The sequence below is a fragment of the Trichechus manatus genome, unplaced genomic scaffold (genome assembly GCF_000243295.1).
Source record: "Trichechus manatus latirostris isolate Lorelei unplaced genomic scaffold, TriManLat1.0 scaffold00061, whole genome shotgun sequence".
NCBI classification, from domain to species: Eukaryota; Metazoa; Chordata; class Mammalia; order Sirenia; family Trichechidae; genus Trichechus; species Trichechus manatus.
In genome coordinates, this window is record NW_004443997.1 from 5,136,582 (window position 1) to 5,203,955 (window position 67,374).

A 67,374-nucleotide genomic window follows, 5' to 3' on the forward strand; every position below is an offset into this window, starting at 1 on the left:
TATTGAGCACTTGAAATGAGGCAAGTGTGACTGAGGAGCTGAATATTTTTTGTCATTTAACTTTAATAATTTAAATGGCCACATGTGGCTTTTGGCTACCATGTTGGATAAGTGTAGAACATCTGTGGAATGATGCTGGAAGCAGTTGGTAACTGTGGCTGCTTCTGGAGAAGGGGTTTAGAGCCTGGGGGTGGAATGGAGTTTTACATTTCATTTATATCCTTTGAATTGTTTAGAAAATGTTTATTTTCTCTAATCAATGAAAAGACATAGTAATACCCACAGCAAAAACCACTGTATATGATGGAAACCAAGGGCCCCTGTTGGAACCTGTGTAAACAGCCCAATTTGGATGTTTCTGACTCACCTCCAAACTCAGGCACCAGGCCTCAGTGGAGGTGAAGTTCAATATTATTGTCCCCACAGGGCGGCTCCTCAGGGAAGGGGACGACGTTGAACTACAGCTCCGATGTGGACATGGTCCTGTTCTTGAGCTGCTTCTCCAGCTTCCAAAACCAGGCCCAGCTCCGAAAAGACGTCATCACCCTCATCCAGGAGAAATTGGATCACTGTTGTAGGAGTTTGGCCTACCACATATCACTGGTCTCGCCCAGAGAGGGGGCCAGGGCCCCTCGCTCCCTGTCCTTGCAGGTCCAGTCCAAGAAGAGCAGTGAAGCCATTCGGGTGGATGTGCTCCCAGCTTTCGATGCTCTGGGTAAAGACAGAGATGGGTCGAATCCGGAGAAACCAGTCAAGGCCCCCTCACCAACCTGATCTTGGGGGAGGTTTGGCAAAGTAGAAACCAATGAGGAAAGATTGCAGTTTGTTCTTTTTGGAAAGGATAGGATTGGAGCTATACCTGAAGATTAAATCCTCCCGTAAATACATGTGTTGCCATGTCCAATTGTTTCATGGGGAAAGAGGTCTTCTCCCAAATAATGGATTCCCACTCAACCCAAGGAGAAGATTCCTGCCTGACCACATAGGAAGGAATATGGAGTCAGACAGAACTAGATTGGAATCATTTTTTAAAACAGGGCTCTTTATATTTTCAAATTTTGACTCCAAGACTTACCAGTTGTATGACTTTAGGCAAGCTATTTAACTCCTCCAAGACTCAGTTACTAACCTGTTAAATGAGATAATAATATCAAGTTGAACCCTAGCATATTTGACCATGTTGGACCTATAAAAATGCTAATTTCCTATGGTTCCACTTAATTTTACCTACTTCATGGAGCTGGTCTGAGGATTCCACGAGCTTAGCCCAGTGCCCAGCACATGTTAAGTCTGTGGTCAATGTGAGTTATTTAAAATCTATATGACTGTTGGGTATGCTGCCAAAACATCTAGGTCCCTAGGTGGTGCAAGCATTTTCACTTGACTATTAACCTAAAAGCTGGTGGTTCAAACCCACCAAGTGGCACCATGGAAGAAAGCCTAGAGTTCAGCTTCCATAGATTACAGCCAAGAAAACCCTATGGAGTAGTTCTACTCTGTTACACACGGGGTCACCATGAGTCAGAATTGACTCAATAGCAACAGATTTGGGTTTTTGTTTGTTTGTTTTTATTTACCAAACTATCTAGACCTCCACTTACGTAGTTGTAAATTAAAAAGAATAATATTGCTGTAGTGAGGATTGCAGGAGATGACTTACGCATGCTCTATGTGCAGTACTCCTTTTCCTATCTTCCTCATCTCAAAGGGTAGATTTTCCTAACTAGCTACTTTTCTTCTCCCAGGACCCTTTTGCCCAGACACTAAACCATCGCCGGAAATCTATGAAGACTTAATAACCAGTGCTGGCCAACCTGGGGAGTTTTCATCAAGCTTCACAGAGCTACAGAGGCACTTTGTGAAAAGCTGCCCTACTAAGCTGAAGAGCCTCCTGCGCCTGGTGAAGCACTGGTACCTGCAGGTGAGGGAGTGGGGCTGGGCTGGGAGGTGCACAGGCAGGGAGAGGGTGGGTGCACCACAGTATATTTTTAGGAATAAAAAAATGGAAACAACCCAACTGTCCAACCATAGGGGGTAGGTTAAATAGCGTAGAAATAGTATAATTGGGAGCTACTTATACACAGAGCACTGGGAACTGTGAGGGATAGCTATTATTTGTCTCAGTTTGCTACTGCTGCCATAATAGAAGTACCATTAGTGGTTGGCTTTAAAGACAATAAATTTATTTTCTCACAGTTCTGAAGGCTAAAAGTCCAAATCAGGGTCTTGGTCCTGTCCACTCTTCCTATTAGCCTCTTTCCTAGTGTTTGGTGACTGTCATCAATCTTTGGTGTTCCTTTGCTTGTAGACAGGTCCTCACATGACATCTGTCTTCCCCCTGTGAGTGTCTCTGTGTCTATTCTTCCTTTTTGATAGCTCAGAAGTGATTAGGTTTAGGACCCACCCTACTCTGGTATGACCTCATTAACATAACAAAATAAAATCCCTATTTACAAACCAAATCTGTTGCCATTGAGTCAATTCTGACTCATAGTGACCCTACAGGACAGAGTAGAACTGCCCCATAGGGTTTTCAAGGAGTGGCTGGTAGATTCGAACTGCCAACCTTTTGGTTAGCGGCCGGAGCTCCATTTACAAACAGGGTCATATTTAAGGGTACACGGGTTAGGCTTTTTAACACATATTTTTGGGGGATACAATTCAATCCATAATATAACTGTCATCGTTTGTTGTTATAGTCTGTTATCTTCTGAGGGGCAGGGCCCACATAAAATTTCATGAGTGTACATGATGGAAAATAAAGTTGATAAAGTATTACTGAGACCTGGAAACAGTGAACTAGAAATTCCCAGGCAGCAATTTCTCTCTCTCTCTCTCCCTCTCTCTCTGTCTCTGTCTCTCTCTCGCTCTCTTTCTTTCAACAGTTCTTAAAACCTAAATATCGAAAAGTACCATTGCCTTCAAAATATGCGCTGGAGCTACTGACCATCTACGCCTGGGAAATGGGTACAGAGAAAAGTGTGAACTTCCACATGGATGAAGGGTTTGTGGCTGTGATGAAACTCCTCAGAGATCATGAAGACATTTGTATATACTGGACCAAGTACTATGATTTCCAAAATGAGGTTGTCAGAAACTGTATCAAACAAAAGTTGAAGGAATACAGGTGAGTGTGTTAGTTGTGTTCATTTCAACTACAAGGGGCAGAAAACTCAACTCAAACAGTTCTAAAAATAAAAAGAATTTATTGGCCTTGTTACTGAAAATTCCAAAGATAACTGAAGCTTCAGATATGGTGTGATCGAGGTGGTCACTATGTCTTCAGAGTACCAAGATGGAATTGCTCAGCTCAGCCATTCCCAGGCTTTCAGCTTTGACTTCAGGCTAATTCCTTCATGGCTGTGTGAGGTCCAGGCTTTCCATCTGGATATGAACCTTCCAATATACCTTTGCCCCAGCATTACAAGCAAAAGTTCTGAGATAAGCCTTGACTGGGCCTGCTTTGGTTACATCCCTAATCTTGAACCAAGAGGTTCAGCATGCAGGGAGCTCACCCTGCACAAGGCAGGCACCCAATGCCTCTGAGGTCCAAAGGCCAGAACCATGAATGTGGCCCAGACCTGCCCCTTCTCTCTCCCAGACCTGTCATCCTGGACCCAGCTGACCCAACCAATAATCTGGGAAAGGGGAAGAGGTGGGACTTGGTGGCCAAAGAAGCTGCTTACTGCCTACGGCAGCCCTGCTGCAACACTGAAGACCCCAGCCAGGGCTGGCACATACAGGTATGACCCCACCCCAAAGTTGTGACTCAATGGTCTCTTCACTTCAGCTCCCCATGAATCTCCCAATACTCCTGCCACAGCACTCACAACTTCCCCACACAGGCAACACTTCCCCTAAAGATGTCCCAGTCAACCAGGTGTGCATTTCCTCCACTTATCCTGAAAATGCCTGGGTCTCAATTCTTTCCCCTGGAAAATGGGCAGAACAATTCTTCTGCTCAGTAGTCAATTGAGAGATGCAGCCAAATAATTTGCTCCCATACGTACATCCTGTGAGAGAATGCTTCCCCTATTATGGATTGTCAGAACCTTAACATCTTGCAATTAAAACAAGAGATTTAATAGATATATCCAAAAATGATACAGTGATAGCACAGGGTTCCCCTGTAGACAACAACCCAGCTGTGTTGCCTCCTTATGGATGGACCACAGCCATCCTAGGTCTGAATGTTACATAGGAATCTGGGTTCATAGACCAGGACTCTGCTTATGACCTCACTGAGAGACCTAATTTTCCCAACCTGCTACTCCCACAGTGAGCTTGTCACCAGGGCTTGCATTTCAGATCCTGCAGGGAAATTCTGAGCCTGGCTGCAAAGGCAACCTTGCAGCACCTGATGTACTTCTGACCAGAGCCCAAAGCAGCAGAGGGGCCCACTGCCTAGCCATGTCCCATTAGCTGTGAATGTCCAGCTGACCAAGGGGCTCTGGGCAGTAAGATTCACAGAACAGGCCAATACTTCCAACTCCTGCTGAGTCCCCTCCCCATAAGCCTTATTATTATTATTATTACAATTATTTTGCATTTTGTGGAAAGATAACACATGTTCATAGCATTAAAAAAATCAACTGCTAAAAGACACAAAATTAATGGTAACTTGTCTTTTCATCTCAACCCCCAGACTCTCAGTTCTACCACCTCTCAGACCTCCATAGATCAATTTTTTCCATCTCCTTCCATGGATACGCCATCCACATACAACCTCTTGCCCTTGTCTGTGCATCCTGTTTTTTGCACATTTTTACTTCTTTTACTTAAATCATTAAGCTATTTGGTAACTAATTTAAATTATCTTAGAGACAATTCCATATCCAGACACGTAGACCTAGCAGGTGTAACCATAAAATATAAAGTTCAAACCAGAATACTTTTGAGAGTGAAGGGGGTGATGTTAAAAGCCAGGACAATAGACATGAATCAAGACTGCCCTAAACAAATGGGAACATACAGTTATCCTCAATCTAATCAGTCTTTTTAACAGCTGTATCATTATCCACTGCATGAAAGTACCTTAATTTATATAACCAGTGCCCTACTGACAGATTTTTAGGATGCTTTCAGACTTTGGCTATTGCAATGGATATCTTTGAATACATTATAGATGTCTTTGCACACTGTGATCAGTGCCTCACATATGTGAAATCATTTATTCTCACAACAGCTGGATGGTGCTGTGAGTACTAATATTATCCTCATGGGACAGGGAGGACTCTGAATATCTCCTAATATGAGGAGTGGTCATTTGGAGAACTATTGCCAGTTGTTACTGTGATGGGGTGAGTTGGAGGACAGATGATGACCCCATGGTCCTATAAGCCTCTGACAACAAATGTCCCACTTTGCCTGGGACATTACCAGTTTATGACTGTTGTCTCACATAATTATTGATAGCACCTCCTTTTACTTTTAAAAGTGTCTTGGTAGGACAGTAAATTACATGGTCAGTTTCCAGAACAAGGGGCTTTGGAGATAACAGACAGCCATGACCACCCAGAGACCCTCACCTGCCCCTGTCTCTCTTTCAGCGAGCAAGAGATGTCCAGGTGACAGTGAGAAAGAGTGGGAAGGAGGCCTGGACACTCTCAGTGAACCCCTACAGCCCCATTTGGAAGATGAAAAAAGAGATTAAGAACATGTGTGCCCTCTATGGGCACCAGCGTCTCTCCTTCCAGGAGCCGGATGGGGAGCGGCAACCGCTCAGCAGCCAGAAGACCCTTGCTGATTATGGTATCTTCTCTAAGGTGAGCATCCGGGTGCTGGAAATCTTCCCCCCTGAGATCCAGGTCTTCGTGAAGGAATCTAGTGGCCAGAACAAGCCTTATGCCATCAACCCTGATGACTCTATCTGGGACTTGAAAGAGAAGATTGAGGTAGCTGGAGGCCCTTACATGAAGGATCAGATGATACTAAAGTTCCAGGGTCGGAACCTGCATAATCGTCTCAGCCTCAGAGACCTGCAGATCAAAGACTGTGACACCATCACGCTCATTAGGAGAAGCTGACAAGTGCTTGCAAGTCCCCAGGGGTGGCCATGACATGGTTGCCCATGATCTAGACTCCTAATGATCTTGTCTCCTCATCCCACCCCTTTCTACCCTGACCATTGTGATCTTTTGAAGCATAAATATGAATGTACCCCTCCCCAGTTTAAAATCCTTCAATGGCTCCCCATTACCTACAGAATAAAGTTCAAGTTCCTTTACTTGGCGTTCAGGGTCCTTGACGATCTAGCCCTTGCTTATATCTCTATAGCCCCCCATACTCTCAAAACACATCCTACGCTCCAGCCATGCCAAAACACTTGCAATTCCATGAACACAGAATGCTGGTTCACAGCTCTACGACTTTGAGTCAACTCTCCTTTACTCCCACGATTTCGTCTCTCAGCACTCGAACCTCTAAGTCAGAGGTTATGTAATCCCCTCAATATTATCGTTCATGTCAAATAACTTTACCCTTTTGGCCACAGCTGATAGGACCAGGGATGTCCACCCGACTCAGGATAGAATTGATCCATTGACTGGGCGAAGCCAACTCTGTCTTGAGTTCTAGGGATTGGGAACTATTATTTCTGGAGTATTTACTGCGTTTCAGGCATAGTACAGAGCCGTTGGCAAGCATTACATTCTCACAACAAGCTTAGATTGATACCATTGCCCCTATTTTACAGATGAAGAAACAGAGGCTCAGACAGGTTAAAGGTCTTGGTCAAAGTCACACAGCCAGCAAGTAGCAGAGCTGAGACTCAAGATGGTGTACTTCTGACCAGATCCAGCGACTTTAATCAGTAGGTGACGCAGCCTCCCTTAGTGGCCCACAGCTCTCCCTTGCCTACTCCAGTACTCTACACCCTAGCACTCAACTCTACACTGAATAGCATGCAATGCCCCAAATGTATCATAGTTTCTTGCATCTGAGCCCTTGCGTGTGTTGTTCCTTCTGCCTCTATCATGCCCTTCCTAGATCTGCCTTTTCCTAGTAGTGGGTCCTTGGGCCAGTTACTCAGTCTCACTGACCTCAACTTCCTCATGTACAGAACAGGAAACACATTGATTGTAATACTTACTTCACAAGGTCATTGTGAAGATCAGATGGCTGTGAAGGCATTTTATAAAATGTAAAGTCCTGTACCAGCATGAAATAAAGTGGTACAAAACCATGACACCCGGGGGCTAATATAGGAAGGGGACTTAAAAGATAGAAACAGCTGCTGAGTTGAACTGGTAGATGCAGTTTTGTTCTAATTTCTAGTGTGACAGATAGGCTCCAGAAAAGCACAGATGAACAAGATAGAGCGAAATTGTGATCATGGGTATGAAAGAAGCAAATTGGGAAGGAGAGAGCGGAAGGGGGTTGGATCATCTGAATCCTAGAAAAAGGAAAGAGCTTGACATGTACAAGAACTGACAGAATAGGTTTCAGGGAGGGGGCAAGAGCAGAGACCCACTTTAGAAAGCTGCTGTCGTTGTCCAAGCAAGGAGGCGATGATGGTTTGGGCTAGGGGTAGGAGTGAGGGTGGAAAGAACTGGATGGATTCAAGGCCCACCAAGGCTTCCTGGTGAATAGAATATGGGATGTGAGACTTTAGACTGGATGTAGCTTTCTTCCATGGTGTCCCAGATATTACAAGGAGAAAACTAAGATCTGCAAGCCCAACTAACCTCTGTCTTGCCTGAACACAAGGAGATAAATTATGATGATGATCAGGTAAGGGATAGTTTGTCTACCTTTAAACAATGGATGTTCACAGCTCTGTGGACTTCTGGGGGCTTCTGGGAAATATGCTAATATAAGGTTACATGAGCCCAGCATCACTGGAGGATACCAGGAGGAAACCAGTGAATTTGATCGAACTCCAGCAAGAGATTCAGAGAACGAAAACATAGAGTTTCAAAAAAAAAAGACCTTGAACTACTGACCCTTCCATTTCTCCTCCACCCTGAATTCACTTCCTTTTCTATCCAGAACACAAGGTCAAGCCTGCCAGTAACTGTTTGTTCACTGCCTTCAACTTTCCTGACCATTGTCCTTACAGTCCATTCAATCTTGGAAGATCAGGGATCTTTTGGGTTGCAAGTAAAAGAGATCCAATTAAATTAGTTTAAGCAAATATAAGTAGAACATAATGGCCCATAGCCCATCTGTCAGTTTGTCATACCATAGTGGCTTGTGTGTTGCTATGATGCTGGAAGCTATGCCACCTGTATCGCAAATATCAGCAGGATCACCCATGGTGGACAGGTTTCAGTGATTAGGAAAAAAAGACTAAGAAAAAAGGCCTGGTCATCTATTTCCAAAAATTAGCCAGTGAAAACCCTACAGATCACAATAGAATATTGTCCAACATAGCACTAGAAGATGAGCCTCCTAGGTTGGAAGAAACTACACAATAGTGGCAACAAGGGACTCAAACATACCAATGATCCTGAAAATGGTGCAGGACCAGGAAATGTTTTGTTTTGTTATAAATAAGGTCACCATGAGTTGGAGCCAACAACAACAACGATGACTCATAAGAGTCCAGGAGTATCTAACTTCAGGCACAGCTGGATCAAAGAGCTCAAATGATGCCAGAGAGTGGGTCAGCTAAAACACCCATTTATTTACTCATGGCTCTGTGGGTTGGCTGAGCAGTTTTTCTGGTCTGAGCTGGCTCACCTGAAGCTGAAGGACTATAGCAACCTAACTCACGTGCCTGGCAATTGGCCAGATATCAGCTGGAAAAACAGGAATGCCTTGACCATGTGTTTCTCTTTTTAAGCCTCTGCATACATCATGTTTGCTAATGTACCATTGGTCAGAACAAGGCACATGGTCAAGCCCTGATCAAGGGATAGAAAACACGTACCACTTCTTTTATTGTTGTTGCTGTTGAGAATATCTACAGCAGAACTTACATCAATTCATCAATTTCTCCATGGACAGTTCAGTGACATTGATTACATTCTTCAAGTTGTACAACCATTCTCACCCTTCTTTTCCAAATTGTTCCTCCCCTATTAACAAACTCACTGCCCCCTAAGTTTCCTATCTAATCTTTTGAGTTGCTATTGTCAACTTGATCTTAAAAGAGCACAATGCTCAAGGCAGACATCCTTTACTAATTAAACTACGGTGGTTTTAAGAAGACTTCAGGAGATATTTTTGGTTTATGGTTTGAAGATTATCTCAGGGCAATAGTTTCAGAGGTTCATCTAGCCTCCATAGCTTCAGCAATTCTGAATTCCATAAGAATTTGAAATTCTATTCTGCATTTTCCTCCCTTTTGATCAGGATTTTTCTATAGAATCTTTGATCAAAATGTTCAGTAGTGGTAACTCGGCACCAATTCTTCTGGTCTCATGACAAAAGAGGCAGTTGTTCATGGAGGCAATTAGCCTCACATTCCATTTTCTCCTCCTATTCCTGACCCTCCTGACCCTCCTGTTGCTCCAGGTGAATACAGACCAATTGTTATAACTTGGTACACACCACCTACTGATAGAAGAAACTGCAAATTCACATTGCAAAGGGGTGTGCGGAGAGGGATGGGAAGAACTAGAGATCGTTGCTTTCGATTTTCTCAGATAATCTCTCTCCCCGTGGCAGGGGAAATGGCCCTACTTCCTACCAGGGCCGTCTCAGGTAGGCCTTTTCTAACAGCCATATTTAAGTGTGAACACCTAACACCATGCATACCCTCACACGTACACACCACATACATGGTACTTCTTAACTCTTTTTCCTGCTTTCTTTTTCTCCATAGTACTTTTCACCATCATATTTACGACAGTTTTACTTGTTTATCCTATTTATTGTCTGTCTCCACCGCTAGAACATAAACACTCTGCAGGTAGACATTTTTGTCTGTCTTGTTTATTACTATATCATCAGCAACTGCCTCGCACGTAGTAGGACTTCAATAAATATTTGTTGAATGAATGAATGGCACTCTAAGATCTGACCCCTGCCCACCTGCCCAGATGCATCTCTCACCTCTCCCCTCCTCACCCTCCATGATCAAGTCACGTTTGACAAATGAGTCCCTAGCACTCACCCAGATCGCTCACACTTCTAGGTCTTTACCCAGCTGTGCCCTCTCCTCCTGGCCAGGTCCCTATTCTTAAGACTTATCTCAAGTAGGTGTCCACTGACAACACATGTGACTCAAAAGAAACTCTTCCATCCAGCTTTCCACCAGGCTTCCATGCCCTTTGTTCTACCCAAGCACACATCACCCTGGGCTCTCAGAGTCTCATTTCTTATCTCTCTCCCCTTCTGTTTTGGGAGTTCCTTGAGGCAAGAACCACGTCTTATTTTATCTTCCTAGCAGTGCCTGGCACCCAGCAGGCACTCAATATATGTTCAGTGAATGAATAATAATGCTTACACTTAGTGTGTGTTTACTCTGCTCAGTGTTCTGCAGGCATTATCATGCTTAATCTGCACAACAACCCTAAAGGGTGGATATTATTATTAAGCACATTTTATGGATAAAGACCATGAAGGTCGGAGAGGTTAAGAGTCTGGTAAAAAATTCCTGAGGCCAGCTCTTCAAACAAAGATTAGACTGTACTATGGAACATAAAATGATACTCTTGAAGAGTGTGCTTCTTAGCTCTAAGTAGGTATATGAGACTAAATGGGCAGCTCCTGTCCGGAGGTGAGATGAGAAAGCAGAGAGGGTCAGGAGCTGGTTGAATGGACACAGGAAATCAAGGGTGGAAAGGAGGAATGTGCTATCACCGTATAGGGAGAGCGATTAGAGTCATATAACAGTGTATGTATAAATTTTTGTGTGAGAGACTAACTTGAATTGTAAACTTTCACTTAAAGTACAACAATAAACAAAAAAGAGTCTGGTAAAAAAATACTCAAAACCATAAATGCAACAGATACTTGTACACCAGTGTTCATTGGAGCACTACTCACAATGGCCAAAAGTGGAAACAGCCTAAATGTCCATCACGAGATGAATGGATAAACAAAACATAAGACATACATATGATGGAGTAATACTCAGCCATAAAAAGAAATGAAGTCCTGCTACATGCTACAACATGGGTGAACCTTGAAAATATCATGCTGAGTGAAATAAATCAGTCACAAAAGAACAAATATTGTACGATCCCACTTATATGAAATATCTAGAATAGGCAAGTGTGTAGAAATCAAAGTTTATCAGTGGTTACCAGGGGTGGGCAGGAGGGAGGGGGAAAGGAGAACTCAATGCTTAGGGAGGGGACACTAAGCTTCTGTTAAGGGTGATGGTATAATTTGGGTACAGATAAGAGTCATGGTTGAGGAACATGACAAATATAATTAATGTCCTTGAACTGTACATGTGAGGATTGCTGAAATGTCAGATGTTTTGTTATACATATATTTACCACAAAAAAGGTTAAATTGACAAACATTTTGTTATGTATGTTTTACCACAACAAAAATTTTAAAATAGTAATTAAAAAATGATGCCATGGAAGAACATTTATTGACGTGGAAAGATACTCAGTTTATGTTGACAAATAAAAATCAGGATATAAAATAGTAAAAAATAAAAAAGAGAGAGAGTCTGGTAAAGGGCAGACTGGAATTCCAAGTCTGAGCTGTCTGATTTTGGATTTCTCACTTCTTACACCCACCCTGAGCAAGTCCCTTCTCTTTATGAGTTTCATTTTCCTTATTTCAAGATAAGGTGGTTGGATTACCATTCAACTCTAACCTACCGGCAAAATTGCCTCCTCAGTGATCAAACTCAAGCCAATTTCAGTTTCCAAACGTCATAAAACCGAAACTAGGAAAAGTTGAGAATTGAAACCAATGGCAGGCAGGTTGGCTGGAAGCCAGGCCCTTTAAGGTGGCCCCAGGCTTCCAGCCTCAGCCCAGTGCCCCTCAACATCACTGCAGTGAGCAGGGTCCTAGGAGGGGAACCCCAGGTCAGGCCAGTCATTCCCAGTTTCCTCTCTGTCCCGGTCCTTTACCCCACACAGTGTTGGAGATCAGCTGAAGAGGGGCCCCCTTAACAAAGTGGGTGTGTGCCCAGAGCTGACAGGTGCCAGAGTGGCTATATCTGTCCAGCAGTGGTTCTCTGGAGCAGAGATGGCGCTGGCCCAGGAGCTGTATGACACCCCTGCCTGTAGGCTAGACTCCTTCGTGGCTCAGTGGCTGCAGCCCCGCCGGGAATGGAAGGAAGAGGTGATGGGGGCAGTGCGAACCGTGGAGAAGTTCCTGAGGGAGGAGCACTTCCAGGGCGACGGGCTGGACCAGGAGGTGCGGGTGCTGAAGGTGCTCAAGGTGAGACTTTTCCATCCCCTAACGCAGGGCAAAACTTAGCATAAGGGGCTGCATCCCTGATGATGCTGGGGACCCTTTGCCCAGTCATCCCTAGCCCATACTGCTAACATCTCAGGACACCTCATTAACTGCCTGAACCCCCACCCAACACTGCAACCTTGAGCAGAAAGAGTCTACTCAGAAAGCTAATAATAATAGCTCACATTTTGAGGTTCTCTTCGCATATATGGTCTCCAATTCTTGCACCCTGTGAGGAGGGTACTGTTTTTTCCCCATTTTACAGATGAGCAAAGTAGAGGCTAGGAGACTTAAGATTCATAACAACCAAATGCAATGTAATGTCTTTGATTAGATTCTGGTTTGAATAATTCATCTGTAAAATACAATTTGGGGACAATTGGAAAAATTCTAATATGGCCTGGGTATTAGATAATATAAGGGAATCATTGGTGGTACAGTGGTTAAGAGTTCAGCTCCTAACCAAAAGGTGGGCAGTTAGAATCCACCAGCTGCTCCTTGGAAATCCTATAGGGTAGCTCTACTCTGTCCCATAAGGTCACTGTGAGTTGGAATCGACTTGACCACAACGGGTTTGGTTTTGGTTCAATAGCAGTTTTGTGGTTATGGGGAGAATGTTCTCTCTCTCTCTCCTTTTTTTACATAAATGCTAAAGTATTTAGGGATAAAGTGTCTTGATGTCTGTGATTAAAACGGTTTAGATGAAACAAATGTGTCAAGGAGTTTAGCCTTGTTGATTCTATCTGGTTGGGTACATGAGTATTCTTTGTATTTTCTCTTTTTCTGTGTGTTTTCAAATTTTGATAATAACATTTTTTTATTGGAGGCTCAGAGAGGTGAGGTGACTTGCCCAAGGTCACACAGCTAGTGTTGGAGCTGGGGTTTGAGCCACGGTCTACTTGACTCCACAGCCAGAGCTCTGGGCTACCCCACTGAGAGGTTTCTTCAAACTTTTCCCGTAGCTGGCTCATGCTACCTCCTGTCCTAGCTAGGATCAAAATTCAAGAGGGTCAGAGTTAGAAAGGCCCTGGATAATCAGACAGTCTCAGTCAATCCCTCAATTAACCATTAAGGAAACTGAGGCACAGAGAGGGTGAGAGACATCCTCTGGTCACACAGCAAATTGGTGGCAGAGGCAAGACTAGAACTGGTACTACTGACTCCCAGCCCAGTGCTCTAGTTCTCTCTTCAGGGGCAGCCACTCCAGGGAAGGATTTAGAAGCCTCAGGTCCCCACCATTTCTTTTCACCCTTTCCCACTATGGTTTAGAGACGAGAAACCAGAAGTTTTGATATCAGAAGGACCTAGGTTTTACTCTTGACTTCTTCACTTATCAGGTCTGTGACACTGGATTTACCATCTTATCTCTCAAATCCTCAGTTTTGTCATCTGTAATTGGGGCATCATCTCCGTATCTCCTTCAAATGAGGAAATGCAGGTTAAATGATTAGTGTACATGGCAAATGCTCAAAAACAGAAGCATTGTTCTAATTCTTGCCCAGACTTTCTTCTGGGACTGGGGCACCCATCTGACTCACACAGACCCTCCCGTATCCTCGCTCACAACCCCGAGAATGAAGTGGATGGAATGGGGGAAGGCTGGAGAGAGAAAGCTGTTACAAACAGAATGAGCTTTAATGGCAGGAAGTGGTATTTACCCAGCCCTCAAATCCTGCTCACAGACCATAGCTACTGTCTTAGGCTGGGTTCTCTAGAGAAGCAAAACCAGTGAAGTGAATGTATATATATACATATACACACACACATAGACATATACAGAGAGAGAGAGATTTATCTCAAGGAAATGGCTCACGTGGGTGTAGAGGCTGGCATGTCCCAAGTCCGTGAGTCAGGCATCAGCCTGAAAGCTTCTCCTGACTCATGTCGCTTCAGAGGCTGACCAACCCAAGATGGGCAGGTCAGACAGCAGGCTGCTGGTTCACAAGAGGCCAACAAATCACCAGATCAGCAAGCAATACAGCAGGCCACTGGCTCAAGTCCCAAGAACTGGAGGTCAGATAATGACAAACCAGATGCAGGATGCAGAGCGAGCAAAAGCCAGAGAGCTTTGCCAGAACTGCCATATACGTTGGATGCAGGCCACGTCCCCGAGGAAATGCCCCTTACATCTGATTGGATGATCACATCATGGAGGTGGTTTCTTTATCACAAAATAGAGGATAACTACATCAGTACATAACTGCCAAATTACATCATTGCATAACTGCCAAATCACTGAGAATCATGGCCCAGCCAAGCTGACACACAACCTTAACCATCACGGTCACTTCTCCCCTGGAGACCGCTAAGTGATAGAGGTACCCAAAGAGCAATGGCCAATAATGATGAATCCTTTATGGAGTCTAAGCCCCAGCACAGAAAGTCTGGTGAGCTTGGTTGGTCCACATGAGTGAATGTTGCCCTTGAATGAGTTGGGCTTAAGTAGGTTTGAACCAAGGTCCTGGGCTGGTGCAAACAGTTTTCACCCAACTACTGATCAAATAAGAAGGTATGGTGGCACAGTGATTAAGCACTCAGCTACTAACAGATAGATCAGTGGATTAAACCCATCAGCCACTGTGCAGGAGAAAGATGTGGCTGTCTGCTTTCCTTAAAGATTTACAGCCTTGGAAACCCTATGGGGCAGTTCTACTCTGTCCTATAGGGTCGCTATGAGCTGGAATCGACTCAACTGCAATGGGTTTGTATTTTGGTGGGTGGTTTACTTACCAAATGGTTGGCAGTTCAAACCCACCTAGCAGGTCTGTGGAAGAAAGACCTGGCGATCTGCTTCCAGAAAAAGATCACAGCCAAGAAAACCCTATGGAGCAGTTCTCTCTGTAACACATAGTTGCTGTGAGTTAGAATCAACTCAATGGCAACGAAGCAAGCCATGAAGCTTGTTCCAGCTTGTTCTTTCCTCTCTGCCTGGATCTTTCCACAGAAAGGATAGTCTATATGCAATTTTCAAGGCGATATGCTCTTCCCAACCCTTTCACATGGGGCAGAAATGCTGAGTGGAGAAAGAATGGAAAAGGAAGGGGAAAAAAGATGACAGACTCCTTTCAGGATTGGGGCCTGGATGTCAGACTGGGTCACAGGGAAAAATGAGGTGGAAGAGCCACATTCTATGTTCAGACTCAATCTGAGTCTGCTGCCTCCTGGCTATGAGACTTTGACACGTTGATTAACCTCGTGATGCCTCAGTTTTCTCATCTGTAAGCTGGATGGTGGTCCAAATGGTTAAGACTTGGCTGCTAACCAAAAGGTTGTTGATTTGAGTCCACCCAGAAGCACCTCGGAAGAAAAGCCTGGTGCTCTATTTCCAAAAGATCACAGCTGTTGAAAATCCTATAGAGCACAACTGTACTCTGACACACATGAGGTTGCCATGAGTCAAACGCAACTGGTAAATCAGAGATAATTATGATAGTAATATGTGTAAAGGGCTTCAGCGGTGCCTGATGCAGAGAGTATGCGACACAAGAGAGCTGGATTATTAAAGTCCAGTGACTACTGATTCCACCCACCAGAAAAGATGGCCAACCACAGTCCTGAGGTCTGATGCATCCTTAGCTTTCCCATCTTCGAGCAAGGGAGGAGGAGGCAAAGAGTTGTGGGGCTTTGTATCCTGGAGGCAACAGGGGCTGGAGACCAAGCCTAGAATCTCAAAACATCAAAAAGATCCCTTCAAAATCATCCAGCTCAGGCTCTTTCCATTACAGATGGGGAAACTGAGACCCAGGCAGTGGAAGGGATTGTCCACAGATGAAGTTGGTGGCAAAGGCTAGCAGAGGAAGAGCAAAAGAGGCTAGAGGAGAAAGAGAAATATATTGCTGACTTTCTGTGTGCCACTTGGCACACTGTGTCTCATCTAATCCTCCCATAACCCAATGACTCATGTTCTACCATTACTTTCATTTTATAGATAGGAGACTTAGCACTCAGGATGATCACACAGCTAAGAAACAGAGGCAGGAGTAAGTCAGAGTCAGGCTGCCCCGTTCCACAGTCCTTGCCTCTCATCTACCAGGTAATCCTGCTTCCCTTTTTTTAATGTCATGTAATTACCCAAATAAACCAAACCAAACCCACTGCTGTCAAGTTAATTCCGACTCATAGTGACCCTGTAGGACAGAGTAGGCTGGTGGGTTCAAACCACAAACCTTTTGGTTAGCAGCTGATCTCTTTAACCACTGCACCACCAGGGCTCCCTGTGGAATTACCCAGACGCCTCAAAATCCTCCCAACAACACTATAGAACAGACATTACTATTCTCACTTTGCCCATGAGAAGACTGAGGCTCAGAAGCAGTGCCGGGTAGTCATTCAGAGATGTGGACTCTGGAGACAGGCTGACTGTGTCAAACCCAGGTACTATGTGACCATGGGCAAGCGATGTAGTCTCTTGGTATCTCACCTGTAAAGTGGGGATATTATTCCTACCCAAGTATCCATCAGGGTGGTGGTGAGCATAAAACGGGATGTTGTTGGTGTTATTAGCTGCCGTCGAGTCGATTCCAACTCATGGCAACCTCACGTGTGCAGAGTAGAACTGCTCCATAGAGTTTTCAAGGCTGTGACCTCTCAGAAGCAGATTGCCAGGTCTGTCTTCCGAGGTGCGTCTGGGTGATTTCAAACTGCCGACCATTCAGCTAGTAGTCAAGCGCTTAACCGTTTGTGCCACCCAGGCGCTCTAAAATGGGACATTATCTGTAAAGCGGGTAAGAGATAGCCTGGCTATGGAAGTGGCCACAGGGTGACAGGCTCTTGTTTTGCAGGTGGGCTCCTTTGGGAATGGCACGGTGCTCAGGAATGCTGCAGAGGTGGAGTTGGTGGTGTTCCTGAGCTGTTTCTGCAGCTTCCAGGAAGAGGCCAGGTACCACCAAGCTGTTCTGAGGCTGATACGGAAAAAACTGTGGCGTTGCCAGGACCTGCTGGCCCTCGGGTTGGAGGACATGTGGGTGGCCCGAGGAGTCCCCGACGCTCTTGTCTTCACCCTCCAGACCAAAGGGATCGTGGGGCTCATCACCATCACCATTGTGCCTGCTTACAAGGCCCTAGGTAAGGGGAGGGAGGGGAAGCTTTCTCACCTCACTCACCTGCCCTCCCGAAGACTTGCAACTCCCTCACCCCTAAGCCATGCCTCATGCAGATACCTGCATGCATGCATTCATTCATTCATGTCCTGTGCTGGGGGCTGGATATCGCAGTTCACAGGACTGACCCAACTCTGGCCGTCATGGAGCTCAACTCGGGAAACAGAAATTTATCAAAGAATCACACAGATAAATGTATGAGTGCAAATGGGGGTAAGTGCCCAAAGGAAAAGAATGGGGCAACCTGGGTGACCACAGAAAGGGTGCTTAGGAAGGGCACCCTTTCTGCAGAAAGGACGCTCAGGAGACATTGAGAACCGACAAGGGGAAGGAGTTACAATAGTCACCGAGACTGCTTCTGTAGCACTTACTATGGGCCTGGGGCCCTGCACCTGTTTGGGTTTTCCCAGAAGCAGACTCTGACTCAAAGATTCGAAGACAAGCAATTTATTTGGGAGATGATCCCAGGAAACACTGGTAGGGAAGTGGGGAATTGAAGGAGGGAAGAGAAGAAACAAAGAAAGAGTGCCTTATAGAGCAAGTCAAATGGGCTTCATGTTCCTGGAAAATTCTAGGTCACAATGTAGAGCAGTCTCCATTATCCCAAGTGAGAGTAAGATAGTCCCCAGGTTACAAACGTCCAATTTACGTACAATACGTAGTTACAAACCAACCGTCACAAAACATATTATATTAAAAATTATTATTATTATTACTGTATTATTACGTTAAAGATTTTTAGTGTATCTGAAAGTTTTTTTTAATCTTTGTTACCCATAGAAAGGTTCACTATGTACTATATACTAAGAGAAACACTTGACTGAGGTGAGATATGAACCGTACCTAAGTGTTCTGATTTACGTACAGATTTGACTTAAAGACAGACTTAGGAACCGAACTCTTTTGTAAACTGGGGACTACCTTATTATCTTCCAACTGGAGTGTTTATCTACGGACTCTATCAGTCATTGGCTGAGGGCTATTTCCCCAGGGCATTAATTCTCTGGCACTTCTTGTTTGCCCTCAGGCGGAGAGTCCTAGCTGTTTGAAGTAAACAGTATCTGCTACAACCCCAGATAATAAGTAGATTTCACCTCATGTGCCAGCTCCTATTAACTGTAGTGGCTGCCTGGAATTGCTATGGGGCAAAGGTGTCAGAAATAGCATCCAATCTTAGCAAGAGAGAGTGCGGGGATGGATTAGTGCTGTCTGCCATGGACACACTTCCTTGGGCAAACGCTCCGTCTGAGCCCAGCTTTCCTATCTTATACTGGTTCTTCCCTACAGGTGTTGGGAGATTAAAATAATCACAGAAAAAGAGCTCCAAAACAGACTTTGAGAAAAACTGGGGGTGTTGGGGACATCAAGGGAGGCAACCAATCCTTCAGTGGCCTGAGGAATGGAAATTTCAGTTGTCCAGAGAAAGAATCTCACAAGAAGGACAATTCAACAGGACAAATCTTTGGTCTCTGAGAATATGAAGCCTCAGGTTTCTCTGCAGAGAGAAACCAATGAATTAGCACCCCTTCCCCCATGAACTTTTATAAACCTGGGTCTCCCTAGTCCCCACTATCTCCCTTTGCTTCGTCTCTCCTCAGGGCCTTTGGCTTCCAACTTGCAGCCACCTCCTGATGTCTATGTGAGTCTGATTAAGGCCCACGGATACCCTGGAAATTTCTCTCCATCCTTCAGTGAGCTACAGAGAAACTTCGTGAAACATCGGCCAACCAAGCTGAAAAGCCTCCTGAGGCTGGTAAAACACTGGTACCTGCAGGTGAGGGGGCTGCCAGGTTGGAGATCGTTGAAGAACAAAGGGGTTTTCCTCACATAATCATTATAATAGAACATTAACCTAGGTAACTGACTCTGCCCTGTTGATCTTTGATTAAGCAGTCTTAACCGCTTCTGGAGTAAGAGTCTGATGAAATTCTGACGCGATCCCTTGGTATGGTCTGTTGGGGTGGCAACATCAGTCTTTACTCATGAATTTATTCCCAATTACTCTCCAGAAATTTCCTATAGTGGGGTGGGGAGGGGAAGAGCTATCTACAGATAGATTATAATCAGACTATTCTTTTGTAAAATGCTTTTTTTCATTTATACTCATAAAGAGAAAGAGAACTAGCAGCTTTAATATTACAACTTTAATCATGGGTCAAAAATAAACACAGCACAAAATTCATCAGTCAGTTCAGCTCCCAATCTTATATGGCTGTTTTCCAGGAGGCACAAACACCCATAAACACACACACACACACACACATACACACACACACATTTTCGTGGTTTTTTTCCCCTCATGGTTGCAAAATGCCCACAGACGCTCCTGGCCTCATGCTCATCACAGGATCTCAGCTATTAGCTAGTCCTGTGGTTTCCATTTTTTTCCCTTTGAGCTAAAAAGCCTTTCTTTAAAGGAAACCTTTCTCAGAAGTCCAATACGTAAATAGTAAAAATGGAGCTGTTTATCTAAAAACTCAGCCCAGATTTAAGAAAAACAATGAAATATACTTCTCATATTAAATATATAGCATGTATCAGACTTTTTTTCTTTTTTTACAATTAAAACACACAAAAATTGGTTTGTGGGGCTGAAGTTTTATGATTTTTTTTTTTTTTGGTATATGTTGTACAAAAGGAAGCAGAACACCCCAGACACCCTTATAGCTCAGTGATGAAGTCATTTCCGAGATTCACCGTTCAGCCGGGGACTGGACAGCCCCATAAAACCAAATGGGACTAATGAGGCACAGCAGTCCAGGGACAGGGGCCAGAAGGCAGAAGGGGACAGGAAAGCTGGTGATAGGGAACCCAAGGTTGAGTAAGGATAGTGGTGATGTGTTGTGAGGTTGTTAATCATTGTCATAGGGCAACGTGTGTAGTAACTGTTAAATGAGAAACTATTTTGTTCTGTAAGCCTTCATCTAAAGTGAGAATAGCAGCACAATTGGAAGAGGGTAGTCGATGTCACTGAACTGTGCATGTAGAAATTTTTGAAATGGTGTATCTTTGGCTATGTATATTTTCATCAAAAAAAAGAGAAAATGTTGAGAAGGGAGAAGGTTGACATGTCGTGGGGTTGTTGACCAATGTCATAAAACAATATGTGTACTACTGTTTTCATGAGAAACTATTTGTTCTGTAAACCTTCACGTGAAGTACAATTAAAAAAAAAACAAAGGAAGCAGAACTTCTGAATGGCCAAATTGAATAAGAGTTAGAGAGCTATTTTTAGAGAAGAAACATTTGAAAGCATAAACTGTTTTTTAAGAAACATTTGGAATGTTGACATTTAAGTCCTCTATAGGGTCGCTATGAGTTACAGTCGACTCGACAGCAATGGGTTTGGTTTTGGTCTTTTGGGGGGGTAGTATGTAGACTTCATCTCATTTATTAGGAAGGACTGGTCTCTGGAGAAGGACGTCATGCTGGGTAAAGTAGAGGGTCAAAGAAAAAGAGTAAAACATTCAACGAGAGGGATTGACGCAGTGGCTGCAAATATGGGCTGAAACATAGCAACGATTGTGAGGACGTCACAGGACTGGGCGGCATTTCCTTCTGTTGAGCACAGCGTCACTATGAGTCAGAACCGGTTCGACGACACCTAACAACATTGGGGTAGTATGATAGGAAAGAAAAGAGTTATAATAATATCTTCTTTTGTAGTTGAAGGTAAAAAGCCATTATTGAACCTTCAACACTTTGCAACACTTTAAATAAAATTTGCTACAAATACCTTTGAAAATTAAAATGGCGCTGCTTAGGCTAGGATGCTGGAGGCAGAGTCCAACCAGCTCATCCCCTGGGGCACCTCTTCATAACTCCATCCCAAGAGTTACCTCTGTCAAGCACAGTTTGGAATCCTCTAGACTAACCCAGCACCATAATTCTAAAATGGAGAAACCAAGGCCCAGAGAGGGAAAGTGACTTGGCCAAGGTCACACAACCAGTAGGTGGCAGAACTGGGACTCCGAAACCAAACCAAACCCTTTGCCATCGAGTTGATTCTGACACATAGCGACCCTATAGGACAGAGTAGAACTGCCCCATGGGATTTCCAAGGCTGTAATCTTTATGAGAGCAGGCTGCCACATGTTTCTCCCACTGAGAGGCTGGTGGGTTTGAACCACCAAGTTAGCAGCCAAGCGCTTAACCACTGTGCCACCAGGGCCCCTTGAGCCGGGACAAGAACTTGGGTTTTCCAATTTCTGGCCCAGTGCATTCCTGACACAGAATCTTGGGGTCTCTCTCTCTCCCCGTCTTTCAACAGTATGTGAAAGCCAAGTGCCCCAGAGCCAACCTGCCTCCTCTCTATGCCCTCGAACTACTGACCGTCTATGCCTGGGAAATGGGTACTCAGGAGGATGAGAATTTCAGGTTGGATGAAGGCCTTACCACTGTGATGGAACTGCTCCAGGCGTATGAGTTTGTCTGCATCTACTGGACCAAGTACTATGCCTTCCAGAACCTAGTCATCGAGAACTTTGTCAGAAAACAGCTCCAGAAAGAGAGGTACTGGGCCACTGTTTGCCCACCAGGTCTCATAGAGAAAAGAAATAACTGAGGGAAAGGTGATATAGAGCTTTATGGGTGGGCTTTTTTAAGTAGTGGAGTCCCGGGGTAGTGTACACAGTTAAGCACTCAGCTGCTAACGCAAGTTCAAGTCCACTCAGAGGTACCTTGGAAGAAAGGCCTGGTGATCTAGTTCTAAAAAATCAGCCACTGAAAACCCTACGGAACGTAGTTCTGCTCTGACCCACATGGGGTCGCCACGAGTCAGAACTGACTCAATGGCAACTGGGTTGTTTTAGCTTTTTTTTAAATTATTATTAAGTAGTAAGACCTCCTAGACAGCCCTGGTGGTACAGTGGTTAAGAGGGAGCTCAGCAGCTAATCAAAAGGTTGGTGGTTTGAACCCACCAGCCCCTCCACAGAAGAAAGATGTGGCAGTCTGTTTCCATAAAGATTACAGCCTTGGAAACCCTATGGGGCAATTCTGCTCTGCCCTGTAGGGTCTCTATGAGTCAGAATCGACTTGACAGCACACAACAACAAGGCCACCATGTTAGTTGCGCACTGAGATCTCATGCTAACACAGATCTCTTTATCTCAAGCTGGCTGCCTGTCAAAATTGCCAGGGTTCTTGGGCACTATGAGCCTTTTCCTTGCTCCACAGGCCATCCACCCCACCCTACCTTAGGCCTCGTGCCCTCAGAAGACCATTTCAGTGACTTTTAGAGACAGTATGGTAAAGTGGAAAGAATCATGGAGACCCAAGTGTAAATCCCAGCTCTGCTATTTTCTCACCTCTATAAGCCTCAGTTCCTTATCCGTAAAACAGGAGTAAATGGGCACCTACAGAGCAGAACTATTGTGAGTGTCACAGAAAATATACGTCAATGGCCTACAGTATTTAGGACATAGGAGATGCCGGATGGAGCCTTGGTGGCCCAGTGGTTAAGCTCTTGGCAGCTAACCAAAAGGTTGGCAGTTTGAATCCACCAGCTGCTCCTTGGAAACCCTATAGGACAGTTCTACTCTGTCCTACAGGGTTGCTATGAGTCTGAATTGACTCGACAGCAATGGGTTTGGTTTTGGTTAGATGCCAGATAGGAGACTTGGTGGCACAATGGTTAAGCACTCAGCTGCTAACCGAAAGGTTGGTGGTTCGAACCTACCCAGCAGCTCTGTGGAAGAAAGACCTGGCGATCTGCTCCCATAAAGATTACAGCATAGAAAACCTTATGGGACAATTCTACTCTGTCACATGGTGTTGCTATGAGTCAGAATCGACTCGATGGCATCCAACAAGAAGATGCCAGATAAATGCTCACTATGGTAGAAAAGGCTGCCACGCCTCACCCATATCCCCTTGACCCACCCACATGAGTGGGCATCTGTTAGTGCTCCAGCAAGCCTCATTCCCACCCCTAAAATCCCAAAGACCCGCAGTTCTCTCCCCAAGAGGAATTCTTGGGAATATAATGGTCCTCATCCCGTTACTTTCCAGTGATGTTTTGGGGCCCTCCTGGACTCAGTGGCTTGCTGAGAAGGTTTCTTTCTGGCCAGCAGGCCTCCAAACCAGAAAGAGCCTGGGCACCCTCTCCTTGTGTTGCAGACCCATCATCCTGGATCCAGCTGACCCCACTCAAAACGTGGCGGAAGGATACAGATGGGACATAGTCGCTCAGAGGGCCTGCCAGTGCCTGAAACAGGACTGTTGCTATGACAACCAGGGGATCCCGGTCACCAGCTGGAACGTGAAGGTAACAGCTCTTCTCAGGGTCTTCAGGGACTTAAAGCTTAGAATGAGATAACTGCATAGTATTTCCTTCTTTACTTCCGTGTTGATGGAGCCAACAAAACTTGAGTGTCATACTGAGTTTGACACTAGCTATGCAAACTTGAGAAAACTATTTGACTCTCTGACCCTCAGGCTCCTTATTTTAAGTCCTTTTCTCTTTTTCTTTTCTTTCTCTCCTTCCCATAACTTACCTGGGAATAAGTTCTATTCTCCCAATCATCCTTTGCATGAGCTGTGCTCAGCCAAGTATACTCAATCAGTTTTGTTTTGCATCAGCATTGGGCTTGGGACTGGTGGGGTGTGGGTGCAAGGGAACAATGGTGGTACAGAAATAGAGCATGGTCCCTGCCCTCAAGAAACTCACTGTATTTTGTTAAGAAGCAAGTCCATGAAACAAACTTGCACCAAACAGCTAGAAAGAATTGTCGAAGAAGACAAGATACTCAGAAATCAAAAGATGCTAAATGACATTATCATGTGATGCCGCACCTATGGTACGGGCAAAGATCATAATAATCTATTGCGTCCACATCACAATTGACAGTCTGTAAAGCTAGTGCTTGCCCAGGCACTGTCTCAAGTGATCCTTGCAGCAAATTTGAAAAGTAGGGAGGCCAACTATTATTGTTGTTATTATCATCACCATCGTCATCATCCCCATTTTACAGATGAAGAAACTGAGGCTCAGAGAGGTTAAGTTAATTAACCAAAGTCACACTGCTAAGAGGCAGCAGAGCCAGGATTCACACTTAGGTCTTTGTGGGGCTTTGGAAATAGAGAATAAATGTTATCTGAACTGGCCAGAGAAGATTCCATGAAGAAGTAAGGGCATGAAGTGGGCCCGCAAGTCTGGGAAGAGATATAGAAGCTCAGAGAAGAGGGCTCTCCAGGTCGAGGGGACAGGTGGGCCAAAGGCCTGGAGGTGGGAATAAGCAAGGTGAACGCAGGAACAATAGATTGACCTGCTTGGAGAAGCAAGCAAGCAGAAGCTGAAACAGTGGCTCTATAATGCGGTACCCAGATTACAAACTGAGGGCTCACCAACCACAGGTGGTCCACAGATGGGCTGAAAATTATATGCATCTGGATTTTTCCTGAAATAAAAACCATTGTGCAATGATTTTTCTCTTGAAAAATCCAAAGACTTGGCAATGCTGAGCCCATATTCCTTCTTGAAAAGGATCCACTAGCTCTCCCCAGAATTTTCCAGGTGGTGTTCTTCAGTCAAGAGCCCATATTCCTTCTTGAAAAGGACCCACTAGAGGCCCAGCACTCCCCAGAATTTTCCTGGTGGTGTTCTTCAGCCACTAGGTCTCAGGCACTTGAGTGTGGCCTCTGGTGGCGGTGAAGGACACAGACTTCAAAGTCTGACCGACCTTGGTTCAAATCCCTGCCCTGCTCCTTACTACCTTTGGAATGCTTGTGGTGCTTGGTAAATTGCTTAACCCTGCTGAACCACAACATCCTCATCTGTAAAATGGGGATAATAGTACAGCCAACTTCATAGGGCTGCTGTAAGAATAAAATGTGGTAAGAGTATGAAAGGCACCCAGCACAGCACCTGGCAGATGGTTAAACCAATTGCCATCAAGTTGATACCACCTCATGGCGACCCCATGTGTGTCAGAGTAGAACTGTGCTCCACAGGGTTTTCAATGGCTGATATTTTTGGAAGTAGATCGTCAGGTATTTCTTCCAAGGTGCCTCGAGGTAGACTAGAACTTCCGAGCTTTTGATTAGCAGCCAAGCATGTTAACCATTTGCACTGCCCAGGGATTCCAGAAGGTGGTTGAAAAACCAAACCAAACCAGTTGCCATCAAGTCGATTCCAACTCATGGTGACCCCATGTGTGCAAGGTAGGACTGTGCTCCATGGGGTTTTCAAGGCTGTGCCCTTTTGGAAGCAGATCGCCAGTCCTGTCTTCTGAAGCACCTCTGGGTGGGTTCCAACTGCCAGCCATTTGGCTAGTAGTCAAGCTCTTAATCATTTGCACCACCCAGGGTTAGCCCTCACTAAATGTTTGCTGCTGCTGCTGCTATTGTTGTTGAAAAGATGAAGGCAGGTGAAGGAAACTTCTGCACATTAGACAGAGAAACATGGATTTAACCCAACCTCTCTCCTTCTCCCTTCCAGAGGGCACGAGACATCCAGGTGACAGTGGAGCAGTGCGGTTACTTAGACCTGATCCTCTGGGTAGACCCTTATGAGCCCATAAAGAAGATTAAGAAGAAAATCCAGCAGAACCGGGGCTACTCAGGCCTGCAGCGTCTGTCCTTCCAGGAGCCCAGTGGCCAACGGCAGCTCCTCAGCAGCCACTGCTCCTTGGCTTATTATGGGATCTTCTCCAACATCCGCATCTATCTGCTGGAGACTTTCTCCCCTGAGATTCAGGTCTTTGTGAAGAATCCAGACGGTGGGAGCGACGCCTATGCCATCAATCCCAGCAACTGCATCCTGAGCCTAAAAGAGCAGATTGAAGACAACTTTGGGCTGCCCAGAAAGCAGCAGCAGCTCGAGTTCCAAGGCCAAGTCCTGCAGGATTGGTTGGATTTTGTGGGCTATGGCATCCAAGACAGTGACACCCTTTTCCTCTCTAAGAAAAGAGCCAGAGAGGCTCCATTTCCACCCAGCTAATTTCCTCTGAGAAACTTCTCTGTGCATCGAATCTGTCACCGAATCCAGAACTCATCCTGTCAACCATGCCTCCCAGTTCTCTGCAAAGAAGCCCCATGTCTTAACCAGCTTTGTAATAGTTACCTAGCCCTACTGTTGGGGGAGTGGGGAGGGGTGTGAGAGACTGAATATACACACAGACAATGGCCAGACTATATACAGTGAAACCTGGGAGAGCCGGAACTCAGCAGGATTGCCTTGTTTTTCCAGGTCTCGCAAGTCTCCCGCCTTTCACAGTGTGCAGTCTTACCACTTTTCTGTCGCTCATTTTAGTGGAAAATATTTGAGTTTTCCTTCTCTGACAGGTTTTTGCCTTACGTGGTTTCTGGCTTTTGCAGGTTTTACTGTACAAGTATAGAACGCTGGTCCAGAACTTCTGTCTGCAGCAACCAGTCCATGAAGCCAAACCATCATCTCTGCAGTAATCACCCCAAAATGGTCAGGACTTGGTCAATAACTACCAGCTTCCCTAATACTTGTCCCTCTTCCAACTTAATGACAAACCAGAGAAGGTCAAATATGCTCCCTTAACCAATCACACAGAGCCCTGGTGGCGCAGTGGTAAAGAGGTCAGCAGTTCAAATCCATCAGCTGCTCCTTGGAAACCTAATGGGGCAGTTCTACTCTGTCCTATAGGGTCACTATGAATCGACTCAACAGCAACAGTTTTTTGTTGGTTTTTTTTTTAACCAATCACACAGAATGCCTTGCTTCTACTTATCCCACCTCCACTTCTCTGCGCCAACAGCCCCAATCAGAACACACCTGAAGTTAGCCCTTTTTCCGTTATAAAGCTTTGCCACTGCTCTGCCTCCTCTGAGTCTCGTCCAAACGCAAAGCATGGTGGTTGACTCCCTTGCTAGCTAGAGCAAGCTCTGAATGAACAGCCTTGTTCTCATTTGGGTGGTCTTCATTATCTCGACAGGTGCTAATGTTGTCCTGGTGGTTATTGTTTAATTATTTGCGCATCTCAATTCTGGGAGTCAAGGACTGTTGGGAAACTGAGACAGAGAGAAGCAAAGTCAGGGAGAGTGAGAATGATGCAGTGTAAAATCTCCTCAACTCCGGAAACACACACAGTACATAATAGGACCTTAGGAAAATAACAGGAGTCCCTGGGTGGTGCAAACAGTTAAGCTCTTGGCTGCTAACCAAAAGGTATGTGGTTCAAACCCACCCAGGGGCACCTCAGAAAACAGGCCAATGATCTGCTTCCAAAAGGTCACTGCCATGGAAACTCTAGGGAGCACAGTTCTACTCTGACACACATGGGGTCATCAAGAATCACAATCAGCTCAAAGGCAACTGGAAGGAAAATAACAGCATCTTCACTGTCAAAGGACATCACGTGATCAATCAAGGTTTACCCCAATCAACCAAAACAAAATTTCCTTTTTTCCTCCCCTTTTGCCCTGCTTTCTGGTGGACTACCCACAATAGCATATGAAATGCACTTTATAATTGGTTCTCAACAGCCTCTGGGCAATTTAGCAATAGTAATCTGCATATTTCCTGCCTCTTTTTGCTTTCGGGAGGCAGAAAAAGTGCTTCCTTTCCATGGGGTCAACAGGCTAGTCCAGCCCATATCTTTGTGCCCTTCGTAATGCAAGTACAGACCACATTGTAGGTAGGGGGCAGATTTTTGTTTAAAACAGAAAAAGTAAGTCACCTTCCTTTCAGAACAGAAAAATCTAAGACCAGAGAGCTTATTTCAGTAGTCTTTGACACACTCAGTTCAAAGATAAAAGATTAAAAACAGCATTCCAGAAACAAGTAAAGGTGATTTTGTTCCTCTATAATTATGGAGCATCTTAATTCCAGAGATTCTAATTCGTTGGTCTTAGGTGGGTCCTGGGAATCAGCATTGTTTAAAAAGCTCCCCAGATGCCTCCAATGTGCAGGCAGGGTTGAGAAGTCCTGCACCAGAAAACCGCAGAGTGTTCGCCAAACCAAACTGTGTACCTGAATCACCTGGGACAGTGCCTCTCAAACTTTAATGTGCACACAAATCACCTGGAGATCTTGTTAAAATGCAGGTTCTGATTCAGGAGGTCTAGGTGGAGTCCAAGAGTCTGCATTTTTAACAAGCTTCCAAGTAATGCCAATGCTGCTGGTTCATGGGCCAGACTCTGAATAGTAAAAAACCAAAACAAAACCCATTGCCATGTGGTCAATTCTGACTCATGGCAACCTCATGTGTTAGAGTAGAACTGCTTCATAGGGTTTTCTTGGCTGTAATCTTTACAGAAGCAGATCACCAGGCCTTTCTTCTGCGGTGCCACTGGGTGAATTCAAACCACCAACCTATAGGTTAGCGGTCAAGTGCAAACCATTTGCACCACCTAGGGACCGCCAGAGTAACAAAGGCCTAGCATGTTAGAGGAAATACAGATTCCTGGGTCCCACCTCTCAGAGATTCTGATTCAGTTAGCTTTTAGCAAGACCCCAGAATCTTCATTTTGACAAGTTCCCTAAGGTTCTGATGCCCAGCTGGATTTAGGAATTACTAGAATAAATTAATAATGATGAAACTTACATTGGATCAAAACCTGGGAACTAATCCCGGTTATTTCCTTGAGTCCTTAGGCAATTCCCTTCCTCTCTGTTGGTCTCGTTTTCCTCATCTATTAAAAGAAAAGGATGGAGAGGTTGATCTCTTAGGCTCTTCTACCTATCAGATTTCAGAACGCCCCGTCCCCAATGACCTGCGCTTCCCCGTTCTCACGTGGGGCTGTGAACGAAGATCGCCCAATGAAGGAGCTCCCCACAATCCTTTGCGGTAGTTCAAGATGGCGGCGCCCACAGGCGCAATGGGCGATTCCGATAGCAGCAGCAGCAGCAGCGATGCCGAAGAGCTGGCGCGGTGCCGCGAGGCAGCGATGCCGGCCTGGGGCTTGGAGCAGCGCCCAAGTGGTCCGGAGAAGGCTAGAGCTGGTAGGGGGCTGTGCTCGGAGAGGCTGGCCGAAGAGCGTGGGGTCTTCCTCTGGGGGCTGAGAGGATGGATGGTGAGAAGTCACTGGTACTCGAATTCCTTCTCCTAGAGAGCTCCAGGGACTGTGTGAAGTTCAAATTCAAAGCTCGGGCAGGTGCAGCAGAGAGGATGGTTCCATTACCCCAGTCGGGGAAACTGAGGTGTTTAAGTGTCTTGAATCTGCTGCCTTCGCTCCATCCTCTCTGCCGCACACTGGCCCCGCCGCCATCACCTCTCCGTAATGACTACGACGCCCCCTCCCTGGATTCTTGCATCAGCCTTTCCCTGTCTCCAACACGTTCTCCACATCTAGGGAAGCTGCCAATGAGGAGCTGGCAGGCAGCTCTGACCGTGTTGTTCCCGTGCTTGAAACCCCTCTGTGACTCCCTATTTTGCTAGGAATAAATCCGTTGGCCTCTAACTGAAATTTAGTATCTCTTTCTATCGTGCATATGGGCAACAAACCACAGTAGTTTTGGCGATACCTGTTCCACTGCTCCAGCAGAAGTCGCAGATTTTCATATCCCGTAATGGTTGTTACAGATATATAAAAATATCATTTTGTTCACAGTAAAATGGTGCAAAAATCATTTATACACCTCTCTGCTTTAAAATTACAGTAGTTTTTAGACTCGCCTCTAGATCTTATTTAGTTAATGCATTAATTAAGAAGCACATATATTAACATTACTAATCTGGTGTTCTAATACTATGATAACTGGATTTCTCTATCATTGGTTTTCGTTGTAATCCTATGTGTTATACTTCATCCATTTAAAAGATTATGCTTAGAAGGGATCCAGGCTTCACCAAACTGCCAGAGGAGGCCATCGCAAAACAAGATTAAGAACCTCTGCATTTGTTTAAAAGGACTTACAAGCCCCTTAGTGATCTATTCCCTGCCTGCCTCTCCCTAGTTGCCCTCCTGCTTTACTATGCTTCCTGTAGGTAGGCTCCAGACAACACTATGCCCTCTCATCTCTGGGCACCATAGTTCTGCAGTTTTCTCTGCAGGCTCTGTGCAGGTCTGCCTTTCCAGCTCCATCATTCATTAACAGTGAGAACTTGAGCAAGGAACTGAAATCTCACTGTCCCTAAATTTCCTCGTCTGTAAACTGGAGATAATGGTAGTATCCAGCCCGTAAAGTTGAGAAGTAACTGAGATGATGCATCTACACTGCTAGGCACATATTAAAGGCCCAATAAATGGTAGCAGTTATGTGGCTGATCTCTTTATATGGACTGCTTTCCCTTCCTGCCTAATTTCCACTCATCCTTTAATACCACCTCTTTGGGAAAGCTTTCTCAATCCTCCAAGTCTAGGTTAGACACCTTCTTCGTGCCACTGTCATACTTTGTGAGAGTTGTTATGCATCAGAATCGACTCAATGGCAGTGGATTTTTTTTTTTTTTTTTTCGTAAACAGTGATTTCCTTTCTTTCTACAATTGCCCCTTTACCTTTTTCCTTTCATCCCTGCATCCTCAATGCTTTGAGTCAACTCTGGCCTGTACTTGTTCCACAAGTAAGTGGTTATGTGATGTAAGCTTCTTGAGGACAGGGATCTGGTCTGTCCCTTCACCATGGTATCATCAGGGCCCAGCACAGTGCTCAGGAAGTAGTTTTTGAATTAGTGAACTTGCCCAAAAGACACCACTCTAGTGAGTGAGGGGACCGGGATTCCAGCCAGACTCGTAGTCCAGTTGCTTCTTCTTTGTCAGAATGGATTACTAGGTGGCAGTGGAAGGAGGACTTGGTATGAAGTGCCAGCTCTTATGCTGGTCCTGGACAAGTAACATGACTTCTGGGAGCTGCACTTTCCTCATCTGTAAAATGCCTGACTCTTAGGGTTGGTCTGAGGCTCAAACATGAACAAGCTTTGACCAGCATACGAAGAGATACGTGAGAAGTGGCATCCAAGGTACCAGCTTTACAACTCATTGTTTTTGTGACCTCATAAATCCCCTGCTGATCAAAGTAGATGTAGCTGCTGATAATAAGTGTTATCATTTATTGAGCACCTACTGTGTGCCAGCACTGTGTGCTGGACACTTGATGTGCATTCTTGGGTGATTCTGGGAATAGTAGCCACCATGAGTTGAGTACTCATTCTGTGCCCCTGTTCTAAGCACTTGCTGGTCCTGAATGCTCCCAGTCAGGTTTCTGCCTCAAGGCCTTCACAGGCACTCTTGCCTCTGCCTGGAATGCTCTCCCCCAGATAGCCATTTGGTTCACTCCCTCACCTCCTTCAAATCTCTGTTCAAATGTTACCTTCTCAGCAAGGCCGTCCCTGCCCATCCTCATAAAGTGTTACCTCCACCCAGCACTCCTACCTTCCTCCCCTGCTTTGTTTGTTTTCCGTATATGCGCCGTTAGCTAATTTTATATTTTACTCGTGCGTGTTTGTTTGTTATCTGTCTCCACTAACTAGAACATGAGCTCCATGAAGGCAAGGGTATTTGTCAAATTGTTCCGCAACTACATCTGGGTGATATTAGACATTCGGTATTTGGTTGAGTGAATGGCCACCAGGCCAGGCATCCACAATGTTTTCATGTGTAAATCAATGTAGCTGAGCCCCCTTCTTCTCTTTTCCACAGCACTTTGCACACAGCCAGGCACATAATAGGCACTCAGTAAATTCTGGAATCAAATTACAGTTAGACTTGCCCGTTCAGCATGGTGGTTAAGAGAGGGGCTCTGGAGCCAGGTGGTCTGAGTTCCCATCGCAACTCTGACACTTACTATTTGACTCTGACCAAGTTATTTTACATCTCCTTGCCTCCGCTTCCTCTTCTGTAAAATGGGGATAATGATAACCACTTTCATGGGGTTGTTGTGAAGATATCAATGAGTCATACATGTAAATCACTTAAAATTCTGCCTGGCACACAGCCGATGTTGTTATTGTCCGTGTTTCCTCTATAAATGCCTCAATTTTCATTGTTTCCACAGATGCTGCAAATAACCAGCTGCCAGCCACCCAGCCGAGCCTCAGGTAGTATGCACTTTGGGGTCAAGTTTATATTTATGTGTGTTTGTCTAGCAACTACAGCGTAGTATCTGGCACACAGCAGGAAGTCAACAAATAATTGACTGCCTGCTGTGTGCCAGATGCCAGGCTGTTGTTGTTATTAGTTGCTATCGAATCAGCTCTGACTCCTGGTGACCTTACGTATAACAGAGGGAAACATTGTCTGGTTTTGTGCTGTCTTTATGATAGTTGGTATGTTTGAGTCGGTTGTGGCTATAGATGCTAGGGTAGACCCTGGGCTGCTAGGCTAGTCCCCAGATGAACAGAACACATGTAGTCCCTGCCTTCAACGGGGTAGCTTCTGAGCTGGCAGGAAGTGAGGTCCTTTTGTGTGTGTTGCAGGCTTAAGGTGGATGAGCACGAACAAGATGGCAACGAGCTTCAGACTACCCCAGAATTCCGAGCTCATGTAGCTAAGAAGCTGGGAGCCCTACTGGACAGGTAACCAAAAGCAAACCTTCTCCCGCCCTTGTTAATGCAAACAGTAATGGCTTCCTTGGCTGTGAACTCACTGTGTGCCAGCAGGTACTGTGGCAAGTGCTTGACATATCTGACCTCACTGCATTCGTACTCAACCGGCCGGGCAGGCCCTACTGTTGTCCTTATTCTCCAGATGGGGAAACATAGACTCTTAGCAAGGGGAAGTGCTTTCCTGAAGTCACAGAGAATCAGGGGCGGAGCTGGGACTTGAACCCAGGTGTGTCTGAGTCCAAAGCCCATGCTCTCAACCACAGAGTTAGCCTGCTACCGTGAGAATGAAAGAGAAACCCTAAGGAGTAAGAGCTCATTCCCGCCGGGAGAGGGCAGGAAGCAGAGTTCATATTTTGGGGTGTTTTCTGTGTGCCAGGCATCACACCCATTCTCTTTCTTACATTTCCAGCATAGGTTGAAATACGGTCTAAGTATTCAGGTTGGCATTCCTAAAGTAGGTGCCAAAGGATACAAGCCCAAAGTGTAGCTCTAGGAAGAAGGCAGTCCAACAGCAACATAGTTTGAGAAACACTACAATCCACGTGCCTCTACATGCCCTTGGAGATTGGAATTCATAATAGGACATTCAAGGCTCTGGGAATCCCTGCCAAAAAGAGATCTGTGTAACTTCATTTAGTCCGGCATTTCTCTAGCTCATTTGGCCACAGTGCCTTCTTTCATGGAAGACCAGTCCACATACCATGGAACACAATTTGGGAAACCCTGATCTCGCTTCATTCCTTGTTTTTGTTGAGAATATACATAGCAGAACATAAACACCAATTCAACCATTTCTGCGTGTACAATTCAGTGACATTGATTACATTCTTTGAGTTGTGCAACTATTCTCACCCTCCTTTTCTGAGTTGGTCCTCTGCCATTAACATAAACTCACTGCCCCTAAGGTTCCTATCTAATCTTTCTAGTTGCAGTTGTCACTGTGATCCAAGATAGATATTTCTTAAAAGAGCATAATACTCAAGGCAGACATTCTTTACTAGTTAAGCTAAACTTTTGTTTGGTTTTAAGAAGACTTCAGGGGATACTTTTGGTCTAAGGTTTAAAGATGATCTCAGGGCAATAGTTTCAGGGATTCATCCAGCCTCCGTGGCTCCAAAAAGCCTGGAGTCAGTGTCTAGCTCCATTCTTGATTTGCAGAGCCCTTTTGGGTTTGAAAGGGGAGATGAGGACATTAGAGCCATAGTCCCTCAACTGGAAATAAATATCAAAAAGGGCAAACGAGCCCTTCCGACGTGTGAACCAACTGCTCTTCTAAGACAGAATGTTAGGCCAGACCCCAGCAGGCTGAACTACTATGGCATTAGAGGCAGCCCCTCAACCTGAGAATGTGGCAGACATGTTTAGGAACATCAGTTGGTGTTCTGACCTGTGGGAGCACAGTCTGTCTTCATGACTGTCCGACTTCATGGTGAACAAGGCCCACTTGGCATTACAGTGAGTTATGATGGGACATTTCCCCAGGTTGTCAACCATGGTCAGACTGTTACCTGCACTTCTTCATATTTCTCTCCAAAGAGGTCTAACTGATACCCCAGTTGGTGTCTTGTGTTAGATCAGGGCTTGTCAACCTTAGCACTGTTGACATTTTGGAGTGGATAATTCTTTGTCATGGGCACTGCCCTGAGCATTGTCAGGTATTAAGCAGCATCCCTGGCCTTCTTCCACAAGATGCCAATAGCATCCCACCCCCTTAATTGTGATAAAACCAAAAATGTCTCCAGACATTGCCCAATGTTCCCTGGGTGACAATCACTGTGTTACATCCTCGGGTCAGAGTCAAGTGCCTGGATGTCGCATCTCTACTCCCTCTCCCAGATTGCTTTTCTCAAACAAGGCTTTGGGGATGCCTTTAGCATATATAGAAGGATGTTAGGACAAAGAACCCAGTGCGTTGCTTCGTTTGCTGTGAGGACGTCGTTGTACACGGTGACTTACCCGTCAGCATTCACCAGAGACACGCTGTCTTAGTTTGCTAGTGCTGCTATAACACAAATTCCACAAATAGGTGGCTTTAAAGAACAGAAATTTCTTTTCTCACAGTTCAAGAGGCTAGAAGTTCGAATTCAGAATGTGGTTCTAGTAGGGGTCCTTCCTTATCTATTTCACCTTCTAATTGCCAGCAATTCTTGGAGTTTCTGGGCTGGTAGACTCATCTGCCTACATCGTCCTCAGATAGCATTTGTCTTCCCCCATACCTGCTTGCTTGTCTCTGTGTCTAGTCTGCTCCTTTTATAACTGAGAAGTGATTGGATTTAGGACACACCTTACACTGATACCGCCTCCTTAACATAACAAAGAAAACCCTGTTCCCAGACAGGATCACAGCCACAGATACAGGGGTAAGGATTCCAACATACATTTTGGAGGCACACAATTTAATCCATAACACATGCTTCCTGGTCTCAGCAATTCTCTCTGGTCCCTCCGTGCTTCTGGAGAGCTGTGGTTTATTCTTATTTTAGAAGTCCTCTGGAGCTTGTTGCTAATCTTGATGTCAAGAATCATCTTCACCAGCATCATAGCTACCATTTGTTGATCACCTGCTTGTGGCCAGGCTCTGTGCTAAGTGTCTGATGTCCATTATCTCATGTAATCCCCATGACAACCCTGAGAGTTGTTATCTGTTATAATGCTGAACGTTCAGATGAGTAGCAGAAGCTCAGAAAGATAAACTCGTTTGCCAAAGGGGACATAGATGGTAAGTGACCAAGCCATGATTCAAAACTCAGTTCTCTGAAATCTGAATAAGGTGGGTGGATCATAGCAATGTCAGTTTCCTGGTTGTTATATTGTGCACTGGTTGTGCTTGATGTTACCTTTGGAATAAATCTGGTGAGGCGTGTTTATGAGATCTGTCTGTATTATTTCTTAACAGCTGCATATGAATCTATAATTATCTCAGAATTAAAAAATTAAAAACACAGGTTTCCGTTGCTTTGGAAGCTGGGCTCTGAACCACTTTGCTAGACTGGTCATGTTTCCCTTTTCATGCTTGCTGCTAGGAAGCTCAGAGCAAAATGTGTGATGTCTAGCAAGTGTATAGGACTTCTTGACCACACTCCCAGCTGCTTCTGTTCTTCCTGCTCTTATGTTCTCTTTGCCCTGTTTTAAATTGCGTTCATTTTGTTGTACTCTTAGTATCTTTAAAATGTCTTTCAACCCTTTCTGGAATAAAGTGGAATTTAAACAAGTGAAATACTGCAGTTTGAGCTGGCAGGGGCTGTTCAGCATGTTATGGCTGTAGGCAGTAGAATTCTTATGAGGCCAGTGCGCGCTCTGCTTTTGCAGTAAAGATCATGCCCCCATCCCCTCCACTTAAAAAATTTTTAATTAAAATAAAAATTTATTTTGCTACCCCAAATCGCATCCTAAATCAGCTATCTCCTCTTGCCTTAGCTCCATTACCATCTCAGAAACGCAGAAGGAGCCAACAAACGCCAGGGTACAGAAGGCTGTCTCAGAGGATGATGGTGAGTAGTTAAACTAGTAATAACAGCTCTTGTTTATTAAGCACCTACTTTGTTCCTGGAGCAGGAGAAAGGTATGGCAGTCTGCTCCCGTAAAGATTACAGCCTTCAAAACCCTACCGGACAGTTCTGCCCTGTCCTGTAGAGTCACTACGAGTCAGAATTGACTCGACGGCAGCGGGTCTGGGTGTGCCTGGACCTGGGCAATATAGTTTTGGTACAATTTCTTTCATCTGCTTAGCTCCCAGGTGAGGCATTTATTATGATGCTACCCCCATTTGCAGACAGGAAAACTGAGGCTCTGAGAAATGAAGTTACTTTGCTGACATAACCTGATCAGGAGCCGCCACAACCTCAACCTGTGTGTCTACCTGCCCCACACCCAAGTCATTTGTCACTTTGGAGGCTGCCTTAGGGGGCTCATTTGTCGGCTTCCAGAACCCTGACTTCTGGAAGTCTCTGGGGACTGGCTTGGTGACCTGACTTAGCAGCTGACGTCCCTGGAAACACCCTGTCCTCTGGCTCCAACGGGCATTTACCAATGACAGGGCATCGTTTTGTAGTTAGATAATAGTGATTCCAGGTCTTTGCCTCTGGACTGGGAATGCACTGAAGGCAGGGGTGGGGCAGCCTCCATACCTGGGAGGAGGGGCCAGCATCTGGGGCTGCTGACTTTGCCTCCTTGAATATCAGGCTTCCGCCTTTTCTTCACGTCCATCCCTGGCGACCCTAAGAAGGAAGCTTCTCCCCAGCCCCGCCAGAAGCGACCGCCCTCCAGCTCCAGGTAAGATCTCACACTAGGCCTCAAACTCCCTCCTTTTTGCTCTTCTGTCTTGGCTGATCGGTTGTAATCCCCAAGCAGACTTCAGTTAGGTCCGTGCCAAGGAAGGGGCGACGTCCAGTAGCTGAAGAAATCGTGCACTCAGTGGGGAGGTGAAGAGGTTGTGTTGGGTTTGGATATTTACTGCTTTTTGAGTATACTCCTCTTGTGCCGAACACCTCACTTGCACTTTATCGTGTTTGCCTCCTGGGACATCCCTGTGAGGCTTGGGCTCTATTAAAACCCCCATTTTATAGATGAAGACACTGAGGGTCAGAGAGGTTAAGTCACTTAATGAGGTCACACAGCTGGTAAGTAGAGAAGCCAGTATTTGAACCCAGCTCTGCCTCACTCTCAAGCCTGAGCTCTTTCACTTCCTCCTTCTGTGTCCTCTTTCCGGTGGTTTGGACAGAGGGGGCCAGCTTTGGGGCCTTTTCCTGATTCCAGCTGATCCAGGCTACCCTCTACCTGCCCCTTTGCAGCAGCGAGGACAGCGATGAGGAGTGGCAGAGGTGCCGGGAGGCAGCTGTGTCAGCCTCCGACATTCTCAAGGAATCAGCCATCCATGGCCCTATCAAGGTGGAGAAAGAGGCAAAGAAGAAGAAAAAGAGGAAAAAGAAAGCCAAGGAGGAGGCCAATGCCATCTCAGCCACAGCCACCACCACCACAAGTGGGGCCATGGTCCAAAAGCAAGAAAAGGAGACAGCCAAGCTCAATGGGGACCAGGCATCACTTGGGACCAAAAAGAGGAAAAAAAAGAAAAAGGCAAAGCCTAGTGAGGCTCCCCAATTCCCACCAGCAAAGAGTGCAGCAGCCATGCTTGCAAACTGACCCAGCCTGTGGACACAGGGCCTAGCTAGCTCTGAGGACAAGGTGCCCACTGGAGACAAGACATTTCCAAGCCTCTGCCTTCCTCCAAGTTCAAGGCCTTGGCTGGTGTCATGGATTGAATTATGTCCCCCCAGAAAATGTGTGTATCCATTTGGCTAGGCCATGTTCCCAGTATAGTGTGGTGGTCCTCCATTTTGTGATTGTAATTTTATGTTAAAGAGGATTAGGGTGGGCTTGTAACACCATCCTTACCCAGGTCACATCCCTGATCCCACTGCGAAAGGAGTTTCTCTGGGGTGTGGCCTGCACCACCTTTTATCTCTCAAGAGATGAAAGGGAAGCAAGCAGAGAGTTAGGGACCTCATACCACCAAGAAAGCAGTGCCGGGAGCAGAGCGTGTCCTTTGGATCTGGGGTCCCTGCGCGGAGAAGCTCCTAGTCCAGGGGAAGATGGATGAGAAGGCCGACAGAGAGAGAAAGCCTGACGCCCTGAATTTGGACTTCTAGCCTACTAGACTGTGAGAAAATTTGTCTTTGTTAAAGCCATCCACTTGTGGTATTTCTGTTACAGCAGCACTAGATAACTAAGACAGCTGGCAGGTCCAGACTCTGCCTCAAGGGCCAGGAAGATGGAGTGGTTGTAGGGTCAGAAGCCTAAGCAAGGCCTGCCCCTCTCTGCTTCCACTGGGGCAGACCTATGGTACCAGAACATTCTGTGGCCTCAGGAAGAAGAAACCTGCAGTTACTCAAGATTGATGGTCAAGTGGTTAAGCTTCCATCTCTCCAGTGCTGATTGAGTGGGCAAGTGAAAAGAGATCTCCTTCCCCTTTGCCTCCTCAGCTCCAGTGTGAAAAAATGAGAGAAGGGGTCCCTGAGATGCCAAAGCCCAGAGAGAATGTTCTATCTCCCCTAGGCCACATAGACGTGATATAATACTGTCTAAAAAAAGGAAGAGAAGTTTCTTCCTCCATATTTGTGAATATCCCTCGCACGGACCATCATGTCTCCGAGCCATCCAGATTATTGAAAATAAATTCTTGTGAAACCTAACACTTAACAGAATATTCTGGGTGCTGCCTGTCTGTCAGCGCCAAATCTTGATGAGACCTTGTGAATAAGACTCACATGAGGGATCCTCCTACCTGTACCCCCAAGATAAGTCCCTTCCCCTCAGAGCTTCAGGACTTCCGGAAGTGCTGCGCCACTTGTGGACTGGGTTTCTTAACGGTAGGGTATTCTGCAACAAGGAACAGACGCTCAAGTTTAAGGTGAAAGTGTGGCATCGTAATCTTGCCACCAAGATGCAGCAGAGCAAGAAAAGCAGAAATGGGCATGAGGGTGTGCGTGTGCTAAGCCCTTCTCTCCTCAGGCTCCCGGACCACACCAAGCCTGCGCTGCCTGCCCAACCACTGATCACTGAACAAACAAGAAGTGTTCAATACATTTCTCATTTGCTTTACTGAACTTTAAATAGTTTGACAGGCTCGCCCTTAGCTGGTTGTAAGTTGCAGGGGGGTAGGGGACTGCCCCTTCCTCAGTCTCCGGGTGGAATTGTCCACTGAGGTCCAGGTTATCTGCAGCAGCCTCAAGGAGATGAGGTCACCTGTGCCCTGGGGTTATACAGCTGCTTTGTCCGTCTCCCCTACCCAGTGAAACTCCGGACCTCAGACTCCTCAGGGTAGCTGTGAACTGCCTGGGCCTCTCCCCACCCCTCCACCAGCCAGGCTCCCAAGATCTCCGGCATCAGTCCCGTCCACACAGAGAGCGCCTCTCCAGCTGGCTGCACCTCTCTCTTCCTCTGGGCTCCTCAGCTCTGCCAGCCACTCAGGCCTTACTGCCTGCCTCGGCAACTTCTCCCCCAAACAAGGGAAGGGTCTGTAGGGCCCCCGAGGTCAGAAGAGCTGCTGCCCAGGGGCCTGGCTGCGTCACCAGCCACAGAGTCCCGAGGCCCCTGCAGGGGCAGAGAGGACGTCCTAGCCCAGAGCTGGTCTTCAGTCGAGGCTTAATGCCAGGCTGGCTTCAGAAGGTGCGATGCTCAGGGGAACGAATGTCCAGGAAAGCAAGGTGATGGGGACCAGGGGAAGTGATGGCTTGGAACAGGAGCTGGGAAAGCCCTGCTGCCTTCCCTGTTAGCTTGAGCCCCCCGTGGCTTGGACATCTGAGCTCCAGGCCCTGGCCCGAGGTAGCCTCTCAGGAAATCGTATGTAAGTGAGTGATGGATGGATACAAATGGGTGTGTGGATCCAGAGCTGGGAGGTGGGAAGGGGCAGGGCTGGAGTGGCCTGATGGGTACGTGGGTGACAGAAGAGACCTTGGTGCATTCATCCCAGGGGGAGGTGACCTCTCCAAGCTCAGTGAGTCCCAGTCACACGGGCTTGTGTCCTGAGGAGTGTGGCTGCCGGAGCCCCTTCAGGGCCCCAGGGCTCTCCACAGGCTGAGGCTGAGCGTCCAAGGGCTGTCCCCTTATGTTCCAAGTGATGAGATTTCACCCTGAGCAGCAGGGATGGTCCCTCCCGTGTCCTGCCAGGAACAGGCTCTGCTTCCTGGCTCTCCACAGTCCCCTGTTGTGCACCTGAAGCAGCCCTCCTCACTTGGGGCACTGTGGAACCCTCCCATTGCTGGCAGTCCCCCAGGGAAGGCAGCAGCCCTGTGGCAGCAAAAATTTGGCAGCCTCATGCCCTCCAGGCGGCGGCGGCTGCTGTCATCACTCCCCCAGCAGGCAGCACAGGAGGCAACCCGGGAGGCGGTTGCCGCAGTTACTGGGAGGATGAGGCCATCTGCGTGGAGATGAAGGTCTCAATGACGCTGTGGTTGGTTGGCAGCAGGTGGCTGTGGCTGTTGGTGGAGTCGGAGCTCTGGTACAGCACCAGGCTGCTGGAGGACACTGCAGAGGGAAATGAGGCTGCTGGCTGCCCCGCCAAGCCCACCCTCACCCACCCTGCTTGCCTGCCCCCAGGGGTACCAGGGAGGCTGGGCCTCACCTCCTGAGCCACAGCACATAATAGCAACCCCAAAGTCAAACCTCTGTCCTCAGTGCTTATTAAGGCTCACAGCCAGGTGACCAGGCCACCCGGGGACTGGCCTGGTCAGAACATTCTAGTGGGAGTGTTGGAGAAGCCCTGGAGAGATGGTCAAGAGAACAGGCTCTGAGGTTAGACCTGGGTTGGAGTCCTGGCCCTGCCACCTAGGAAATGTGGAAGGGGAGGCAAGTCCTTCGCCTCCTTGGGTGTTGGCTTTCTTATCTGTAAAATGGGGATGATACACGCCTCCCGGGCTTGTGGTGAGGCCGGTGGGGGTAAAGCATAGGACTGGAACATGGCGCCCTTCATAACTGCCACTGCTGCCCACGGTGCTGGGTCGAGGAGCCTGAGGCTTACAGAGGGAAGCAACTTGCCTAAAGTCACACAGTTATTGAGTGGTCACGCCAGGGCTCGCACCCAGCAGCCTGGCTCCAGAGTGCCTGCTCTTAACCACCACATCATGGGCTGCGAGCTCAGGGAATGGGAATGAGAGAGATGGGTAGGTCAAGTGGGGATGTGGCAGGCTGAGAGCCCACGCTCCACTGTTGTTGCGTGGGAACATGAGTCCTTCCAGTTTTCAGAGAGAAGCCAGAAACCCAGATTTCTATTTGAAAGCTGATTTTTCAATGTTGGCAACTAATTCAATAATGTTAAGCCCGAGCCAAACCAAACTCATCCCTGAGTCACTTCTGGCCACCACAAGCCCCGGTTTCTAATCATTGCCCCCTCCTACCTCTTCCGATGCCTTAATCTTGCCTCAGTCAAGTCCAGTGAGTCTCCCTGCAAGCTAGGCCCCGCTGTCCTGTGCTTTTATATCCCACTTAGGACACTTCATAGAACCCAGGCCAAGTTCGAGAAGCAGAGAGTGCCCTCCAAAGCCTGGGTGATGCCCGCTGCCATTGCCCCCGGTCTGCCGCACAGGTCATCCTCCCCGGTGGTGGGGACAGTGAGAGTGAGGGGCAGGGGAAGGCTGCTCACCGGTGGGGCTGGTGCTGAGCCTGTGGGCGGGCTGCAGGTGCTGGATGCCAGTGGGGTCCTGGCTGGGGATGTGGATGGTGGTAGCCTGGGACACCGATGTGTGAAGCCCAGACTCGCTGGAGACCTCCGTGTCTGAGGTGAAGACCTGGAGATACACGGCAGCCACCTAAGCCCCCAGAGGCATGGTGCTTGGGGGGAGGGCTTCTCGGGAGTGGGGCCTGGCTTTACCTGCTTGGTGGGCGTGAGGCTGGCAAGGGCGCTCAGGTTGGTGGTGTCGGTGATGAGCATGGTCTGTGGGAGCAGGCCCGTGTGGGTGTACTGGGCCACCTCAGGCTTGTGGCTGTAAAGGGCTGGCCAGGAGGGAGGAGGGAGATGTTGATACAGACGTGGTACCCTGAACTCCTCCCTGAGGGCCTCAAGGCTGGGCTCTCTGGAGGAGGTAGGGCGTGCACTCTGCCTGGCAGAGTTGGGAGGATGGGGCAGTGGTTGGGGACTCCGCTGATTTCCAAAACTGGGAGCTCCAGAAAAGGGGTTGGGCCCTCTCCGCCACCACAGCCTGTGGATGTGGAGCAGAGGCCAGGAGCCCAAACCCAGCTCCTCCTGCCAGCTGGGTGTGAAGGGACCTGGGAGGCATGGGTGTGGGTGCTGCTGGACCAAGCAAGGCCTCAAAGGAAAGGCAGGCGGCAGGTTAAGGAGTGAGCAGGGCAGAGGGCAGCAGTATCTCCCACCCTAGGACACCTCTCAAATGTAACCAGTTTCACCTACAGCCCTCTGAATATGCACACACACTAGTAGAACACACACCAACCTCATAGGCCCACATTGACTCGAATGAAAACATAATCACCCACCCACACACATAAGTACATACACGTTCAAGCACATATCCACAGAGATATATGCAGGTCCACAGTCCCTAACCCCCAATTCCAAAATCCAAAAAGCTCAGAAAACCAAAAGATGTTCATAAAGTTTGACGCTAGAGCTCATTTGGTAACAAAGCCTGACCTGAGCCTGATGTGAGGTCATGCAGGTCTTTAGCCTGCTTTATGGAATTCATGCCTTCTGCTGAGAAATAGTAGTGCTTTGATGACATGGAAATAATAGTGCTTTGTGTTGCCGCAAACCCTGCTGGGAGTGTTGTGTAACATATGATATAGCCACCATATTATCCTGGGTGGCGCAAACCGTGAACACTCTCAGGTACTAATCAAAAGGTTGGTGGTTTGAGTCCACCCAGAGGAAGGAAGGGCTGGTGATCTACTTCCAAAAAATCAGCCATTGGAAACCTATGGAGCACAGTTCTACTCTGACACACGTGGGGTCATCATGAGTTGGAGTCAACTCAGTAGCAACTGGTTTGGGTTTATCTTTCTAAAAGCTGAAAAATAATGAATTCAGAAATACAGACGGCTCCAAGGGTTTCAGAGGACTATATTCCCACACATAGGCGTACACCCACAAACACATTCCGATAAGCAGCCAGATACACATCACAACACAGTGCCTGCACTCAACAAATATACGTGCTTGTGCTCAGCTGCACGTATTCACACCCTGAAACATATTCCTGCCCACAGGCACTCATCTGAGCGCACAGACACCCTCGATCACTGAAGCACGCACACGTGGACCAGACACAGGCACAGCCTACAACACCGACAAAGTTGACCTGTTCCTCGGTGTTCACCGAGAGCCGACCCCAGCCAGCACTACCCACTGAGGGAGGCAAGGGGCACTCACCGTGGGGGCTCTGCAGCTGGGCCATGGTGGCCATGAAGGGGCTCTGGGCCACGTGGCTCTGCACCGGAGGTATGAGTGGTTGCTGGTAGGATGGGTGCAGTGACTGGGAGAACTGAACTGGCTGCAGGGTGGTCAGGCTGCTACCCATGCTGTTGATGACTGGTACGCTCTGGGCCTGAGTGGAGGCCAGGCCTGCAGCAGGAGGGCAGGAGTCAGCCTAGCTCCCACCCCCCTCCACAGCACCAACCCAGACTCCCCTGGTGGTATCATCTCTTCCTCCCAAAACCCAGGAGTTGAGAGACAGGGCAATCAGGAAACAGCCCTGCCCTAAGATGCACTCCAAGCTTGGCCCTGCTGCTAACTTAACTGAGTGGCCCTGGCAAGTTACCTCCCTCACCTCTCTGAGCCTCTAGCTCCTTATCTGGGCAGGGAGTGGGAGAGGTGGGCATTGACTAGCTCAGGTTGTCAAACCGGGTTCCCTGGAGCCTTGGGGTTCCACAGAAGCGCAAGGGCCCTAGACTGAGTTCCCTGACACCCTCTCCCACCACCTCCCTGTCTCCCTTATATGTTGAGCTTCTGCATAGTAAAACCAAACCTGTTGCAGTTGAGTCGATTCTGACTCACAGGGACCCTATAGGACAGAGCAGAACTGCCCCGCAGAGTTTCCAAGGAGAGCCTGGTGGATTTGAACTGCTGACCTTTTGGTTAGCAGTCAAATGCTCAAACCACTGTGCCACCAGGGCTCCTCTGCATAATAAACCAAAAAAGCAAAACCATCACCATCAAGTCGATTCCGACTCATAGCGACCTTATAGGACGGTAGAACTGCCGCATAGGGTTTCCAAGGAGTGCCTGGTGGATTTGAACTGCCGACCCTTTGGTTAGCAGCTGAGCTGTTAACCACTACACCACCAGGGTTTCCCTCTGCATAATAGCTTGTGCAAATAAGGGCTTTCAAGCTTTAAAAGAAAAAGAAAACTGCAACCTAGAAAAATTCAATCCCCCTTCTGCTGCTCTGTTTTTCCCATAGACTTTTCGCCTTCGAAGGCACTGTATGATTCATGTATGATGTTTATGGTCCGCCTCCCCAGTTGGGTCATATCTACAGGAGGGTTGAGATTTTGTTTTGGTTTGTTCGCTCGCATTATCACTGATGTAGCACAGTGCCTGGCATGGAGTAGACACTCGATAGATACGTGTTGTATGAATGAATGAATGAGTCTCAGTGGCTCTTCCAGTTCCTGGATTCTGCATAAGCCCCAAGAGCCCCCCACTCAGATCCGCCACCCATCCCCACCTGCTTACCAATGACCAGAGTGGAGGCGCCCGTGTTGGTGAATGTGGAGCTCAGGGAGGCAGGCTCACCGGGCCCGATGGCCATGACCCCAGGGAGCGAGGCCATGATGAGGTTCTGGGGCTGCTGGTTGAGGCCTGGGGATGTCTGCTCCAGGCTGTGCAGTGCTGTCAGGGTGCTGACTGGGGGCAGGGGCCCCCCTGTTGCCGAGACCTTCAAGGGGAGGCCAAGCTGAGTCGGGTTGAGCCCCCACACTGCCTCCCTGAGGACCCCTGCAGGATCTCCCAGCCAAGGGAGGATCGGGGTAGTGGGGTTTTCCCACAGACAGGGGACACTCACCAGCTTGGCTTCAGTGCTCAGCAGGCTGTGGCTGGGCTCCAGGCCCGTGGGGGACACTTGGTGCAGGGGTGCAGACACTGTCACCAGGGGACCACCACTGCTGGAGGGCACTTCCGCTGCCTCACTCGTTGCAGACTGTCCATAGCGCACACCTGGAATGGGGTGCAATGTGCAGCCTCAGCACCCGACTTCCCTGCCCTCGCCCGCCTCCATAGCCCTCATCACTCCATAGCCATCATCACCCCAAACCACATGGCTTTGCTTAGGCCAGTTGCCCCATCTTTCTTTAGGCAGCCAGCAGACTGCTTGAGCATCTATCCACCTTCGACCAGGTCCTGTGCTGGCTGCTTCCAACTCCTTGAAGGCAAGAGCTGCGCTTATTAGCTCCATGTTCCCCACTCCCAGTGCTATACCTGACGTGCAGTAGGTGCTCAATAAAAGACAAAGTGAAATATATCATTTTTTAAAAAAAAGAAAATTGAACCAAACTGAGGCTAATGAAATCAACCTAGAGTGAACTGAGTTCGACAGAAAGAACTGAAATCAGTTAAGCTGAACTGAATCTAGTTTAATTAAACCTGAAATGAATGGAGCTCGATTAAGTTGAATTGAGCTGAATTGAATTGAATTACATCCAATCATATTGAATCACATCAAACTGAATTGGATTAAACTGAGCTGCACAAAAATTTAAATTAACTCAATTTAATTGAATTACATTTTGTTAAACTGAATCAATCGAATGGGAATTGAATTGAATTAAATTTACCAAATTTAAATGAACCAAATTGGATTATAATGAGTTGAACATAATTGAACAGAGTTTAATTGAATCGAGTTGTCCTGAAATGAATTGAATTGATTTGATCTGAAATGAATGAGGTGAATTGAAGTAACCCAAATCAAGTTAGGTTTAACTGAATGGACTGGAGTGGAGAGAATGGAATGGAGTTGAGTGAATTGGGTGAAGCAAAGTGGATGGCATGAAGTGGAATGCAGTGGAGCAGACAGAGTAATGTGGAGTGGAGTAGATGGAATGGCTGGAGTGGAGTGGATTATAGTGGAATGGTTGGAGTGGAGTGGATTATAGTGGAATGGTTGGAGTGGAGTGGATTATAGTGGAATAGATGGAGTGGAATGGATCCAAGCCAAAATGCTAAAGAGGTTTGGGTGGCTACTACCACTGGGGCAGACCTCCCCACCTCTCCCACCTACCCCCATGTCCCTTCTACAAACTTCCCCAATCTCTGTGCCCACATAGCACTCACCGTGGACCTTACTCGGGGAGAGGGCAGGTGGGGGAAGGCCAGGGGAGCTGTGGGCAGGCAGCGCAGGCCCTGGGCCTGGCCCAGGTGGTGGCCCGGTGTATGTGTCCATGGCCAGCTTGTGCCGAAAGGCTTCTTCTTTGCGCCGGTTGGCAAACCAGTTGTAGACACGCACCTCCGTGACGAGGTTGGAGCCCAGTCCCTGCGCCTGCGATGGTGACACCCCCCTCTGGATGCACTCCGCCCTGCAGAAATGCCTACCCATGAGCCTCCCAGGCCAGGCTCAGGAACCCTCTCCTGGGGGTGGAAGAGGAGGATTCTAGGAAGTCAGGCTCTACCTAAGTGTTTGGGCTGGGTTCCAATCCCAGTTCTGCTGTGTGACCTTGGGCAATTGACTTAGCCTGTCTGACCTCAGTCTTTCCATTCATAAAGTGAGCAAAATAGCCATAGGGTTATAGTGGAGATGAAATGAGATGAGCAACTACCCAAGGGATTTCCTGGGGGGGGGGGGGGTTGCTAGAAACGGAGCTACGGAGCTAGGTCTAAGACACTGAGCAGAGCTGAGTACTCTCAGTTCTCTGGGTCACATTAAGCCAACAGCAGGACCTCTCACGGCCAGGGGAGCCTCCCTTAGGAGCCAGAGCCACCCTTTCCTCCCCCAGGCTTGCCCCAGCCTAGCCGCAGCCCCAACCAAATCAGCACTGCTAACCCGCCAGCCATTGTACCTATTGCACTCCTCCACCAATGCCTCTCGCTCCTCCTTGCTGGGGTTCTTCTGCCTCTCATAGGCCTGGAACAGGATCTGCTGGGATGCTGGACCCCACTTGAATCGGTTCCTACGCCCCTTCTTGGTTGGCAGCTCATCGCCTGTGGGCTCTTCAATCAGCCCACCCTGCCCTGCATGGGTAAACTCTGCAGACACAGAGAGCCATGAGCAGGGCCCTGGCCACTCCCACCTTCCCACGTCAATTCACCTGCCCACATCCCTGATTCTCATCCCCCGGGTGCTGAACCAGAGGAGCTTACAACTAGAATTTAGAAATCATCTAATCCAGTGACGACAAGCACACAGCACATGAGCCACCACCCTATTCACCTGTGTCCAAGGCAGACATCAGTAATCAATCCCTGCACACTTTTCTACAGAGCCAAAATTTAATCTCACAACCTTTCTCAATAAAATGCTCGAAGATACCGTGAGCTGGCCTAAAAAATTAAAATATTTCAGCTTAAAAAAATACTACCCTGTCAAGGTCATCAGAAACAAGGTAAACCTAAGATACTATCACAACCAGGAAGAACCTAAGGAGATATGACAACTCTGTGTAATGTGTCTACCACTGGATGGGATCCTAGAACAGAAAAAGAACATTAGAGGAAAACTGAGGAAATCTGAATAAAGTATGGGCTTTATTTAATAATAATTTATTTGTTAATTGTGACAAGTGTACCATACCAATGTTAATAAAGAGGCAGTGGTATCCATGCGGGAGAGCCAGGTTTGATTCCCAGCCAATGCACCTCACTCACAGCCACCACCCATCTGTCAGTGGAGGCGTGCATGTTGCTAGGATGCTGAATAGGTTTCAGCAGAGCTTCCAGACTAAGATGGACTAGGAGGAAAGGCCTGGTGATCTACATCCAGAAATCAGCCAGTGAAAACCCTCTGGATGACAATGGTCCAATCCCATTGTGCATGGGGTTGCCATGAGTCAGGGGCCGTCTTAATGGCAGGTGACAACAACGCATTGCTGTTCCCACATTATAATACATGCCTCACTGTATCATAACCATCTTTTCTCCTGCCTCCCCACTGAAGAGTGAGTTCTTGGAGGACCCAACTCATCCATCTTTGGATGTTCAGCTTCAGCCCTTCTCCCCTGCCCCAGAGTGCCTTGAGCAAAATAGGTAATAAATGTTGGTTGAGTCTGACTGACCTCCTCTCAGTCTGCCTGTCTGTAACAGCGGTGGTGAAAATTCAGCCCCCACCCACGAGTTGTGCAGATTCTCCAGGCCCTGCCAGGGAAGACGCAGCCATGGTCGTTACTTACGCTGGGCCACCTCTCGCTGCTTGCGGACGTACCAGGTGTACAGGGCGGCTCGCTTCTGCGTCTTCATGGGGGTGCCCTTGTTGAGGTGCTGGGACAGGTGGGACTGGTTGAGGCCAGTGGTGTCAACCACCTCCCGCTGTGGGATGTTGTGCTGCTGTAGGTAGGACTTGACCATCTTCGCCACCCGCCACGGGTCCTCCCTGAAAGGAGGGCAAGGACAGGGCCTGTTCAGTGGGGTGTCCAGTGGGCCCTGCCAGTGCTGCAGATTCAGCTGGGGGTCCTTGGTGCTAGGAGCCCTGTCAGCCCTGGGGAGGGCGATGGTGGATGGAAGCAGCCTCGGAGCCTGGGGGTCTGCACCCGGACTCAGAGGTGGGAGGCATGGGCACTCTTGAAAGGATACAAGGACATGGAGACAGAGACATTTGGACACATACATACACAACAGACTTGTGGACACAGGCGTGTGGACACAGACCTGGGAACAGACGAAGGTTTAGAAATAGGAACACACAGATGTACAGGTGAACAGACTCCCACAGGAAGCTGCACAAGCCAGATGAGGAGGGTCCTCACTGCTGTGCCTCCTTTAAACTACCTCTGCTCATCCGGCCTGGAATTGTTATTTGTGGCTGTGTCTTATCCACTGTAAGAAACTGTAAAGCCCTTGAGGGCAGGAACTGTCTGGTTCTCAGCACACAAAATAGGCCTGACGTAGAGTATTGTCCTTGGTGCAGGCATGAATAAATGAGTGGGTAAGTGGGTGGATGGACAAGTAGATGGATGGATCAGTAGGTGGATCGATGAGTGGATTGTTGGGTGGATGGATGGATGGGTAGATGAATGGGTGGATGGGTAGATGAGTAGTGGTGGGTGGACAGGGGGGATGGATGAGGAAGACCTACTGGAAAAAGAAAATCACTGGATCTGAAACAAGGAGAGAAACACGGATTCTCCCATTTTATAGAAAGGGCCACTAAGGCTCAGAGTGCTTGCGTCGTTTGTCCAAAGTCGCATGGCTGACCCAGCAGGGTCCCGTCCCACCTGAAGGTATTCTAAGTCAGTTTGTCAGGCAGAAATCACACAGGGTCAAAATGCCTCTGAAAATCCCTGCAACTAAAGCCTAGGCAGCAGCACAACCAGTTTCCCCAAAGCACTGGGTGGGCAACTAGTTCTTCAATGGCGTCCCAGGTGAAGAAGCTATGGGCTCGCAGAGGCCTCGGACAAAAAATGTGTGCATTGAGCATCAGAATCCCACTCTCCGGGCTGAGAATCTCTCACTAGAATTCCACTGCTAGGATTTGAGCCTTCTGATATTTGCACATGTGACAAATGGCACTTGCAGAAGGCAATTTGCTGCCATGTTGCTTGCCAAATCAGTTAAGTCAATTCCAACTCCTAGTGACCCCATGTGTGTCAGAGTAGAACTGTGCTCCACAGGGTTTTCAATGGCTGATTTTTCAGAAGTAGATCACCAGGCCTTTCTTCTGAGGCACCTCTGGGTGGACTCGAACCACCAACCGTTTGGTTAGCAGCCGAGCATGTTAACCTTTTGCACCACCCGGGGACTCCAGCAAAAGATTGGAAACAACCTAAATGTCCAGTGAAATGATGCTGATTAATTAAATGCAGGGCTCCTGTTCAACACGACTGTAAAAACCCACCGAGGAAGCTCTGTTTGCTTCCAAGTGGAATGGCCTCTGAGACAGAACGGGGTTTGTCTGGTTTGTCTGCAAGGCTGCTATTTGTGTAAAATAAAAAGCTGGGTAAGAGGATATGTGTACATATTTGCTTGTCTATATGTGAAATCCCAGAGAGACCAACAAGGTACTGGTGTCACTGGTTACTTCCAGAGGGGAACGAGGTGAGAGGGGGCGGGTTTCCCTGTTTCTCTTCTGTCCTTTTTAAATTATGTAATGTATTCTAATATATCATATCTATTATTGTTGCCACTTGCCATCAAGTCAGTTCTGACTCGTGGTGACCCCATGTGTGCAAATTAGAAATGCACTCCATAGAAGTTTTCAAGGCTGTGACCTTTTGGAAGCAGCTCACCAGGCATTTCTTCTGAGGTGCTTCTGGGTGGGCTCGAACTACCAATGCTTAATCATTTGCACCACCCAGGGACTCCTCAATATATCATATATATATATATAATATTTAAAACTGGATTATAGCAAACAAAAAGCAAATAAAACCCCCAGGGCTCTGAAACCTACCCCCACACTACCTTCTCTCCTAGCCCCTCCCTTCTTCCTTAAAGAACTTGCCCCCTTGGCAATGTCCTCCTCAGACGTGAGGGCACAGAGCCATTCTCCATCACATTGGCCCTCTGACTGCCTCCTTTTTTATCCCAGAGGAAAGGCAGGTGGTGGCAGATAAATTTAAACTGGCCAGCAGTAGATTCAGCAAAGCCCTGTTTTGAAAGAAATGATCGCCGGGACAATTAATGCTTCGTGAGTGTTTATTATGAGCCATGCACTGTGCTATGGGCTAATCATTTAAATCTAACAATAACCTTAAGAAGTAGGTACTGCTAGGATGCCCATTTCATAGGTGAGGAAACTGAGGCTCAGGAAAGGTGCAATTGCTTGTCCAAGGTGACCTACCTGGGACTCAAGCATATTCTATGCTGCTCTTGATCCTCCAGACCTCTCCCCCAGCTCCTCTCTCTCCCTACTTTCAGGGGCCCCTGGGATCTTCTCTTCTCTGCCTCCCTCTCCCCTCCCCCGGTGCCATTCAGAGCTGGGAGGCAAGGGCCGTACAAAGTCCAGCCTTGTGCCTCGTAGCAAACATGTTTATCTAATCTCAGAGCTGGGCTGCCTCCCTCCCCCACTCCAACCATCACCCTCCTGTACTCTCTCCCTCCCTCCCTTCTCTCTTGGGAGGGGGGTCAGCTTTCTCTCACCAGGGCCTCTCCTGGACCCAGACTAAAGAATTACCATCTGCTGATGTCCAGCTGATTCCCTGTGTCTCTTTTGTGTCTGTCCATCTGTTTTTATCTCTCTCTTTTTCCTCTCTTTCTTTCTCTGTCTGCCTCTCTCTTTCCTTCTCTCCTCTGTCCAATTCCCCCACATCAGATCAAATTTAAACTGAACCTGGAAATAAAACAAAGACCAGCCAGCCTTCGCATATGTGTAGCGTCTGTAAACAGAGCACAGGTATTCGAATGTGAAAATGGGGCCCCAAAATGTTAAAGTGAGCTAATACAGACTTTCTATTTTTAAGCAGTTCCTAAGAGTGTTGAACAACAAATTCACAACAAACAAAAAGTGAAATTAAAATGCCAGTCAGCTGGTGGGACTGTAAAATGGTACAACCACTATGGAAAATGGTATGGCATTTCCTCAAAAAGCTAGAAACAGAAATACCTATTCCTGGTGATGGGAAAGGCAATACACGATACAGGAGAAGTCAGCACAAGTTGACCAAGGTAAATGAAGACTTGCGTAACTGAGAGGTACCCAAGAATAAAGGACAATTACAGTAAATGTAACATATACAATTTTGCAATAACAGTTGTTGTTTTTGTTACATGCCGTCGAGTCAGTTCCAGCTCCTAGTGACGCTATAGGACAGAGGAGAACTGCCCTATAGGGTTTCCAAGGAGCGGCTGGTGGATTTGAACTGCAGACCTTTTGGTTAGCAGCTGAGCTCTTAACCACTATGTCACCAGAGATCTGCAATAACAGTAGTAACAACCAAAAAATATGTGTGTGGTTACAGGGGTAGATATGCATGCTAGATATGTACAGGAAGGTATACGTGAGTGCATGCACTTACATATATAGCTGTATTTGTAGGCATAAGTATATACATGTTTGGGTGTGCTCATGTATGTTAATATACATAATAACGCACATAGGGGGCACAGTTACGGAGACCTCTTAGACATATCCAAATACCTCACAGGATTGGTTTACTGGATTAAAGGGCTTGGGACCACAGTCTCATGGGACAACTCAGTCAATTGGCATAACATGTTCATAAAGATAGCGTTCTACATCCTAGTTTGGTGAGTAGAGTCTGGGGTCTTAAAAGCTTGTGAGCAGCCATCTAAGATACAACTATTGGTCTCTTCTCATCTGGAGCAAAAGACAATGAAGGAAACCAAAGACTCAAAGAAGAAACTAGTCCACAGAACTGATGGTCAACACAAACCATGGCCTCTTCTAGCCTGACACCAGAAGAACTAGATGGTGCCCAGCTACCACTACCGACCATCCTGACCAGAGACATGAGAGAAGGTCCCGGATAGAATGGAAGAAAAATGTAGAACAAAACTCAAATTCCTAAAAAAGGCCAGACTTACTGGACTGATAGAGACTAGAGGAACCCCCGAGACTATTGCCCTAAGATACTTGTTTAACTTGGAACTGAGGTTGCTCCCAGAAGTCTCCTTTCGGCCAAATAATAGATTGGCTTATAAAATAATCTCACCTGTGAGGAATGTGCTTCCTTAAACAATCAACTATACGAGACCAAACAGTCAACATTTACCCAAAAGCAAAGATGAGAGGGCAAGGAGGGGCAGGGAAGCTAGAAAAATGGAAACAGAACAAACAGAATGGAAATAATGAGAATGCTGACACCTTGCAAAAATTGGAACCCATGTCACGGAACAATTTGTACAAAAATTTGTTAAATGGGAACCTAATTTGCTGTGTAAACTTTCACCTAAAACCCAATAAAATATTCAAATAAATACATAAAAATAAGATGCCAGTCAGAAGACAGCCAGCCAAGAGGGGTTGTCCCCCACTTGCTAGGATGTTGTCTGTGCCACTTTTTTTTTTAAAACCCACTGAATCAATCACTCAATCTCTCTCTCCTCTCAGTGTGTGTCTTTCTTTGTCTATTTGTTTCTCACCTCTGTTTTTGCCTTTTGGACTGTGTGTGTATATGAGTTTGTATACCTTGGTTTCTCCATCTCTTTGTGTCTGTCTGTCTGTCTCTCTTAGTTTCTGACTGTGTGTCTCTGTCTCTTTCGCCCTCTGTCTGTGTGTGTGACTCTGTCTGTTGCTCTCGCTCTCCCTGCCTCTGTCTCTCTTCCTTCCGTCCCCATCCCAACACACGCTGGCACGCGCGTGCACACACACGCACATACACTCAGTTTCCAAAGACCTGGCTCTTTTTTCAGGACAGCTTCCCCAGCTCTCCCAAGTCAGAACTAAAGGCCAAGTCTCCAGGCAGTTCCCGCTTCGGCTCTAATGGCTTTGGGAGTCAAACCAACCTGGCTTCCAATCTCACCACTGCCACTTAGCACCTGTGTGATCTTGCATGGCCCACACCCCATCTGTAACATCAGATAAATCCATGCCCACCTCACGGTGTTATCGGGGAAATTAAAAAATGAGTTTAGAACGGGGGAAACACTTATAGGGCAGGGCCTGGCACACAGGAAGTTCTCAATAAGCAGAACAATATTGTCATTATCATCATTAACTACGTAGTCCTAGGGACCCCCACCCCCACAGCAGAAGGCAGAGGGGCCAAGAACAGGTGAAGGTGGGCCCGTATCTCCCCCATCCCCTTTTTGGGGTCAATCAGTAGTCCCAGCTTTAGGCCCTTTCCTCTCTGCCCCCAGGGGTTTCAGTACATCCAAGGTGGTAGAGCTGGGAGACCAGCTTGTAGAGCCACCCACCCCAGGAGGGGCTGAGAGCTCAGTGTGGGGCCCTGCAGACCTGGGTTTGAATCCCCCTCTGCCACTCGCTATCCATGGCGCCTTGGGAAGTTTGCTTAACCTCCCTGTGCCTTAGTTTCTTCATCTGTGATATAGGGCTAATAATAACTAACTTCAGAGGGTTCTGGGGAGGAGAAAATAAATTAATGCATCTGTAAAATCTTTTGGAAGAAGTACAGCCAGAATGCTCCTTAGAAGCGAGGATGGGGAGACTTCGTCGCATGTACTTTGGACATATTATCAGGAGGGACGAATCTCCGGAGAAGGACATCATGCTTGCTAAAGCAGAGGGTCAGCAAAAAAGAGGAAGACCGTCAATGAGATAGACTGACACAGTGGCTGCAACAATGGGCTCAAACACAGCAACGGTTATGAGGATGGTGCAGGACCAGGCAGTGTTTCGTTCTGTTGTACACGGTGTCGCTGTGAGTTAGAACCGACTCGACAGCACCTAACAACAACAACAAAAAGCATCATATGGCAGTGAGTTGATGGTGTTATGGATGGGGGGTGGTTGAACAGCAAGAATGCCTGGCAAGAGGGAAAGGGAAGGCAAACTTACCAAGGAGAAGCATGCAAACCTCAAGGATGCTATGAAGAGTGTGGGTGGGATAGGAGGACCCGGGTCCAAGTTTTGGTGCTAACCACTTTGTCAGAGTTACCAGGGCAAGTCATTTTGGCTCCCCGAGCCTTGATTTGCTTATTTGTAAAATGGGGCTACAAATAATAGCTACCAGGTATTGTACTTACTGTGTGTGCATTCTACAATTATGCTATTTAATTAACCCTGTGAGTAAGTAAAGGAGCCCTAGTGGCCCAGTGGTTAAGCACTCAGCTGCTAACTGAAAGTCCAGCGGTTCTAATCCACCAGCTGCTCTACAGGAGAAAGATGTGGCAGTCTGCTTCCGTAAAGATTTACAGCCTTGGACAACTAGATGGTGCCCGGCTACTACCGTCAATTGCTCTGACAGGGATCACAATAGAGGGTCCCAGACAGAGCTGGAGAAAAACGTAGAACAAAGTTCAAACTCACAAAAGAATACCACGCTTATTGGTCTGACAGAGACTGGAGAAACCCCAACAGTATGGCCCCCAGACACGCTTTTACTCAGTACTGAAGTCACGCCTGAGTTTCATCCTTCAGCCAAAGATTAGACAGGCCCATAAAACAAACAGTAACGCATGTAGCTCTACCATATATATGAGACTAAATGGGCACACCAGCCCAGGGGCAAGGACGAGAAGGCAGGAGGGGACAAGAAAGCTGGACGAATGGAAATGGGGAAGCCAAGGTCGAGAAGGGTGGACTATTGACATGTGGCGGGGTTGGCAACCAGTGTCACAAAACAATATGTGTATTAATTGTGTAATGAGAAACTACTTTTCTCTGTAAACCTTCATCTAAAGCACAATAAAAATTTAATAAAGAAAAAAAAAAAGACTTACAGCCTTGGAAACCCTGTAGGGCACTTCTGCTGTGTTCTGTAGGGTAGCTATGAGTCAGAACCGACTTGATAGCAGTGGGTTTGATTTTTGGTTTTGGCGGTTAAGTAGTATCATCTCCACCTTGCAGAGGAAACTGAGGTTCAGAAAGGTGAAATCACCTGCCCAAGCTAGAAAGGGGCAGAGCTGGGATTCAAACCCAGGCAGTCTGGCTTCAGTCAGGGATGTCAGATCCTTAGTTCCACCTTGGCCATTGTCTTTCTGGGCCTCAGTGCACCAGTGCTGCCCAGTGAGGAGGATCGGAGTGCTTCAGGGTAGGGGCTTGAGCTGCTTGGGGACAGGGAGGAACCTGGGTCCAAGTTCCTCCTTCGGTCACGGCCTCAGCCTGCTGGGCGCTGGCCACCGAGACAGTAGATGTGCCAGGGTTCAGACAGTCCTCGTCTCGCATTCATTCACGCTGTGTGTCAGCCACCAATTTCCAGTTGCCATCAAGTCAAATCCGACTCATGGCAACCCCACGTGTGCCAGAGCAGAACAGTGCTCCATAGGGTTTTCATGGCTGTGAACTTTCAGAAGCAGATTGCCAGGCCTTTCTTACAAAGCACCTCGAGATGGGTTCGAGCTGCCAACCTTTCAGTTAGTAGCCAAGTGCTTAACCACTTGTGCCCCCCGGGGACTCCTATGTGTCAATCACTGGGATGGATACTAGGGTACAAGTGACGAACAAGTACCCAACTCAGGTCCTGCCCTTGAAGAGCTTCTATTTTCATACCAAGAGATAGAAGAAAACTAACAAACAGATAAATAAGATAACCATAAGTGATAGGAGAAAGTAAACAAGGGTGGTGGAAGAGGAAGTTACTAGGGGTGGGACCCACCTTTAGATGTGGTGGTCAGGGAGGACCTCCCTGAGGAGGTGACATTTGAGCTGAAGGAGAAGAAGGAATGGGCTGTGGGAAGATCTAGAACAAGGCTTCTAGGCAGAAGGGACAGGATGTGCAAAGGCCCTGAGGTGAGAATCAGCTTGGTGTGTTCAGGGACAGCAAGGTCAGCTTAACTAGGGCAAAGTGAGTGAGTGAGGGAGAGAGAGGTCCTGAAAGAGGGCAGGGAAGTTGAGGGAGGGGAGAGACCAGGGCAGGAAGTTTGGATTTTGTTCATTGGCCAGGTGGGGGGAAACTGAGGCAGAAGGTGGGGAAGAGACTTGCTTAAGGTTACATGGACTAAGACGGGTTTCTGGTATGGCCTCAGGCATGGGCACCCTAGGGAGGCCTGGGACCCAGTATCCAGCCCTGCATCTTCCCAGACACTTGTCCTCTCCAGAGACACGACTTCCCCTGGAGGTCCTGACTCTGCACCATCTCTTCCAGCCTTAACCTCCACGTCTCCCCACCCCAGCCCAGGCCTTGCCTCAGTCTCCTTTCCCTGCCTGGAGGCCAGAAGCCCCACTTTTTTTCCCTCAGGGCGTTTTCAGGTCCCTTTTGTTACCTGAACAATAAGTAACCCAGGTAGTTAGTTATAAACTCCACAGGAACAAGGAGCTGGTTGATAATTTATAGCAACATCTCAAATTTAAATGGAAAGTAAATAGCATGCTGTTAGCATTAAAGAAAACCCAATGGGGCGGGCAGGCGGGAGGCACTCCAGCCTCCTCTCCTCTCAGCTTGGGGCACCTCACTTTCTCCCCAGCCCCTTCGCCCCGCTGGGCCTGGGTCCCTCTCCCTGCTCGTTTCCGCTGCTTTCTGTTCCTCGGGGCTCTCTCTCCATCTCCCCGACGTCCCCTTTCTCCCTCTGATTTCTGGAAGGCCCCAGGGCCCTGCTCGTCCCCAGGGAGCACCTTGACCTCTGCTCCCGCTTCGAGAGCTGTGGATCAAGCCTCCCCCCACCGTCCCACCTAAGGGGCTGCTGATCAAGAGGTCCCACCCAGCCAGGTAAGAAAGGCCCTGGGCACCTGCTGCTCCCCCACCCCAGCACCCCCAAACCCATCTAGGGCCCCCAGCAGGTCCAACCCAGCCCCACCCTGCCCAGGTTGCCCTTGCCCTGGGTCTGGCGATGCCTGGCTCCTTGCCCCACCCCTGTAGCCCTGCCGCCCTTTGTCCTCCTCTTCCTGCCAAGTCAGGGGGCCCTGGCTGCCTCCCTGCCCCCTACCCAGGGCCTCACGAGACCGGGCAGACCCGAAGCACCCTGAGGCCACTGGGAAGCCCCGAGCCACCAGCCCTCCCCCACCCCAAGCAGGCATCAGGACCTTGGACAGAACAAAGGCAATCCCCTCAGAACATTGTAGCGGGCTCATCCTCAGGTCCCCAACCACCCCAGCTCCCCTGGCCGCTAGTCATAGGGGTTTAGAGCACCAAACAGGCTGGGCTTGGAGGCCCAGCTGGGCTGCCTTAGTAGGCTACTTCTCCTCGTTGAGCCTGTTTGCCATCTGTGAAGCAGAGTGAGCGTTAGCTTCCTCACAGGGTTAATCTCAACATTAACCAAAATTACAAACGAGAAACCTCAGCACAGGGTCCAGCAAGTTGTAAACTTTAGGAAGCAGGTGGCTGCTGGGATGGAAGCTATGGAGCTTTTCCCGAGGGGAGGACCCTGCAGCCCCCAGCCCCCAGGTCACCCTGCCTCCACCTGAACCTCCCATCCTCTACCTCCACTGGTGGGAGGTTGGTTGGCCCAGGTCTCTCCAGGCCACCATCCCTACAAGTTAATGATCACAGGCCTTATCAGAGCCTTTTGCTGTTTATAAATATATAAAACAAAAGAGAAATAATAAAGCCCGTGGGTAATTAGTAACCAGGTCACCTCTGCTGAGGAGAGGGGAGGCATCCAGCCTGGGACCCACCCAGTTCAGGAGATGGGGAGCCAGTCGGTGGATGGGGGTACAGACTGGGAAGTCACTAATGGTGCTTGCTGGCAAGGTGTGGGGGAGGTGCTGTGGCTGTGCAGGAAGGGGAGCAGCTGCTGCCCCCAGGCTCCATCCCCCTCAGGTAAGAAAGCTCTGGGCTTTCCTGGGTGAACACTTGAGTCCCAAGATGACTGGGGAAGCCCCCAAATCCCCAGCCTAGGCCCCCCAGCTGTGCTTCCTGGCCCCTGAGCCTACATTCTGAGGACTTGGCAGGGAAGTTAGGGTTTGAGGAGCAGAAATGGCCTTGCTGGCTAGAAATTCCCACCACCATCTTCCCACCACCCTCGGATTCTCCAGGCATTTCAGTTGCAGTCTGCTGCCTTTTGCCCCCTCGGAGCTTGCCTGGGGCACGTCCTACTTCCCAGGCTCTAGGCTGAATGGCTCCTGGGCCAGGAGACCCTACAGAGAGGCTGCCTCAGGGGCTGGGGGCTCCAGCCTCCTAGCCCCCTCTGAGCTCTCACCGCCCGGTCCCTTTCCCGATACCTGGGCTAAAGGCCACAGCTCATGGCGACTCTCTACTCTGAAGAGGGGCTGGTCAGGAGCTGGGGTGGGCTCCGTCTCGGGCGCTGGGGGCAAGGAGGGGGTCCTTACTGCAGAAGGGTCTCCACCACGGCCTTCTGGTGGGCCGCCTCCTCGGGACTGAGGTTCTCCAGCTCTTTGAGGATGGGCGGCGTGAAGTCTTCCCCATCGTCGTCCGTCTCGTCCTCGGAGCCCCGCGTCTCCCCCAGCCCGTTGGGAAGCTCGGCCAGCTCCCCTCGGCCACTGCCACAGGACTCCCCCTTGTCCAGGGGCTCGACCCCGGCCAGCAGGTAGGGCCCTGGCTCACCCAGGGCCTGTATCAGCGCCTCTTTGCTCAGGCCCGACTCGAGCAGGGCCGCCAGGAGCTCCGTCTGCAGTTGGCTCAGTTTGGCAACCATGGCTCCACCGCCACTGGGCCGCGCGGCCCGGGACCACCAGGTCCACGGCCTCCCCCACCACGTGGGCCGTCCACTGCCGGCAGCCCAGTGGGCCCAAGCCAGGCTCCTTGCACCCACTGCACCCCCCCCAAGCCCCTCTAGCCGAGCTGTGTGGGCACCCCCAGCCCCCAACCCTGGCCCCAGCGGCCAGTGAATCAGGGCCCCTGCCCGCTCTGTTTACATTGGAGCTGGGGAAATTCTCCAAGGTTCATATTTATCCGTGTGGTTAGCAAAGGGAGTGAACTTTGGACTTCAGCCCTGCCGCGCGCAAAGTGCAGGCCTCATGGCAGCGCAGAGGGACAGGGAGCCACGGCGTTCAATGGGAGCAGGCAGAGCGGAAGGTGGGGGAGGCGGAGGCGCGGGGCCCAGGACAGTTGGGATGGAAGGTGCTAGGAGCCCGGGAGGACTTTGGGCGAGCATTGGGTCCACCCTAAGGGCCTTGTAGGGCATCAGGCTGAGGCAGGAGAGCAAAAAAGGCAGGTTTCCTTTAGAAACAGAAGTAGCAGGGAGTTCTAGGCAGCTGGGCGTGCTCTCCTCAGGGGCAGGGCTAGATCACGCCCATTTTGGGACTCCCCTCCCCAGGCTCAACACGAGGCCTGCATGTAGGAAAAACTTGTTGACTGGAGTCTACTGTGCTTGAGGGACTATTCTGGGTCTCTAACATGTATTGTTACTTCATTGTACAGGCAGTCCCCTGGTTAGGAACCTCCAACTTACATACAACTGATAGTTAAGTTAGGAACCAATCCCAGGAAAACCTATTATATTAAAACTCGGAGGTACATTCAATGGTTCGTAATACAAACCAGTGCTACGTTGTGAACGCATCAAAACATTATTATTGTTGTTGCTGTATTATTATGTTAAAGATGTTTTCTTGTATCTGGAAGTGTTTCTTTAATGTTTTTTATGCATAGAAAGGTACACTATATACCATATATTAAGACAAACATCTGACTAACTGATGTTAGATATGAACAGCACCTAACTGTTCTGACTTACGTCCAAATTTGACTAAAAGACAGACTTAGGAACAGAACTCGTTCGTAATCGGGGACTACTTGTATCCTCCTAACACCTGTGAGTAGGTGCAGGGGAAGAAGAAGAAACTAAGCCTCAGAGAGGTTAAACAACTTACCCAAAGTCACACAGCTAGCAAGGGCCAAGACTTGCAGAGCCAGACTAGGGAGAGGCAAGTGAGGTACTTGCCTTAGGTGCACATGTTAAGGGGATACCAACAAACCTAGTAACCAACATAAATAATATTCTAATGCAATATATTAGAAAAGCAAAATGAATGCAAAACCCAGGAAGATCCAAAACATACGTCTGCCAAAAAATTTGTACACAAATGTTCATAGCAGCATTATTCATAATAGCCAAAAAGTGGAAATAACCCACCCCAAATGTCTTCAACTAATGAATCGATAAATAAAATGTGATTGGTACGTACTACATGTTTATTATTCAGCCATAAAAAGAAATGAAGTACCAACAGATGCTACAACAGGGATGAACCTTGAAACCATTATGCTAAGTGAAGGAAGCCAGACAAAAAGGCCTCATATTATGTGATTCCGTTGGTATGAAGTGTCCAGAATAGGCAAATCCATAGAGACAGAAAGTAGATTAGTAGTTGCATAGGGCTTGGGGGATGCAGTTGCTAGCTAAGGGCATAGGGTTTCTTTTGGGAAGATAAAATGTTCTAAAATTGATGGTGCATGTGATGGTTGTACATCATTGTGAATATAATAAAAACCACTGAACTGTATACTTTAAAAGGGTGAATTTTATGGTCAGTGTATTATATGTCAATAAAAGATTTTTTTCAAGTAATGCAAATTTGTTGTTTATGACCTGTCTCCCTCTGCTAGAATATAAGCCCCTGAGGGCAGGGCTTCTGTCTGTCTTGTTCACTGCTGTATTCCCAGTGCCTAAAATAGTTCCTGGTATATAGTTGGTAAGGTCCCTGGGTAGCGTAAATGGTTTGCACTCAGCTACCAACCTAAAGGTTGACAGTTCAGATCCACTCACTGGCACCATGAAAGAAAGGCATGGTGATCCGCTTCCATAAAGATTACAGCCAAGAAAGCCCTATGGAACAGTTCTACTCTGTAACACATGGGGTCTGCATGAGTCAGAATTGACTCGACAGCAACAGGTTTGGGTTTTCACGCAGTAGGTGCTCAATAAATATTGGTTGAATGAATAAGTGGCTAAAGTTCATTGTGCACTGACCATGTATACTTAGCTCAGTGCTAAGCGTTAGTAATGTATTCCATTTCCAGACAACGTATGGAGTAGGTTCTGTTAATATTCCCGTTCTGTAGGGGAGGAAACAGAGGCTGACAGGGTCAGTGCCTTGCTCGGAGTCCCATGGAGCAGGGTTTTAAACCCAAGCAGGATGGCACTAGCAGCTGCCCCCATGAAAGGGCGGGATTCCACCCTTCCTCCAGTGTGACCAGTGGCCAAAACTAGTTGCTTTGCAGTTAGGCAGCTCGCTGCTGGGTGCAGAATTCTCAAGTGCAGGAATTCTGCCCCTGGTTAAAGGGCAGGGACGGTGCTGTGAACTGTTCCTTGGTGGCTTCATGGTCCTCCCCCTCACTAACCCCCTGCCAGGAGGTGGCTTGCTGCCTGCAGCTGCCCCTGAGTAACTTTTCATCTAGAACAGGAAACCAGAGGGAGCAAGGAGCGTGGGGCCTGGGTCCTTTGCACAATGTTTGAACTCCTTAATTGCTGGGTCCTCCAACAGCCAGGTGGCTGAGCTGGTGACTCTTGGACTGAAGGTGGATTTGGTGGGAGAGGGAATGGCGGTGAGTGGGGAAGGCCTCCAGGGGGCTTAAGGAGAGACATTTTCCCAGGCCCCACCTTCAGCTCCCAACACACACGGAGGCTGTTGCTCTGGGCCCCTTGAGTAGCGGTTCCAATAGATGGGAAGGGATGTCAGTAAGGCAAGCAGAAAGGGCTGGTTCCAGCCCCCAGCCTACCTTCCTTCCCATACTAAGAGGGTGAAGCTGAATTAACTCATGATTGGGAGAGGCATTTTGCATTCTTGAGGATCACCCAGGACCTGGTTTGAATTTTACTGCTCCCACATACCCACCCCCACTCCTTCTCCCATCCCCCAGCTGGGTGGGCCCAGGCAAGTAAGTTAGTATCTCTTATTCAAGTTACTTAAGACAATTTTTATAAAGAGTAAAATGCAGAGATCCCAAAATTGCTTGTTCTAGGCACACTTTCAGCTGCCTTGGAGTTGACTCCAACTCATGGCAACCCCATGTGTGTCAGAGTAGAACTGTGTTCCATGGGGTTTTCAGTGGGTGATGTTTTGGAAGTAGATCACCGGGCCTTTCTTCTAAGGTGCCCCTGGGTGGACTTGAACCTCCAGCCTTTTTAGCAGCCAAGCGTGTTAACTGTTTATACCACCCAGGGGCTTTCTTAGTGTCTCAGTCATTTTTTTTCACAGTGCCCCAAGGTCCCCTACTCCCCCCAAAATGAACAGTTATGTTTATTAGGTAGTTTAATCACGACAACTTGATTACTATTTATGTCCTTAAAACTTAATGCAAAAAAAAAAAAAAAACTGAATGCACAGAAATTGAAAGAAAAGTATTTTTAGTTCATTTTTAAATAACCATAAACCAAACCAAATCCTTTGCTGTGGAGTTGATTCTGACTCATAGTGACCCTATAGGACAGATAGAACTGCCCCATAGGGTTTCCAAGGAGCAGCTGGTGGATTCAAACTGCCAACCTTCTGGTCAGCAGCCGAGCTTTTAACCACTGCACCACCAGGGCTCCTAAATAACCATAAGTATGTACTCACGGGATGTATGGGCCTGTTGGGCTCTACATAACTTCTCCAACCTTGGAATCTGATTAGACACCTTAAGCCATTGCCATTGAGTAGATTCTACTCATAGTGACCCTATAGGGTAAACTAGAACTGACCCATAGGGTTTCCAAGGCCGTAATCTTTACTGAAGCAGATTGCCGCATCTTTCTCCCCTGGAGCTGCTGGTGGGTTTGAACCGCTGACCTTTCGGTTAGCAGCCAAGCGCTTAACCATTTAACCCTACCGCCCTCGCTTCCTGTTCCACATTTATTTTGCATATCATCAAGGGAGTGTAGCCCCATCTAACACGGAAACTGGAACTACCTAGAGCTGTAGTTTCAGAAGTGTCCAACAGATGCCACTGTGTTTCCTCCAAAAATCCTCTATAATCTTCTGCTGGGCCTTGAGGCATCTCGGAGCACAGTCTGGGAACCATCGGCCTGAAGGACTGCTTTGGACGAAATAGGTGCTCAGTGAACGGTAGCTGTGAGCTTTGTCACTATTCTCTCCTACTGGGTGAGTAACTGTTTGCAAAGCCCAAGTTTTTTGAGGTCCAGGCAGAGTACAAGGCTTCCCGTTGGCCTTGGGAGCCCTGTAAGGGAGAGTGTCCCTTCAGCTAGTCTGGAAGCTCTCTGGGAATTAAAGCCCCCACCTCAGGCTGTTGATCTCAGTCAGGGTCCACCTGTATCCCTATCTCCTACCCACCCCCCATCCCTGCCACCACCCCTTAACCTTTATTGAGCAGACCCTGGTCTATGCCATTTTTACGCATTATCTCATTTAACATCTCAACAGCCTTATGAGGTAGGTACTTTTATCCCCATTTTATAGATAAGAAACTGAGGCTCAGAAGGACATGGAACTTGTCCCACTAATGCGTGGCAGAGCCCGCATTTGAACTCAGATCTCCCTGATGCCAGAATCCAAGCCCTTGACTACTGTTCCATGCTACCTCTTTCCCTGAGGCAGTTAATGCTCACTACACATTTGTTACTATTGCTTTTGTTGTTTTGGGTAAGTGTTAACTCCAACCCTGTGCCCATTGGCCCTGTCACCTTCATGCTGATTTACAGATGAAGAGACTAAGGTTCCAAGGGGATAAAACACCGTGGTTAAGAACACAGACTCTGGAGGCAGACTGCTCCAGATTTGAGCCTGGCTCTGCCAGTTACCAGCTGTGTGATCCTGGGTAACTTGCTTGACTTCTCTGTGCCTCCATTTTCTCTAAAATGGGGATGAGAATACTTGCGAGTTGTTAGGGGGATTAATGAGGTAATGCACATGAAGCACAAGGAGCCGTGGTGGCACAACAGTTAAGCGCTTGGCTTTGAACTGAAAGGTTGATGGTTCAAATGAACCCATCCAGTGACACCACGGTAGGGAGGGAGACCTGGCCATCTGTTTCCATAAAGATTAGAGCCTAGGAAACCCTATAGGGCAGTTCTACTCTGTCACATTGGGTCACTGTGGGTCGAAATTGATTCAGTGGCATCTAATGACACATAAAGCACGGTGCCTGGCACGCTGTAAGCACTCCCTACCACTGAGTGATTATTGTTATGTGATTGTTAACATGATGACTCTACTCCCTTCTGTCAGGCTGAGTTCTCCTCTTTGAAAGTTCTGCACGTGACAGCGCTGGTCACTTATTTCATTTGACCTGTGTCATGGATTGAATTGTGTCCCCCAAAAATATCTGTCAACTTGGCTAGGCCATGATTCCCAGTATTGTGTAATTGCCCACCATTTTGTCATCTGATGTGATTTTCCTATGTGTTGTAAATCCTACCTCTATGATGTTAATGAGATAGATTAGCGACAGTTACATTGATGAGCTCTACAAGATTAGATTGTTTCTTAAGCCAATCTTTTTTTGAGATATAAAAGAGAGAAGCAAGCAGAGAGACAGGGGAACCTCATACCAACAAGAAAGCAGTGCCAGGAGCAGAATGTATCCTTTGGACCCAGGGTCCCTTCTCCCAGAAGCTCCTCGACCATGGAAGATTGATGACAAGGACCTTCCTCCAGAGCCGACAGAGAAGAGAAAGCCTTCCCCTGGAGCTGACACCCTGAATTTGGACTTGTAGACTGTGAGAGAATAAATTTCTCTTTGTGAAAGCCATCCACCTGTGGTATTTCTGTTATAGCAGCACTAGATGACTAAGCCAACCTGTAAGTCTTGATTCTGGCCTTCAAGGCCATCAATAACTCAACCCCACTCTCTAACCAGCCTGACCTCTCAGCTCCCCTCTCCAGTCCAGAGAGCCTCCTCACCACCCCCCAACACCTGCTTCTACCCCCTTCCAGGCCTTTGTCAACCAGTAATATGTTGGAGCTGACTCATACTGACTTCCAAGAGAGCTGATTGTGCACATCTCTTCCCAACTCCGTGTTCGGTGACGTCGCTTTGATACCCTGAAATCAGTCATGTTGGGAGGATTTACACCATATGGAACTAGGCAAATACAACAAATAAGGTTTTTGTTTTGTTTTATTTTGTTTTCAGAGAGCTCGTTGTTAAACATTTATTAGCACAACACTGACGCTATTCTTGCTACCTGAAGCACCCTCCGCATTCCTGATGGACTCTGGAGAAAAAGAAGAACTGAGTTTTAATCCCAGATCTACCACTTACGGTCTGTGTGACCAAGGGCAGTGGACTGAATCTCTCTGCACCTGTTTCTTATTGTAAATTAGAGGTGATAGTAGTACCCAACTCACAGGGGTTTTGTGAGGGTTAAATGTAATTAGCTCATGAAAACCCTATGGCTCACAACAGAATATTGTCCAATACAGTGCTAGATAAGCCCCCGAGGTTGGACGGCACTCAGAATACACAGTGGCAGCAACAACAGACTCGAGCATACCAACGATCGTGAGGACAGCACAGGACCAGGCAACATTTCGTTCTGTTGTGCGTGGGGTCAGCATGAGTCAGAGCCACATCAATGGTGGCTAACAACAACAAATGTGATGTACATCCTCTTGGCAGAGTGCCTGGCACTTAGGACTCAATCCATGCTGGCTGCTGTGATGATGTTGACAATGCCCTTCCTCCAGGAAGCCTTCCCTGACCACCCGTGTTCACGGGATCATGCTTACCAGCCTCAGAATTCTTAGAGCCCTTACTTCTGGTGTACTAAATTATCCCACCAGCTCGCCAACCTGCTCCATATCTGTTCCTCAGCTTAGGTACCCAGCTTCCCCATCCTCTGGCAGTCCAGCTGTGAGCCTCAGTTTCCTTCAGCTTCTTCCTCCTGTCCTTCACTCCGCCTACCCCATTTTATCAGTGTCTAAATTCTCCATTCTCCATGGCTGCCCTGTCTCTCAAACATGTCCCCCCACCTGAATGGATTTCTCATGATTTCCGATTAGGTCATAAACTCTGGGAAGGTAGGGATGACTTTGGCTTTGCTTTGACACTTCTTGTCCCTGCCCAGCTCTGATCTGGACACACAGGGACCTTTAAGGGTAAGACACACACGAGCCAGGAAAAACACCAGTGGAAGGAAGGGGCCAGAGCCCACGTGTGCTTGTCTGCTTTGTTGTCATTCTCTTCTTCGACAGCAGAAGGCGCTATACTTCCACGCAGCAAAAGTTTCCACACTGCCTTATCCTAAGAATTCCCAGCTGGAGCCACAGGGTAAAAAAATTCAGATTTCAGGGCCACATCTCCACTGTTCCTGAGTCAGACTCTTCAGCAGAAAGGCCAGAGAATCTCTTTTTGGGACAAGCACCTCAAGATAAACAACCTGGTTCCAACAAGCAAAAGCCCTCATCCTAAGGAAAGGTCATGGAAGCCCCATAGACACATCCAAACTCCCTGAGGGACTGAATTGCTGGGCGGAGGGCTGTGGGGACCATGGTCT

The 67,374-nt window shown here is 47.7% G+C and overlaps 4 protein-coding genes across 7 annotated transcripts in view; 3 read left to right on the plus strand and 1 right to left on the minus strand.

Annotated features, from left to right (window-relative positions):
• Positions 1–6,223, plus strand: part of LOC101354592 (2'-5'-oligoadenylate synthase-like protein 2) — a 12,054-nt gene extending 5,831 nt beyond the window's left edge. The window contains exons 2-6 of the mRNA XM_004379001.2: positions 427–715; positions 1,746–1,921; positions 2,886–3,127; positions 3,602–3,743; positions 5,550–6,223. Coding sequence (XP_004379058.2) covers positions 427–715; positions 1,746–1,921; positions 2,886–3,127; positions 3,602–3,743; positions 5,550–6,026 — 1,326 coding nt within the window. The 3' untranslated portion in view covers positions 6,027–6,223. The remainder of the gene's footprint in view (positions 1–426; positions 716–1,745; positions 1,922–2,885; positions 3,128–3,601; positions 3,744–5,549) is intronic.
• Positions 6,224–12,102: 5,879 nt separating this feature from the next.
• On the plus strand, positions 12,103–26,559 carry LOC101354845 (2'-5'-oligoadenylate synthase-like protein). 3 transcript variants are annotated; one of them, XM_004379002.2, is made up of 6 exons: positions 12,103–12,297; positions 17,097–17,379; positions 19,013–19,188; positions 21,685–21,926; positions 23,533–23,680; positions 25,853–26,559. In XM_004379002.2, exons 1-6 carry the CDS (start codon positions 12,103–12,105, stop codon positions 26,351–26,353), a joined length of 1,545 nt encoding a protein of 514 aa, XP_004379059.1. In that variant the 3' UTR covers positions 26,354–26,559. The 3 variants fall into 3 exon arrangements, with proteins under 3 accessions (XP_004379059.1, XP_023589410.1, XP_023589411.1); XM_023733642.1 differs by lacking the exons at positions 21,685–21,926; positions 23,533–23,680; XM_023733643.1 differs by lacking the exons at positions 21,685–21,926; positions 25,853–26,559 and having other exon boundaries at positions 23,533–23,556.
• Positions 26,560–29,171: 2,612 nt separating this feature from the next.
• CUNH12orf43 (chromosome unknown C12orf43 homolog) lies at positions 29,172–38,132 on the plus strand. The gene is made up of 6 exons (XM_004379003.2): positions 29,172–29,326; positions 32,318–32,360; positions 32,739–32,837; positions 36,285–36,358; positions 37,049–37,139; positions 37,658–38,132. The coding sequence occupies exons 1-6, from the start codon at positions 29,182–29,184 to the stop codon at positions 38,004–38,006; spliced, it is 801 nt and encodes a 266-aa protein (XP_004379060.1). The 5' UTR covers positions 29,172–29,181; the 3' UTR covers positions 38,007–38,132.
• A 2,536-nt stretch (positions 38,133–40,668) lies between these two features.
• HNF1A (HNF1 homeobox A) lies at positions 40,669–59,829 on the minus strand. 2 transcript variants are annotated; one of them, XM_004379005.1, is made up of 10 exons: positions 59,306–59,829; positions 48,696–48,895; positions 47,370–47,556; positions 46,648–46,889; positions 45,380–45,531; positions 45,052–45,253; positions 43,747–43,938; positions 42,232–42,353; positions 42,004–42,148; positions 40,669–40,889 (listed from the first exon to the last, which is right to left on the minus strand). In XM_004379005.1, exons 1-10 carry the CDS (start codon positions 59,629–59,631, stop codon positions 40,762–40,764), a joined length of 1,896 nt encoding a protein of 631 aa, XP_004379062.1. In that variant the 5' UTR covers positions 59,632–59,829; the 3' UTR covers positions 40,669–40,761. The 2 variants fall into 2 exon arrangements, with proteins under 2 accessions (XP_004379062.1, XP_004379061.1); XM_004379004.2 differs by having other exon boundaries at positions 42,004–42,169.
• Between the last annotated feature and the right edge of the window lie 7,545 nt (positions 59,830–67,374).

Bases quoted from the DNA above. Each gene is read 5' to 3' on its own strand.
- LOC101354845 (XM_004379002.2), top strand. From the start codon at position 12,103: ATGGCGCTGGCCCAGGAGCTGTATGACACCCCTGCCTGTAGGCTAGAC. The intron at 12,298-17,096 runs GTGAGACTTTTC...CTTGTTTTGCAG, and splicing joins GGGTGCTGAAGGTGCTCAAG to GTGGGCTCCTTTGGGAATGG. The intron at 21,927-23,532 runs GTACTGGGCCAC...CTTGTGTTGCAG, and splicing joins AAACAGCTCCAGAAAGAGAG to ACCCATCATCCTGGATCCAG.
- CUNH12orf43 (XM_004379003.2), top strand. From the start codon at position 29,182: ATGGCGGCGCCCACAGGCGCAATGGGCGATTCCGATAGCAGCAGCAGC. The intron at 29,327-32,317 runs GTAGGGGGCTGT...TTGTTTCCACAG, and splicing joins TCCGGAGAAGGCTAGAGCTG to ATGCTGCAAATAACCAGCTG. The intron at 32,838-36,284 runs GTAACCAAAAGC...CTCTTGCCTTAG, and splicing joins CTGGGAGCCCTACTGGACAG to CTCCATTACCATCTCAGAAA.
- HNF1A (XM_004379004.2), bottom strand. From the start codon at position 59,631: ATGGTTGCCAAACTGAGCCAACTGCAGACGGAGCTCCTGGCGGCCCTG. The intron at 46,890-47,369 runs GTACAATGGCTG...GCATTTCTGCAG, and splicing joins TTGGTGGAGGAGTGCAATAG to GGCGGAGTGCATCCAGAGGG. The intron at 45,254-45,379 runs GTGAGTGTCCCC...CTCCCCTTGAAG, and splicing joins TGAGCACTGAAGCCAAGCTG to GTCTCGGCAACAGGGGGGCC.